Below are 72,089 nucleotides of genomic sequence, written 5' to 3'. Positions count from 1 at the left end.
TTACGTAAGTGATTCTCTTTGTGCTCCTTGAGATCTTCTCTGTATAATGTATCTAGGGTCTATATTACAACGTTGAAGTAAAACAAGTTAGAACATTGTAATATCGAACCTTAAAGTCTGAAAGTGGAAAACAGTGAAGCCACTGCGCATTGACTTTTTTCCCAGGGGAAAAAAAAATCGGTGGGCCGTTTTCAGGGATTTGCTATTTCCTCCACTGTGGTGCGATCTCAGAGTTGGTATATTTAAGTATGGGGGGTGGGGGGCACAACCCCCCCACTTAAGTTTAGGTTTAAGGTTAAGTTTTTTTTTTTTTTTTTGTCATGGCACAGTGATTTTTTTCCCTGGGAAAAAAATCACTGTTCTGTGCTTTCAGTTTTGTTGGGTTTCAAACATAACGGTTCGATATTACAATGATCGAACTTTTGTAAGTTTGACGTTGTGGTATAGACCCTGTATCTATAAAGTGCATTTCCTTGCCTGCTCTGCATACTACTTTTAAATGAAATCTTTGGATAACATCTTTATGGTATTAGTTGAGTTTTTCCTTTTGTAAGAGATTTAGCAATGCTCTTCTATAATGATTTTTTAAAGATAAAAATTAACAGTAACTGTTCCACCATAGATGCATTCATAGAACTTCTCCCAACTATACACAGTATCAGTAATAATTTTTTTTTATTTGAGTAAAATGTATCTCTGTATTTGCCATGACTCTGAATCCATATGCAACAGGAAATTTCTTGTATAACAACATTGCTCCAAGGTTGGATTGGTTTTCATTGACTTGTAACAATACTGGCCTGTCATGTCTTAGTAATGCAACATTGCAGCCTCCACCTGAAACTAATATAACCACAAAAGACCCTCACTTGTACAACTGATTCCAGTATAATGTAGTATCTTTTTTCAACATACTGCCTCAGTGGCACAGTTATTTCTAAATGACTTGATATCAATTTTGACAAATGCTATATCACGCCCATGGATGGTAAGATAAGTGGGTTGCTAATAGCACTTTTGCATTTGAGTCACTGCTTTAACTTTTTATGAACTAGTTGCATTCCAAAATTGGTTAAACCATGTTGCATATATCTAGTGTTTTCAACCCAATTTTGACATTTGTAAGTGCCAAATGTGTTAAACCATAAGTTAGCTAGTAATAGTTTCCTTCTTTTTGTCCTATTTTAACCATTGTTTCATCAGGGACCAAAATGTTTTCATTAAGGTTACCATCACTGCCTAAACATTTAACTGTTGGGATGTTGACTACAAAAAGTCCACTATAGGAGATGAAATGCTAAAAGGCATTCTTACAAACATTTATCTGTCAAGTAGAGTTCTAAAAGTGTAATCTATAGAACTCTCACTGTCTACTATGATATGACAAAATCGTTGGTTGGTGTTGGTCTCTGAAACAAATATTGCCCTTGACATAAGTGTACTACTTCTGGAATGTTTGATAGCTAGTACCGCCTCAGTATGGCTTTATTATAATATGCATGTCACAAACACATTTCTCGCTCCATCAGTGACAAACTAGAGGAGTCTACAACGGTGAACATGTGAATGTCCCTTCTTAAAAACAAAACTACTTTCACTAAAATACTTTGTGCAAAACAGAGATCTCTATGCCCTCATTCAAGTAGGTTGCAGCCAGTACCATGAACTTAATATCACTCTGAGGTCAAGCACCTCAGGTTAATGACATTTTCACCTCCTCACAAACATCCACAGTGAGTGCACAGGTTTACTAGATGCACAGGTTTATCAGCTAATTTCATTTTGGAAAACAGTTTGTGCTTGGCTATCAGTTTTTCCTACTGATTTTGTATTGAAAACAATATCAGCAGCCTGCACTTTGAAAACAATATCAGCAGCCTGCACTATATAACAACAGCATGTCCCATTATTATCACATGGCCACAATGAAAAGCAGAAAGAATATGCAGCACATTTAAATATGCATATTTAGAAATTCTAACACACATGTTTTGCTCTAATCGTGAATTTCTATGCATCCATGTCTCGGACACATAATAAGTGGGTTATGATCAGAGAGCCAATGATAATTCTCTGTATTATGCATCAGAGCGCCGATGTTAATTCTCTGTATTATGCATTACCTTTGACATGTTTTACAACACAGTACCCTCATCATTTAAGCTCCATTCTGGCATCATTACATCACAGCTTAGGTGTTAGGACAAAGTATGCACATTGTACAAACTAAGGAAAAAAGACTTGAAGAAAGAAAACACTGGAGATTATAAACTTTTTTACACCAAGGAAAAAATTGGACATTCTGTCCAGTAACCAGGTCTGCAAGCTTTAAGTCCATTTAAAAAATACACTTTATGCTAACATGAGAAATGAGGCAATACAAAACTGGTTAGGAATCTAGAACTTCTGGAACAAGCACATGTCAGCAGTTCCCTGTAGAGAATCAGAGCCATAGACAGGTCTTCTGGCACCTTGGGCAGTTATCCCAGACTGGTACCCCTCTCATCAACAAAAAGTTTCATTTGAGGACCAAAAAATGTCTTTTTGAACTGTAACTTCCCCATTATAAACCAGTTTACCAGTTACCAACTACTAACATGCTTAACTTTAATTACAAGAGTGAATGGAGCATTGCTACCTAACAGCTTGTGCCATGGTTGCATCAGCACCCTTTTTATACCCTAGTTACATCTCTGGGAAAGACAAACAACAAATTCCCAAGGTTTTCACCAACAAACAGCTTTCATAAACAAAGACAGTACAGAACAAACTTCAGATTAATTATATTGGCAAAGTCCTTGCTTAATGGGACCCTTAATGATGACGAGAGAGAGAGAAAGACTTCATATTGAGGATATTCTTTCAGTTGACCTTAGAGGGAAAAGCTGCATACATCTTTCACATGCAGTTAGCATTCAGCTCTTATGATGGAAAAAAATTAGAAGACTAACTTCTCCATAGAAATCAAATTCGGCATCGCTCAGTCTTAGGAAGTTGCGGTGACCCCTTTGTATTGCATTGGTATCTGCATTGCCTCTAATAAATCAACATTCCCCAGCCCTCCATGCTTTCTTCAACAGAAACTTATGGACATTTAAGGTGGAATGAGATGAAGGATTCTTTTTCCAGTCTTTGCATGTAACCCCCATAATATTTCAGGGGTACATAATACGTGATTACACAGGATTTCTCTTCCTTTATAAATTAAGATGTAACATAGCATGATGGATCGTCTTGTAGTGCCTTCCGACGGACAAAAGGAATGGTAGAACGATTGCTATGCACATTAAGAACACAAGACATGTGGAATATCTGAGTGCCTGTAGCCACTGATTCGACAGAAGCAGGATATGAGTGTCATTCCCAGCTAATTTCAGAGCAGAGTATTAAATAGCCAGTGTTTGATGTACTCCACAACAGTGATCTCCCATTCAGCCTTCCCCCACCTTAGGTAGCCTTGAAACACCTGGAATAGCAAGGGAAAAGAAAATAGTTTGTCAAGGTAACAATTTTAAATTGTGTGGCTCATAAGTGAGAGTTCCTGAACTGGGGAGCTTAATGTGCAAAAATGGACTTTCATATGCTATGTCCTAGATTCCTTTGTCTCAGAATATTTTCTTTTTTCTTTGTTCTGAGGTATGGTGATCTCAGAGTTATTATATATAGGTAACAGCAATATCTGTGTTTGTGTATGTGTGGAGTTGAGGTCCTGATATTGTGTGACATGGTGGTGGGGGGGGGGGTGGCTAACCCCTGGCAACGATCATCACAAAGGAAAATAGCAACTGTTGACTTTCATTTTTCCCTTGAAGTTTCCTGTGTTATTTTGTAATTCCAGGCTCAAAATAATTGATCTCATAATTGCAGTAGGGAGTTGTCTGTCAAGCAGCCATTTCATGCCCCAGATCCCAAACATACCAAGGATTATCCAAAGAAATCACTGTCCTTTTTTTTTTTTTTAGAAAAGAAACAGGAACTAACCAGTATTAATGGCAAAGGAACTCAGAAAAATTCAAACTCAGGAAGGTGACATGGGGAGAAGGAATCTACAAAGTAATGGAAGGAGAGAGATACCTTCTCTTTTTCTGAATCTTTCCTGTTCTCTTCTTGTCTGATAGCTGGTAGACTGTGCTTTTATAAGGATACCTGGTTCTAGTTGACGACTGTGCTTTTATAAGGATACCTGGTTCTAGTTGACACTGGATAGATTGGTAAGGATGTTGAAAAGAGAGCATATCCACCTCATATGCTTACACTAAGACTATCTGTTGTAGTAACAGATTCTTATATCATACTGCAATAAAAACATTGCATTATCTTGATCTCTGATGCTGTTTTTGAGAGACTAGATACTGTCTTCCAAACCATGTGAGTTCATATATTGATAATCTTTTTGTCTTCTAGCATGCTTAATGTGCTGCATATCCATGTATTTCTCTGTGATAACATATCTGATTAAAGGAGCCAGATGTTTGTTTCCATTCTAAGGAAGTTGCTATTTTTCTGCTCTATGTGTTATTTGTGTCCAAGTTAATTGTGGGCAAGGTCCATGTTTGCATGATCTAACTCTAGGGTGGCCAATATTTATAAACCTTTTTACTGTTATTACAATATACAAGGCACATTACACACTGTCATTTTATGGCATTGCACAATGTTTCAGAATCTGTCTTACTTTTTGAAAGAATATGGTTTACATAAGTATATCTTTTCCAGAATAAATCCTACATAAGCACAGCATTGTCTTTACATAGGCCAAGAAATGCAGCCATATTAAAGCAGGCCCATATCTTCAGTAAAATAATCTTCAGGGCAAAACACTGATAATGGTGAAATGTGTTAGCAGACTGTGCGGAAGAAAACAGATCTTGTTTAGTGGTACAAGACTTCGGGACCGAGGTTAATGATATGCAAAACTTTCACAAATTATCAGATTTTAGTATTATGAGGGTTACTTTCTATTCAGAAGTCAGTTCAGTTTGTAAAAAAAAAAAGCCAGTTCAGTCTGAATACTCATCAGACTGAGTACAGAAGTCATTTTAAAGATCCAGCAGTTCAAATATACAGAAGTTCAGTTTGGATACACAAGAAATTGAGTACAGAAGCCAGTTCAAATGTCCAACAGCTTAATTATTCAGAAGTCAGTTTAGAAACTCAGAAGATTGAGCAGAGTTCTTCTGAAGTTAGTAAAAGTCCAGAAACTACTGGAAATAGTGCAATTTGTCTTAATTCTATCATTACTGGGAAAAGGAAATAACCTGCATAAAACTTTTTCGGATCTGATTAAATTACTACAGCTAGCTCCACTTTATGCTGCTACTATATAATAAACCACCTTTATCAGATCCATACAGTACTTTTATTCTGAAAGGTAAATACAGATTTGGCACATAAAGGAGAAATTAAGGTAACTGGCACTTGTTCAGTACACCTCTGGGTAATTAAAAAGTAAGAAATATTTATCCTACGTATTATACCATTGAATTTTCTGATTTCTGCACAGCTTTCTGCTTTTAAGACTTCCTGAGACTGAAAGAAGACTAAAGGTCAAGGGCAAATACAGTATTCTCTATTTTTTCAGGTAAATGAGCACCAAGCCAACCTTTGTGCTTACAGCCATATTGTCTCTGTCACATTGTTCATTATTCATGTAGTTATTGGCTCATTGCTGACCATGGTCCTGATCAATGACTGATTGATGCTTGTCAATGCTCCAAGAGAAATCTATTATTGGTTGCATGCTTATTAGTAAGTGAATGTATTGATACTCTTGTCACTCATAGAGTGGGCTTGGTCTTAAGTAAGAGGGACAGACTCACTTAGATACTGCTGAATCAGGTTTGCCCTGGAGATCTCATTAGAAATGGAGCATTTTACATATTCCCTCAATCTAACTCTGTAGGGAGTTTTCTCATCACCCAGTCCAATAAATATAAACTTCTTTTGGGTCCTACCATTTCTGTGGAAGAACGTAAGCTCTGTGAACTTAACTTTGACAAGTTTGCTCTTGATAATGAGGACCATACTTCATGGTACTATGCACCAAACTGCTAATGCTCAGTCTTGGTTTCCACCATTTCTTACTGTTCCATATTATAATGAGATAAACACAGGTGTCAACAATTGAGGAGCTTTCTGAATTAATTTTTCCCCTTCTGTGTGCTGTATGGGACACTCATTTTTTTTTTCATTTATAATAAAACCCAGGGCAGTGAATCACAAGAATGTCTCAGCCAAGTACTACCACAGAAATAAAGCCATCCTGGGCATGTTGCTGGTGACACAAAACTGTAACAAAATCCAGCGTTAACAGAAATATCCAAATGATGGAAATGGGTAGTCCAATTTAATGAAAAAACACAATTTAATATTGTAAAAACACACAAGGATTTTGTTACAGTTTTGTGTCACCAGCAACTTGCCCTTGATGGCTTTATGTCTTTATTTAAAAGTAAGCATCTATTGTAATGGAGTTATACAATCAAAGTTTGGGAACTGTGGGCTCAGCAGCTGGTGAACGTATCTGCTATTAGAATGAAAGCTCAGTAAGTTCTTTCACTGGTAGTAGCAGGGCATATTAGGCCCCAGGGCGAACAAACTGGTGAACGTGGAAAAGGCAAACCTTTATAAATCTAGTCTCATGGCAATGTAGTCTGCATCTGTTTTTTTGAGGGGACCCACTATATTTGATGAAAATCTTATTGACCCCCATGACTCTGCCCATTCATTCTCTGCATATGAATTGGGTAGATTGGTAATAAAATTAAGTAATATTGCTTTTAAGGGGTGTCACCTCTCAATGCCCATAACTGTATACTGCCTGCCAGTTGGACTTGTGTTGCTGTGATTGATTATCTATGTTAATTGCCCTCTACTTAATGCCACTATGCTATACAACACGGCCACAGAGGTAATCCCTCTATGTTTGCATGAGCTACAAAGTAGCCATCATTGTAACTACAAATAATAGGACTATAGCTGCTATATAAATCTGTCTGAGAGTGCATGCACAGTGTATATGATAAGAGTCTTCTCCTATGCCTTCTGCTGAGAGGCAGAGAGGCAGTTATATATGCTAATTTTGAGGATCAGCTCTCTTTTCTCAGTAAATGCCATGTCCTTTAATTCCAGTGAGTGCAGACAATCCAGTAATCTCCAAAATATTATTACAGTTCTTTTCCCACTATGCTCTAATCAGACCTATTTTGCTTAATAAGAAACATATAAATGTGCTATTAATATGTGATAATGTCCACCCAAACCTGACAGCATCGATTACCAATATCTTTCTTACTGATACTACTACTACAATATATAAGAGTAATCAATTTATTCCTTTTATGCACATCGACATTTGTGGCATTTTCAATAAACTCTATTTGCCAAACCTGCTTAAGCTTTTGCACCCTTCTATCTTAGGGTACTAGAAGAAGATCGAAGACAGTAATTTTGATGTTTGGAATACTGAAACTACAAGTACAGATGTGCAGGGGGGATATATATTGGTTCTGAAGCTGTAGTACTTGTGTTTATTTCTACAGCTATCTTTGACTTGGTGCATAGAAGTAGTACCTGTGAAAACTCTTAAGCACTTTAGGGGCATAAAAATGAGTTTAAAAATTCAGATTGTGTCTTTTATTGAACTGAACTAAAGTGTATGATCGTGCAACTAATAAAAACACTAATAAACAAAAAGAGCTCACATAGTGTCAGACAACCATCCAGGAATACGGTTATAAATAAACTTCAATATTTATTACATCATAATCTATGTATTTTTATAATTTATAATATGCATGCAAGGTTGCTTGGATTTTCACAAATGTTCAACACGTTATTGACAGATTTGTATTATTAATAACAAGTTTTATTAATAATAACAATTTTGAGTAATTTTTTATTTAAAAGATAATTGATTTAACGTAGTCACATGATCTTGCTAAAGTCTGTTTGAGAGTCCATTGGTTCTTTGTTCAGTGGTTCTGAAGTAGTCCAGAGATTCTAGGGATGGAAGCACTTAACCATTTGTCTTGTGTAATAAATGTCGAAGTTTATATATGACCATATTCCTGGATGGTTCCCTACACAACATGAGCTCTTTTTAGTTATTTTTATTGAACTGAAGTTAATTCTTCTGATGTTTGGAATTAGCACACTGGGTCTTACATTCATGATATTAAATGTGTATCATATTGGTGGAGAAACCTAACTTAAGGGTAATGTCCATGGTACTAAAATGTTGATCTCGGGTTACAGTATACTGTTCTCCAATTATGCATATAAAGGCTGTGTAGGTGCCTCTGTTTTCTGTAATTTCATCATTCTCACTCATTCTCCAAGTAATAACTCCAGCTGATACCCTCTTATGAATACCTGTTAATGAATATCAGTTTATATATGAAAATATGTAATCCTAGTTGCATGGTATACTTTTCCAAATGCACCTAGGGAATACCATAAGAAATTAAATGTAACATTCATGATATGATGATAAAAGTAGAAGTTGATGTCAAAATGGATATAAAAAATATTAAATGATCACTTCTCATTCAATATCCAGTTATTTAGTCATTTTAAATACATATCTCAGACAATTTCTTTCGGCTTTTCCTGGTTAGGGGTTGCCACAGCAGATCACCTGTCTGCTCATGATTGGCAGTGGAGTTTTACAGTATGGAGTTGCCAGCCTGGCGCCCAACCATCCACAGAAGGCACACACATGCATGTACTCACACCTAGGGCCAATTTAGAGTGCCCAATCCACCTACAGCATGTCTTTGGGATGTGGGAGGAAACCAAAGCACCTGGAGGAAACCCACATGACTACAGGGAGGACATGAAGACTCCACACAGAAGGCACCCCAGCTGAGGATTGAACCAGAGAACCTCTTGCTGTGAGGCAGTAATGCTATCCGCTGCACCACTGTGGCCACCCTTTGGATGATTTGTTTCTATAATCATAAAATATGTGACAAAATCTTTGAATGGATTCTTTCTTCCACCCCATACAGTATCACAGAGTTTGGATTAATATCAGACTTGTAACTACTCGAGTTGCTGAATATGACACAAAGCCATATCCACCATTCAATTCTGTTTCCATGTGCGCACTTATTTATTTATTTTTTTATATTTTTTTATTTTACATTTGTTGACCGGTGTAGTTTGATTGAGCACAACAGCCCTTTTCAGCTGAGGCCCAGGGATAAAACTTCCATATAACAATATAAATAAGTAAACACAGTTACAAGATTATATACGTTACAATTATAAAGTGTACAGGTTATGTAATAGTCACAGAAAAGAAAGAGAAAAAAGAAAGCCAGATATATTATATAGGCTGCTTACAAGTACATTATACATATTAGGAATGTATACAGAATGTGTAACGTTGCTGCAGAAGGGAGTGGATACACAAATTCCTTACATAGAAGGAAGAAGCTGTTACTGCACATGCCAGACAATAAACAGGTAATATAGTTGCATTAAACAGAATTTATTTTACAAAACAATATTTTATGAGTTTCTTTCCAAGTAAAATTTCCACACAGTATTTCACAAGTTTCTTTCAAAGCAGATTGAGTTTTGTGAGTCTCAATACATGAGCATGTATGTGCATGTACAATTAGCCAGGGGAAAGATGTTGACAGATCTAGGATTGTCTTAGGTGTTTGAGCTCTGGCTTAAAAGATTGGGGATCTTCCGTTTGCTTGAGTAGAGGAGGTATTTGGTTCCAGATCTTGGAGACACAGCATGAGTGGAATGCATTCCCAGCAGTATCTGTATGTATTCATCTCATATGCATTTTCATTTATTGACATCTGTATGTATTGACCATATATGCATACATACTTGTGCAAACACATGCATGCACATAGGTACATGTGTGTGTTTTACAGTGATGCAGGTTCACAATGCCATATATTTCTGGAGCATATATAACAACAGCAGTGATACTCTGACACATGTACAGTACGCCAATTTGTACACTTCTACTGCAGCGCATATGTTACTGACTGCATTTAAAGTGGCCATAAAAGTATTATGAGCACATCATGGCAGCTTTGCTCTCTGATTGTAAGTATCCATGATACTGACAGTGACTTGTTACAATACTGTCTTCTCCATTCATGATAAAGTGGTCTGCACACTACAGAGACCACACATCTTAGGTTGATAAATTATTATGCATGTAACTGCTGTATCCTCAGCACTGCTCTGTTGTGGAATCTCCATGCTGCCATACTATGTTCACTTCCTTGCATAACATTGCAGCTGCACATGATGACGCTGCAGTGTCCTGCTTTGCATGAGCTGAGTTGCCTGCTCAGAGTGTAATGCGATTCTTACTGTGAACAACACGCCTGACATTCTGACTGGAAGGTGCCTATGCAGCACCTGGAATGCAGCATTGAGGGTATCTCCGAATTCTGCTCATACTCAGTAATATGCTGTGCAAGAAATGACTTTTTATTGCCAAAAGTAATGCTTATAACCATGAGAGAATAGAGGCATTCATAGTTACAAACTAATTTTATATCATAGTGAATAACAATATATATGCTCCAAAGCTGACTGTAGCTCTGACCTTCAGGCATTCGACTATACTATGCTTTCCCTCTGCACTGGTATGTATTTCCTGTGATGTTCAAGGTATACCCCACCCCCATCTCAGAGATTCCTGCACATACTAAAAACTAAAAGTATTTCTCTGTTCTCCAGGTTATCATAGGACTGATTCAAAACAATCCTTTCACTCACAAAGTAAAATTTAGAAAATAGTTTCCCTATTATGTATATGCTTTCCCAGTATTGGACCTGGATCCTTTCTCATAGTCTCCAGTACCCAAACATGAACATTCCTAGATGCCCAGAAATTAAGGCGATATAAATGTCAAATACAGTTGCATATCACTGGTGCCAACAGAAATCTCACAGCTCTGAATGAGAGTTAAAACTAAAGTAAATACATTATTCTGTGAGAATAATATGAGTTTGGAACTGTCCTTTCTTCATTTGCCAGAATTTCTTCAGCTGAATAACTCACGGACAGAAGTCCATAGACAAAAAGGTCTTTTTAAGTAATGCATTCAGGAAGTTCTATCAACAAAGTACCATCTGTTTATTAAAATTACTCATTATTTAGTATATTATTTGTCAATTAAAAAAGAACAGTTATGCAAATGTAGAACCAACTGTTTTAAAGGATCTGACAACAATTCTGGTATTTTCTAATTTATGGATTGATTTACTCCACAGTTGTTCATTTACAGATTAATCAAGGAAATTGTTAAAAAAGACACATTAGTTTTCTGTCTGCAGTCTCCTAACTTGTTCAGTGAAGGCACTGAATATTCTGGTATTTATTGACATCACTAAGATGCATGTGCTATAACAGGTGCGTTGTTTATGCTTTGGGATGAAAAATGCACTTCTTTCTTACTCATGCCTCTATAACATTTACTACATCCTGATTCAGAAAACCATCTGTCAAATAACAGCTTGCTTGTTGAGCAGTGGGATTGTTTTATTTATACTCCTGCTTTTGGCCTTTTGGTTTAATTTCTGCATTCTCTCAAGGTGAAGGTGGAATGTGATACATCTCTTTATCTATAACCACCTACCTGGTTTATGTAATGCCCCTTTAGTAATATAAACCCACAGACTACATTTTATGTGTTATGAAACTTCGGATTAAACATATAGTAAAACATAGTTTGAACAGGTTGTAACAAGCACACAGACTGCAGCAATACAAGACCCTTCCCCTGCTGGAGACGGTTACCTTCTCTGACTCGCCTGGAGAATGGTTATAGACTTTTTTACCCCAACTACTGAACTGTCAAAAGTTTAACACCAAAATGTTATTGGTATTATTTTAGAAAGACCAAAGCTCTGCATTTTTTAATCATAAGATTTTATGAGAAATGATTCCAAGATTAAAAAAGGTCTGCTGAGACCTGCAAAGGATATTACTTTCTTTCATTATTTCTTTCAATACAGTTTGCTAACTGGATTGGTTAGTTTGGTACAAGACTCTTTTCGACTACTACCACTGCCATAAGACATACTGAACAGCAAGTATCTACATGTATGTAAAGAACTGAAACGTTCAGTGAGTTTAAATGAAATAAGCCATTGTTACAGAACACAGCAGAGTACCAAAAAAAGGAAGTACTCTGCTACAGATTTTATCCAGCATCTTAAAAGCATGTGCATTCATTACCATTCATCAAGTATGCCCTTTACTCTTGTTTTCAAATACCGTAAAATCTTGTGGTTATGGGCAGATGCAGTGTTTAGGCAAAAAAAAAAAAAAACAATGTTAAAAATAAACCAATATCTAACTTTTAAAACCACCAGCAGATTCTCAGATGTACAACCCTCTACAGTTTTTTCATAGGTAAGTACTAGGCTAGATGCCCTTACGGGCCATTTTAAGCCTAGCCAATTTTCTTTCATATGCCTGGTGTGAGGCAGTTTCACGAATATCTTGAGGGACAGAGGGGAGATGAGTAAACTTAGAGCTAAATTTATCAGCCAGTAGGTTCATTATATCTTCAGCCTCAGTGTAGGTAACATCATTCACAATCAGCTCAGTGCATTGCTGTGTTGTACTTTTCAGATCACGAATATAACTAAAATTCTCTATAATGTCAGAGATGCTAAAAGATAGCTTTGGCTGTGTATGTTGGTACTGCTGTTATTTCTCTGGCCTGTATAAAGACTGCTTTAATTGAGCACTCTTTGAAGAAATTGTGTAGACAGCATCCTTTTGGTTTGTCTATACTGAACAGTTGATGTTGGGGACAAGAGGTCATCTTCAGGATTTGCCATATTGATTTATCAGAAATGCTATCTATATTAATGAAAGGAATACTGAACTTAAGGTGTTAGCAGAAGCATATCACTGAAGTAGATTTAAAAGTTTACCTATGAACATAGACACTGATACATACTTTTAATAAATTAAATTGTAGTTTTATAAACTGAAATTCTGGGAATTATTCACATAATTCTGGTATGGGAGGGACTGGCATAATGGTTAAGGCGTTTACCTTGCAGACATAAGGTACAGAGTTTGATTCTCACCTTTGTCAGCCATTTTAACCCTAGAAAATTTTCCTCAAAGACAGTTAGCCTAGTACTTATCTATGAACTTATGATTTCCACTGTGTTGCATACTTGGTATGTGAGCTCTGTCTTATTAGGATCATAGTAAGTCCTGTAGGTGTAGATTACATGTCCAGGGGCTAGGTCTTCAGCTTAGAATAAACACTTGATAGAAGGACCTGTTTATGTCTCTAGTGTTCTGTATTACTTTTTTGCATTACTTATTGCTTCCACACCTAATGCCCAAAGTTTGATGCAAAATAATAAATCTGGCAAATAAAACTGAACAGAGCCATTTCCAAACTGAGCAAGTTCAATATGCCTTAATGTAGATACAGAGCTTTAAGGCTACCTTTTGGCATCATGTCATTACCAAAATGTACCCACAGAACTAGTTAGTAAGAGGTTAGACCATGCTGCAAGCATGATTGATGACATTCTAGTCTTTGATGCTACAAAGCAGAACAATGACTGATCGATCTGTGAGATGAACTGAATCTTAAATTCTGAAGCTCAAGAAAGACAAGTATGAGAAAGGGGAACTTGTCACTTACTGGCTAAAAATGGTGTTTAGCCAAATGCTGACAAAGCTCATGCAGTTGTAAACATGCACAAACCTAGTGAAAAGTGTTTCCTTATGTGATTTTTTTGGAGCTGCATTGTATAGAGCAGGTTAGGGTACAGTCTTGATCAACTAATCAAGGAGAGATGTTTGAGGGACTGTAACTACTTCACAACCTCTATGTCCTGTGATACAACACCACCTACAACCCTTACATATGAATCCAGCCAATAAAGGAAAGGATCGTGAGGAACAGCTATGGGTAGACCAGCTGCATATGCATCAAGAGAGTTGACAGATGCACGTAGTTACACTCAGGCAGGAAAGAAAATGTCTGCAATAGTCATAGGTTGTCAAAGGTTCCAAGATTACATGCTTGTGAAACACATTGCTACAGATACTAATTAGAAGACAGTTTAAAGCATATTAATGAAATTCTTACAGAAGGCACCACCACAGCTAGATCGAATGTTACTGGAATTACAGAAGTATGGCCTTTGAGTGCACTACAGACCAAGGAAGGATATTCTTGATACACTTAATTGGCCATACCTTACGGGATATATGGATCATCTGCTGGAGAAAGCCTCAGAGTGTTATGGTGGTTATCAAACTACCAATGACTGCTGAAAAGTTTCAAAAATCCAAAGTTGATATAACAATTGACTTTGAAATTTAGTATATGCAGATGTCGTCAACATGGAAGCAGTGTATGAAGTATAGAAAATATGTTCATTTCTCAGTCCATACTTTTCATTCGTGGATGTACTCTCATGCATACAATGAGTTATGTTTAAATCTGATAAGGTGCACAGACAACTGAACAATTAAACATTAATGAAACTAAATGCATTTCATATACATATGTCATAATACAAGGAAACATTTGTAGCTTAATGTATTGCCTGATATGTCTATGTAAACTGAGAATATGATTTGATTTGAGACTCTGGACTGTGTGGCACATTCTGGAATCAGAAGCAAAAAGAAGACTTAATTCCAGCTAAGATTTCTTCCCTGCATTAGTTGACATTAGGCATTTCTTCTAGTTTTACAATTGCAAATTGTTTGCATTAAACTTTATTCAAATTATCTATCTAACAGTCAGTAATTATGACCTCTGTCCTGCTAGATAATCCACTTAACAGTCACATGGGCAAACAAACAAACAAATAAGACATAACAAAATAGTATATTAAAATTGATATCTATTAGCTATTGTATACCTGAAGAAGTAATGATATCAGTCCACAATTTGCTTACCAGGAGTTTCAATCTTTCATCAAGGAATGGATATTTCAACATGTAACTTTTAGCCCCAAATACCCATAATTGGAATTATGAAGTCCAAAGGATGACTGAACCATGAAAAACAATCTGAAAAAATGTAACTATTATGAGCAGTCTTATTATTATTTAAGAAATGGAATGACTCTAAACAGAATGCCAATTATTTATCTCAACTGATGTTTAAAAATATACCTTTATAGCCTGTGTAACTTAAAGACTGTTGTTTGATGTGATGAAGGCTGAAGTCCAAACTTCCTCTATATTTCCTGCTTACAAGGTAAATTTCCTATTCTGCTATAATTCTTTGCCACGACCATTTTGGCTGTTGCACGGTCAATCAGAGACTCCCTCTGTCCTTTCAGTATGTCAGTGTTTAATGCAGAACTTGACACTTAGACACAAGATAGGTTATATTGGCATTGACATTTGGACACCACAAAGTAGATTTTGCTCTCTCTCTCTCTCTCTCTATCTCTCTGCATTTAATCAAAAGGCTTTCTGGATTTATTTGAGGTCAACTGATCTTTTGTGAATATGATAACATAATCCATTCCTGCTAGAACAAGAGTCCCTCATGCATATTTCTCAAACTCCTAATGCAAGAACTCTAGACAAAGCCTAAAATTATGGGGGAAGGCCCACAAATAGGGACAGATTTTAAATATTGCTCTTACAAACTTAGAAAGTTGCTAGAATAACAGGATTTGTATCAACAGGCATTGTCTTAAACTCAAATAAATGTCATTATTTAGGGACTTCAGTGATTTGATATTAAACCACATATTCTATGACACACAAACCAAAAACAGGAGGCAAAAATCTGGACAGTTGAGAGATATGCCCTCTTGTTCTGAAAAATGAGCTCAGGGAATAACAAGTGAACTATTTCTGTCCATATATTTTACCACCCATCACAAAAGTAGCATATTTTAGTCTGAAGGTCATTATCTTGCTTAATTGCTTCTCTAATGATGTGCATCCTCTGTGTATTCACAGCACTGCTAGACGTTACAGTTTGAATATATGCACTTACATCATCTTCACCATCTGACAAGGCTACCTCAGTCAAAGGATTTCTGAAAAGGCTGCACACTTGTGCTACTATAAATTGTTTCCCTGGACTATGAAATACTTTTACAGTGAATTGCCTGTACCTCATCAACACCTCTGAATTTCATGGAGGAATTTTACTCAAGTCATATGAGTTTATCAATTTTACTAAAGGTTTGTAATCTATTTGTAGCTTGAAACAATCTAGGCCCAATATGTAAGCTGAAGAAAATTTGCATACCAATACTCCTGCCAGGTATTTCATTTTAGTTTGTGAATATCTTCTTTCAATATTAATACAAAAATTTGCATGTCTAATAGCATAACCCCTTCTACTACCAGAAGAACTGTGGGAATCCCCCACTCAAAAACACAAGTTTTAGTGAATGGAGAGTCAAAATTACATAGAATATAAAGTTTATGTAGCAGTTGTCTTATATGTGTTACCAAGCTGCCATATATACAACCACATATGTTTTCCACAGATGCATCTGGTTTACAGGCACATAGGAAAGGCAGCAGAGATCAGTGTCTATATTACAACTGGACAGCCTTTTATTAATGTTTTAATGCCTTCATCTACCACAACTGTCTCCAAATAGTAGGTTACTCTAGCCCTTAATCAGCAGATGTGCAGCACTGTCATCTCAGCACATTGTGTCGCAACCCATGCTAAGCAGGATTTGATTGGTGATATTACCCATCACCACCAGAGCATTACAGGTACCATGCAGTCCAGGGAAAAAGCCATGCTAGATGTCACAGGGACTATAGTGGGACACATGGTTCCATATCCACCTCTGTGCTGAGAATAACAAATGCCAGCATCACTACCCCATCCAACAATGATGTATGTACTCGGGGTCAGGTATGTAACCAGAGTAGTCCCATTAGAAGACTACCAAAGAGTACATGATGCACTCCTGTGTCTCTAGAGAAATTTCAATCCACCACTTATTGTCATGGAAAGTGATGACTTTCAGCCACTGGGGCAGGATACTTACAAAGTGGACTCAATAGAGGTCTTGTTCCTTTGGTAACATGACATCTCCCTCTTAAAGGATTAGTAGTCCAGCCATGAAAGGCCAACACAGTGTCCAGAGATCACAGTCATGTAGTGTCATTACAAGCATGTCATGGTTCCATAAAGCCACCCACCCCTCCCTGTCATTAGAGGACACTATGTATGACAAAGAGTACCACTTATGATGACATCCTTTTCACATCTGGTGGAATGCCCTTCCATTCTGATAGTGAAATCAACCATATGTTAATGTGATTTTTGTCATCTGTGCAAATGATTATTGCAAACATCTGCACCACCTCTCCTGTGTGGTGCATCTCAGGATGCTTATATTCACTGTGAGTGAACCACATACTACTCAGAATAGCCTATCACAAATAAAGCATACATTATGATCTGCATGACATCACACTGTCACTATGTGCTTGTCATGGATGTGGACTAGATACTTCATCATAGCATTTGTTGCCGCATACTGTGCCCATCATTGTTTGGGTGTTGCAACAGAGCCACTGCTCATAGTCTGTTGGCCTCACTGTCATTGCTAGAAGATGGTTGTGTGCTGTTTGTAGCTGGGGTGACTGTATCAGGTCTAGACAGTCCCTGTGCAGATGTCTGGTCTCCACACTTCCTGCAGGTTATGTTTTGCAACAGGAAGCAAGCTGCTAATATCCTGCAAACCCATGGTAGTGGTGTTGTGGTAGAGTTGTCGCCTCACAGCAAGACGTTGTCCCATTCGATTCTCAGCTAGAGCGTCTTCTGTGTGGAGGCATACATGAATGGGCATGCCTTTGTTGAAGGTTGTGCATCAGGGATGGTAACTCGGCACGTAGAAATCCACTACCAAACATTAGCGGACCGGAGTTCCGCTGTGGCGACCCCTAATCGGGATAAGCCGAAAGACACAACAACAACAAGTGGCAGGGTTGTACTGCAAAGCTCGCTTCAGCCATATCCAGGCAGGGGAACTGTGCCTTCAGCAGACTGCACACATGTTTATTGATGTTTCTGATCATCTCATTGTCCTGCTGTTTAGTAATAACATGTGGGTTCCCCATAGTTGTCATGGACAACATCTACAGTGAGTATCCTGTGTGACCTGAACAGCAGTTTATTTATTTACTATTTGTTCACATGATAAGTTTACTCATCTGTTTTCAGTCATAACCCAAGCTCAATAAGCAGAAAATACATCATGGTCTTTCTCATGAAAATATTATATACAGAATAAGTACATGGCAAAATTCAGATCATACTGATAATATTCAGTGCAGATAGGGTAAGATTAAATGACTGAGTCAGAGTGTATTGAAAGAAACAGAAAAATATACAACATAGAGTGCAATCATACATAAACTCCTACATATATATGAAATAATTGTATATAAGATGCCTCATTAAGAGGCTGAGAAAAGTTTCTTAAATGTATTCTATTATTCAGGATATGGGATGGTAACCATTTGCAGGTAGATTTAGTAAACAAATACTCTTTAAGTGCACTTATGAAGCTTTTAATGATATCTAGATTTATGATGTCAATAGGCAGGTGGATCCACATAGGAGATAAGAGAAGGATTTCTCACTTACAGCAGTTTTACATGGAGAGCATACTAGAGAGAAATTGCTTCCTGTGTACTTCTGAGTTAAAAGATATGGGTGGGGTAAGAATTGTATATACAGACTATCTTTGGATATTATGTATACATGACCTTTCCCACACTACTTGCATTTACCAATTGGGTAGCTGTGAAATTTCCCTGTGCTCAGTACAGAAATAATTATGGGCACTGTCAGTGTGCTGTCCATCATATTGTTTATACACTGTTGTGTGTTGCACATCTCCCCCCACCACATCACCTGGTGCCCCTATCCTGGTCAACCTACACCAAATAAATACTGGAAAAGTGCCCCTGCTAGAATGGCACCCTAGGCAGTCACCTAGTTGTCCTATGCCTAAGGCCAGCTATGAACACATCTCATTGACATACTGTTGTACACAGACAACAGGTGGGGACTTCATTGCCACATGTGTCTAATCCATAATATCCAGTACTTTGTGGAGGTGGGCCATAGTTGCCGTTCATTGTGCTGACACTCTGTCTTGGTATGCTGGTCAGAAGGATATGCTCTTCTACATCTAAAAGCAGAATATTGAGTTACACATTGAATATTTTACAGGTCTGCGATGTATCCAGTTTGCCCCATACATCTTTGAAAGCTCACCGTGGCTTGTATGGTAAGCTACGCATACAGTGGTGTCCATTAGTACAGGAAATTCACACATTCCTCCTGATCCTTTTTATCACTGATTCAAGTCAAGCAACGTTTACTGGTATCACATCTATTGGTGATTGAAGTCAAGGAATGTTTACTAGTACCATGTCTTCTATTTTAAGGTAATCATTCACAAAGACCATGGGCCACACCTGGGAAAAATACCCCTGGATGTACTTTCTCCTGCAGATAATCTAATCTTCTGGTTCACTTAAGTCTGCAAAGACTTCTTTTCCACTCCTTTCCCCCATATTTATAAGCTATGCCTAAATTAAAAAAAACAATGCCATTCATACAGAAACCTGCTGTTGTCAAACCTCTTTCCAAAGAGCTTCAGCCAGAGATGATCTCCCATTTGACTTATCTCCAGCCTTTCCACACATGGGTAAATACTTGAAAAATAATCTACAAACAACTGTCTATTTATATCCAAAAGTACCATCTCCCCTCTGTTAAGCAGCATGGATTCTCTATTGACCAGAGCACAATGACAGCATCATGAACACTTTACAGAATGCAATCCTTCTCAACATGGATATAGGGAACGTTTCTGAGCATCCTTGTCCACCTTCACTCTCACCAAGAAACACAGAGCCAGAGGTGAAAGGCGCAGCTTAAATTTTAGGTAAAGCCAAAGAGGTTCAAGTGACTTATTTATAGCATAGCATCATAAGAGCTAGAAGGTAATAGCTAAGGACTAAGAATACTCATTATGGATGAAGGGCAGAAATTCCTATGTATAAGCTGCTTTTCATAACAATTGACAGCAACAGCTGAGGACTAGCTAAACTAGAATCCATTCAAGTTCACTATAAATACTTTTCACTGTGGACTGAGTTGATACTAATAACTTTGCTAAGGCACTGAGAGACACACATCCATGAAAGTCCAACCATAGTGATTTTTCTGTGTGTGTGTGTGTGTGTGTGTGTGTGTGTGTGTGTGTGTGTGTGTGTGTGTGGCATTCCATCTAACCTGGACTGAAACACAAAAGGCAGATGTGTGTCCATATTCATTAAGGATATCCACACCTCCAGGCTAGTTGCGCAGCATAATGCACCCGAGTTTATCCAAGTGCAACTAACTCTGAGCAAAACTGCAATCCAAATTGTAGCTTGCTACAGATCCCCCCACCATGCCCCAGGATTCCAACTCTTCTTTTCTTGATATACTGGAAAATATTAGGGTTCAACCAAACACTCTAATAATGGGCGATTTCAACTACCCCACCATTAACTGGGAAAACTACTCATGTACAAACTCCTTCGCTCAAAGCTTTCTGGAATTCAAAAATTTCAATGCCCTGGATAAAATTGTCCACAACCCCACCAGGGACAACAATATCCTAGACCTAGTGATTACCAACATGAGTGACCGGTGTTCTACACCTGAAGACAACTCCTCGTTTATCAGATTCAACCATAAGCTAATCACACTTGATATCCACATCCCACCCCACCCACCATTAAGGAAACCACAATAAAAAATTTCTCTAAAGCCAACTTCATGCTTCTTAACACAGAAGTGGTGAACTTCATGAGACCCATGCAGATGGACAATACAGTTCCGACTGCTGAATTCTACACAAATGCACTCTATAACTACTTACACGAGTGCATGGATCATGCTATCCCAACAGAATAATATTCTCAAAAAAAAAAGGAAGCCAAATCTGGTGGTCATTTGCCATAAACAAACTCTACAACAGAAGGAAGAAACTGTTGCAAAAGAGAGTAAAATCCCATGAGTGGAGGAGCTCCCTCATCAGCCTCAGTAAGAAGCTGAGCTCCCTTATAAGATCTGCCAAAGTTAGCTAAGAAAACAAAATTGCTACTGATTCTAAGGTCAACCACAACACATTCTATAGCTATGTCAGGAATCTCAATGGCAACACCCAGATCTGCTCTGAGTTACAGCACAACAGCACAAAAATAACAGAACCAACTGATATTGCCAGCATCCTGGCAGATATGTTTAGTGCTATCTTTACCCCCCTCTCACCCCCTAAAGGGCCCATATCTATAGAGGAAGAATGCAGAGTCCCTGTAATCACATCTATGCAGGTAAAAGCTGCACTCTAAAACCAAAAACACAGCATCCATGGGACCAGACAACATCCCAGGCCGCGCTTTACATGAACTTCAGAATGAACTGGCTCCCCACCTAAGCACCATGTTCAGTCATAATCTCATGTCAGGCTTTGTGCCCACGGAATGGCGCACAGCAACAGTTATCCCACTCCACAAAGGGGGAGCCACCACTGACCCTGGGAGCTATCACCCTATTAGCCTGACGAGCCTGGTCTGCAAGACCATGGAATGTATCATCATGGAACTCATAAACAAATACATTGGTAACCTCCAAACTCTGGACCCCATCCAGTTCAGGTTTGTGAAAAGCAGAGCATGCCTTCTGAACCTGATCGACTTTATTGAGGCAGACACCAAAGCCGTAGATGAGGGTAAGGTGGTCCACACAGCCTATCTTGACCTCGCCAGGGCTTTCGACACCATCCCCAATTCTGGAATTATAGCTAAACTCACTAAACTAGATATAAATCCCTATGACACAAGATGGGTTGCCAACTGGCTTACTGACAGAACCCACACTGTAAAAGTTGCAGACTCCGAATCTGACTTCAAACCAGTGACAAGTGGAGTACCACAGGGTTCAATACTGGGACCTCTCCTGTTTGGTATCTACTTCTCTGAAGTACAGGCTAACACAGAGGGCCTCTGGCTAATGAAGTTTGCAGATGACTGCAAACTAGGAGCCATAGTCGAGTCCCCAAATGATGTGGACATCCTACAGAAGGGCCTCACTGAGACAGATGCCTGGTGTCAGAAGCATGGCCTCAAGCTCAATGCCAAAAAGTGCATTGTCATCCCCTTTGGTAAAAACTCTGTACCAATGAACTACCACATAAACGGCAGTCTACTTAATGCTGAATGTTTGATAAGAGACCTTGGGACCCAGGTTGACAGTAGTCTCTCCTTTGATAAGCACATCACCACAGTAGTCAGGAAATCCGTCTATGTGGCACACCTCATCACAAAAGGGTTCTCATCCAGGAAAAAAGAGGTCATTGTTCCCCTCTACTTGGCACTCATTAGACCCATTATAGAGTACAATGCCCCTTTTGGAATGTACCTCACAAGACATCTGCAGAAGCTGGAAAAGCCACAGAAGTACCTCACAAAGAGGATTACTGGCCTCAAACAGATGCCCTACACTGACCATCTCAAAAAACTCCAGCTTTACTCTGTAGCATATCACCTACTCTGAGGAGATCTCTGCCTAACATATAAAGCTATGTTAAACCCAGAGCTGTTGGACATGCTACACCTAAAGAAATCCCAATCCCTCCAAGCTACACACTCTAGGGACATAAACCTTATCACCACAATAAACAGGTCATGCTGGAGGGATAGATTCCTGTCCCAAAGACTTCCTATACTTTGGAACAAGCTACCCATCTATGTCAAGCAAAGTTCCTCATTAGCACTCTTCAAGAAAAATCTTGATGAGTGGAAGGGAAATAGAAAATACACCCTGGGGATCACTTCTGTGGCTCTGCTCGACAGGGGCACAGGAAGTTATCTTTCTTGGGTGGTGTAAGGCAGGGAACCTTGTCGGCTAGGCTTACTTAGGTCCTTGGATCGATAGACTAGTACCTACCTATGAACCTATGAAAAGAGTGCAAGACATGCACTGACAGCTGTAAATCATCTTAGAAGGCTTCCATAGTCTGTTTATAGAAATCCCTCATATATTTTATGAAGTGGACATTAAAATATGTAGTACACCTTTTGACAAGTACATAACCAAATATGTCACTCAGCTAGAAAGTTTGCAGAGGTTCCTGATGACAATGTTTATTGACATAAAACACTTAGCTATGAAAACAGAACAGAATCACAATCCCTATACTCTGTCTCTTATTGATTCTGTTATGGAAATCTGTGTCTGGCATTCCATGTCATCAAAGTTTACACCTTAATGGAACTCTTATACCCATTAACAGACAAACAGTCATATAAACACCATAATCAATTATATGAACCCCCAGCAACATATAAATTAAACATATCCGAGGAGAACTTCATTAATGATTGGTTGCCACATAACTGGAACAAAATGGCTCTGTATGTTATGCAGAGTGATACCTTTGCCTATCCTTGTCTGGCATGTATCTGCAAGTTCATTCCTGGCCTAACATGTTTCCTCCTCCTAGAGGCAGGAGTATACCTCGAGGTTGGTAAATGACAAGACCGACACAATCTTCAGACTTCCTGCCTTTTAAGTGCTTTTTATCCTGTGATGTTATGATGTAGTACTTAAGGAAGTGGTACAAGGATATAAAATAAATTGTCAACCATGGAAAGTTTAATCAGCTGAAAAATAATCCTTGTGGAAAATGAAATCAAGAGACATTGGTTGTTCTGTCAGATGACTAGCATTGTGAGAAAGTAGCACTGAAGGATGCTGGGATGCTAGATTAGTAGAAAGCAAGATGTTTTCATCTGGTTGTGTAAGTACTCAGCAAGGGTTCATATGAAATTTTGAAGATATCAGATTTGCAAGCTTTTGGGCTGGATAGGTGTGGCAATGGAGCAGATATGAGAGTAGATGACAAAGGGTAAAGATATGTTAAGGGAAATGTCAGAAAATATTTTTTTCAGGAAAGGGTAAATACATATCAAATATCTTTCTTGTGGAGGAAGTGACACATTCCAAGAATGAAAAAAGAAAGACCTAAGCTAATTTTATGAAGTTTGCAAAAAACACAAGCTATGTGTTGAGTGACATGTTCTTCTTTTGTAGTATGTGTGATATGCACAGATTAAATAGATATCTAATTCTTGTCTTCCATCAACACCTAGATTGTTATGAATTCTTATTAATGGAATTGGTGCTAGAAATACTGTTGCTGAATTTAGAGTTCAGATAATGAACAAATGTTTACCACAGGTGAGCAAAACTCTTTTCACATACCCAAGTAGCAGAATGTGATGTAAGACAGCCCATGACCTGCACAGTGCCTGCCATTATAGACAACAGGAGAAATAAGTCTTTGCCTCACGTAAGTCTGCATGCATGACTCACTTTGTAGTGAAGGATAAGGGGACAGTGTTACATACATTCATATTACAACAAACAGAAATGTAAAATTGGCAGACTCGCCTGCTTTTGATCTGAAGACGGTGCACAGCAGCTGTCATGCCTATACTTTTTCTCATGTGTCTCTATCACTCAGAGCCAAATTAACAAGGATACTGTTGGAACTGCCACTGCAGGTCCACATGTCTGAAATACTCCGTGCTCAGTCTGTCTATAATCCTTTCAGATCATCATACTAAACAAACATGCTGCTTATAATTTTCAGATCCAGGCCCACAAGCCCCCTAATTGAAATCTGCTATCACTGTCAGTTAAGGCATACCCCACCATGCACTGCAGCAACTGATTCAGTCATTGTCCTAGTCTCCGACTTGTATATTTCAGGAATACACAGTCAGTGACATTTTGCTCGTGTCAGTAGCACAGTAAAGAATGAGAATATAATAGAATTAAGCCAGTAGTTAAATATAGTAGTGCAAAAATAGTATTTTGTGGAAAAGAATACTGTTGCTACATTTTCAGTTGCAAAAACACTGTAGGCACAGAAAGGGTTATTTCTGAAAGGGGTGAATGCGTGTTGTGCAACAAATGAAGCAATGAGAGAAGTACATTTGACAGGTGTGCTTATATTTGTATTAATCATAGCTGAAACTAGATTATTCTGGAAAACCAGCTTTTATTGCACAGTTTCTCTAATGTGTTCTGTAGACAGGAGGAACACGACCTTATCTATGAGTAGGTAGCACATGGGAGTACATTTATCTGTATACAGCTGACATACTCTACAGAACTAAAATAGACTCCAGTTCCTAGAGTCAGAGTATGACACTTTTAATTTAAATAAAATTTTCAACAGCAAGCAACTACAATTTACTTGTATACAAAAAAAGCAGGATCTGGCATTTTAAGGAAGTAAAACTGCAAGTGAAACGTCGGATTCATTAGCAAACATTCTGAATAACAGGGTAATTGACCTGGAAATTTAACGAAAATAGCTAAACTATAAACATGGAACTTAGCATGCTAGTTATGGGGAACTGTCACTGCAGTATTGAAATGTTCTGCAGGGATAAGGAAATAAAGAACGGAAGATGATCTATACATAAAGTGGTGCATAAGAGCTAAAGACGTCCCAAGGGAATTGAATGAGACTTTTGATCTTTGACTGCAATGCAGACTAAAGAAAGTGTGTAAAATAAGGGAGTTGGGACTGTCACTACCTTTTCATGTACGTGAATATATGGGAATCTCAAAAGATATAATCAAAGTTATAATATAAAGGGAAAAGTGGTAAAGCTGTGACATTTTATATTTCCTTTGTAATGGTCTGAAGCTTCCTGGTAGAAAACCATTTTTAGAATACTGAGTAGTGGGTTATATTAAACTGTAAGTACTTTAAAGCTGTTACAGCATATGGGGCAATCAATTTATTTGATGGAAAGTCACATGGATTGGCCACTTCTGGACCTTTTTCAGCCATTACACTGAAGAAAAGGTAAAGGACATATTATATGCAGGGCATGTCAGAGTCTAGTGTGTGATACCTGAAATATCCTGTTGCATACATTTATAGAATTCATTTCATGATTACTGTACAATCAGCAAGTCACATAACTGATTCTGTAATCTTACAGTATTGTACACTTATACACAGTGTAGGCCACAGTATATGCCGTCTGATTTTTTTTACATTTTTTTTATTGTGGATTATTGTTTCCAATTCATTTCAAAGGGATGTGGAAGTTTTCTCGTTTCAGTTGAAAAAGTATTTATATAGGTTTTTATAAATGACCTCCTTTAGTTCTCAGGTAAATGTTAAACTTTTTTAGTAGTACTGGGCATGCTTTCAGGGATTAGTAATGGTATGGGATAGGCTGTGATATCTGTGGCAGATTTTAAGTATTCAGCAGGAAGCTGGTCAGCTACTGACATTATTTATTTCACTTATGATAGCAGTTTTTGTCTTGTTTTATATAGGACTGGTTGAATTGAAAATGTTTAGGTACTATTCTGAATGAACTAAAGGGTATATCATTATAATTGGTCATCTGAAAGACTTTTTAGTGTAGCAAATGTTTCTTGGATAAAGTGGGAGTTAAAACGATGAGTGGTGATTTTGTTTGTTTCAGGTGGCAGGGTTTGGCTATCTAGTTTTTCCCAGGTTTCTGAAGTCAGTTTATGGTTGTAAATAACTTTTTGGGGGTTAGAAAGGTTATTATATTGGATGTGGGTGAAGAAGGGTTTTTTTGTCAATTTCAAGTGAGTTTCTTGGAATGACTGGCTAGTTATATGTCTACTAGGAGGCCAAGAGGTTTCAGTTTTGACTTTATACCATTGTTCCCATGCTTTATCTCTTTCCTGAATTACCTGTTTGGTATGTCTAGTAAGATAAGTGGATTTTTTTCTTAATGAAGCCAGACGATTGAGAACTGATGTCAAGTAAAAATTAAATATTTCAAATGTTTAATCTAGAGGTAAGGTTTTTAAAGAAAACAAGTTGATTTGCCTAAATATAAAGGTAAAGGAGGTTAAATTGAAATGTGAGATGTGTTGAACTTGGTTGCATGAAATGTTTTTATAGCTTATGGTGCATTGCCAGATGGCATATGTGGGGTTATGATCATCTAGGGCATTTGGACGTTAACCTATAATTGAGATTTTGTTAGAAGCATAGCTTAATGTTCAAACAAGGATTTCATTCTTAATAGTCTTTATATTGAACCTGGGTGCGGAATTAATTGACTGATTAAAGTTTTGTAGATTGATGATGTTAGAGCCTTTATTTTGACTAATCCAGTTATGGTTAAAATCACTGAGTATGATAGTTTCTTGGGCTATATTATTTGTGTTCCATGACAGTATATCTTCATTTATGGAGAAATTTGTATTTTGTGCAATGCAGATTACAGTTACACACAAGGATTTTTCTGCATTAATCTTTAGGAAGGTAAACAACATTTCAGTATTTATTTTCAGATTCGGGCACAGTAAGGGGGTAGATATAGAACTCTATGGTGTTAGCATAAATATTAACCACTCCACCTCATCTTTTATTTAATATATTAGAACTGATAATATTGTAGCCTGTTGGAAATATTATTTTTCTTTAATGGAGGATTTTAACCAGGTTTCTTTAATGGATAAAATATCTTGTTAATGTGAGGAGACCTATGCTTGCAGTTTTAGTACTTTATTAGAAGCACTAAACTATTTAGATTAAAGAGCTTGAGACTTGAGAAAATAATGGTTGAGCTGACTTTTTTAATTAATTGGTGATGCAGGAATGTGAAGATTGATTGGCTAAGGGTTTGTATATATATATATATCTTCTCATACATATGGGACTGAAGTAATGATAAGGGTTTGAACATATCATGTGTGTTTGATTTTGTGTGAAAGTAAATATTCTTTTATGATGCAAGTACTGAGAAGGGGAAGACAAATAATAAGTTTGTTGCCCATGTATTAATTGTTTTGAAATTTTTAAAGCATTTTTTTGGAAGTCAGTCATTTCCAGATATATAGTCATTGGAATATATAACAATAAAGACTGTGTTTCAGGATTGAAGGCATGACTATGTTTATAATGATGTCATGTGGTAGAAACTATTTATCTGTCACAGCACAGGATTAGTAGTAAAATAAGGAGGAGGAGCATGCTGTTGGAGTGGGGGATACAGCTGAGTGGTAGAAGATATTGGTAGCTATATTTTAGTGAGAAGTTAAGTATGATAAATTTTAGTGGCTGTTTACATTTTCTGACTTTATTGCCAATAGGCTGATGGATGGTGAGGGTTGTTAGCAGGAGTGGTCATGTGTGCATTAATGTAGTGATATGCAGGTGGGTGGGCATGGGGGTAGGGTGGGGAGCAAAGAAAAGCCATGCATAACACTGCTGAGATGAGGTTGGCTAGCAGAAAAACAAAGGACCTACAGACTGATTGTTTTTTCTCTTTTGGTGGCTATCCCAGCTCAAGATAGTGCTCCAACTGGAATCAGAGATATTTGAAAACAGTAAGTAGTTAATTTGCAACAGGGCCTATGCCCGCATTGTACAATAACTTTTGTTGGTCAGCAACTCAGGTTGCCTGTATGGGTCATTTTTTTCTTGAAAGGAACAAAAGCAGTAAGCTTTAAATACTTATATTTTCAAAGGAAGGTATACTGCTCATAGGTAAGAAAGCCACAGCTATGAAGTTTTAATGGTTTTAACAAGCCTGAACTGCTTTAACACATGAAGTATCACTTTCCTTTAGTAATAGCACTTGGCTACAAGCTCAGGGCTATAGATGGTTGTAGCAGTTTATTTAGTGGTACCCACATGTGTCTATTTATTATCTGCATGGAACATCAGCCTACAGGCTGCAAAGCCTCCTACTAGAAAAAAAAAATATTTGTTTTATTTGACATTTGATTACCAGGAAGGTCCATCTTGGCCAAGGACCCATTTTCAGTGGAGGTCTGGGGAGAAAAGCTCCAAAAAATGTACAAATAACCATATATAACAGTAGCATAACCATATTTAATACAGTAACATTGCAAGTAATTATAGTATTTTAACACAGGCAGAGAAAAAGTTAAACCATGTAGGTTTCTAGCCTATATAAGACAATGGCATTACTTAGACCACAGAGCAGTAGTAACTAATATAATATAATATAATACACACTGTGATTTCACATAGGGAGTAAACATATTCCTTGTAGAGCATTACCAAATGTAAGGATTAAAAACATCAGTGCTTAGAATGATAATTTTATGCAGACTAAGAGGCAAACTGATGACTTTTGACACTGTAAGATTGCCCTTTCTACAAAATGTGTGCAGATTTTGAGTAAATACACTTTAGGTTGATTGTAGAATCTTTTAGTTAAGACTCATTAAAACAGACTTATTAGTAGTTAATAATGGTATGTATAGTTTATAGTATAATCTAAATTAATAATACAATTGCCCAACTCTAACTGCCTCATAGGGATTAACTGTAAACCAGATTGTTAAAATCAGTCAAACTAATTACAGAAAAAAAACTAATTCAGACAAGATTTGGTAAAGCAACAGCATAATGAAAAGCTACAACACAGAAGCCCACAAAACAGTGGTATAGAAATACACACTGTAGTTTGCTTAAGGAAAGTTCCTAAACAGAAGTTTTTAATTTTGAATACAGATGGCAGTTTTCACTTACAAGGATTACTTTTAAACTAATATCAAGAGTGGCAACCTTTCCTAATTGCACAAAGGCAAATTTCATATCAGTGGCAAATGTATTCAAAATACAGTTATTGTTTCACCACAGATAAAAATAATTCAAAATATGGTTATTGTTTGAACATAAATAGACAGATGTGATTAATCCCTGCTGGAGGTCAGGATACACAGATAGTGGTGACTACAATGGGAAGGTGTGGCTTTAACAAAGAGAAGCAAGCAAGAGAAGGCTTTGCCCTCAAAGAAGGTACACAGAGTCATATCTCTAAATTGTACAGATTTTCACAGAATGGCCAGATTTTTACCTAATGTTTTTTAGTCTGTTCTTCAAACTGTCTGATTTTCTGGCAAATCACTGAAGATTTAAATCACTAAATAATGACCTGCATTTGGGTTTCAGACTCATTTCCTTTGGGAAATACATGCTAACACAAATCCTGTTATTTTAGCATCGTTTTTTAGTTTGTAAAAGCAATATTTAAAATCAGTCCCAATTTTTAGACCTTTATCCCCCTATTATTTTAGGCTTTGCCAATATTTTTTTGCATTAAGATGTTGACAGGTATGCACAGAGTATTCAGATGGTAATGATCAACCCCCTATTATTCTGTATCCATATTTTTTGTTTTCCATGGCATCTTATATCAGTCAGAAAGGGGGCAACATGCACTTGTTACTATAAACACTTAAGCAGCTAGTATGAAAGCTAGATCATATTTACATAATGCATGGGTATATGGGTGCAGAAAAATAATAAAGAGAATATTATCCAGATTTTTTGGCCAGGTGCTTTCTTAACATTTGAAAAATATTGTTCGCCTTGCCAAGGCTGTCAGAGAATAACCTCAAAACTTAACTTTAGGAGCCCCGTAACCCAGTCTTTCTGTCCATTATTGAAGTATCTGTTGAGTGGAGAGTCGTGGCTGTAGTTGGATCTCTATTTAAAACACAAAGGACAACAATATAAGCATATATCGCCAATTGTAGATTATACCACATATTTTCAAAAGGCTATTCCTATATGGATATTAACTGATAACACTATTGCTAGTGTTTAGTTCAGATATTCTGGAGAGTAGGCAAACCAAAAAAGATTGTATTTACCAAAGGAAGACATTTTTTATTTGTAAAAATTCATGCAGGAACTAGAACAATTGTTTAAGTCCTTCAGCTCCATTTTTCTATGTGCCATCCCCAAATTGATATCCATTTTCCTTACCTTGTATTTGTTATCAGAGAGATCTTCCATTCTTCTATGGGTATTATATGGAAGGCAGCCCAGAGGAATTATGGACATAGTCGAAGAGACCTGGGGAGAAAAAAACACCCCATTTAACAGTGCTGTTTCACAGTAATAAGAAAGACTGGCTGCTGCCTTACTTATTGTTAAAACATGCTTAGAAGAAGCTCAGCTGACCCAGCAGTACACTTATCATAGAAATGTTAGACTAAAAATTTTCAGTCCATGGCAAATGGTATTAGGCTTAGTTCCTATGTCTGAGAAATTCTTGGTTATGTGGGTAAGGAGCATTTACAGTGCTTGAGAAAGTGATTGATGCAAATTATTGGATGATTTAATTGAGGAGGTGAGAACCCAAGCAAACATAACCCATTAATGGTTTAAAGTCCTGGAGAGAAGTTTGTTTCACCAGTGGGGCTAAGAATACAGTGAGGATAAGAATTCAAAATTTGAAATATCATTTGGAGGTTTCAAATTTTGAACTTAAAGTACACAATGAAGAAACTTTGTCAGTCCATCAGAGGAAGAAGTTGCAGAAATTCTATAAACAAAATAAATGTGTGGTTTTTGTTTTACCAGATATGACTGCCCTCATGCGACATGATATTGTTATGTCCACCATGGAAAAGGATATACATAAGCACAGAGAGACTACAGAAGTCTGGAAATAAAGAAATGCTATGACTCGCCATGATTTATGAATCACACAGTGGCTGGAGATTCCCAATCATGCTGGTACACAAAAGTAATGAGTTTGACCCATTAAGTCCGTTCGCAAGTTCTCTTCTAAGAACTTTTATTCAATCCATAGTTGTGGTACTATTTTAGCAGAGGAATACGTTTGGTATCTGGGTTTGTTACAGTCATAGTTTAGTTCATTTTCTGTTGTTATTTACTATACTTTTTATTTTATTTTTGGGCATATTTTGGCTATAGCTTGTGTTTTATTGTACTACATTTTAAATTTGTATTTTCATATGTAGAGTCATATCTATATAACTACATACATGTGTATATGTGTGTGTCTATATGGATTCACTTTATAACCTCGAAATGCTGAAATATCGAATTTCAGTATCTCGAGACTATAAAACCGAATCCACAAAACACCGACAAACAAAAACCGCGAAACCACATAACTGAAAACACCGCACACACTACACTAAACATACAACACAACACAACACCCACATCACAACATAAAGAAAAAACAACACACGTACACAACTTACACACACATAAGCAGGGGGGCAAGCCCCCCTGCACACCCCATGTGGAAGGCTGTGCCCCCCACACCCTCCTACTTATATATACTAACTCCGAGATTGCACAAACACAACACAAAAGCTCACTCACACATGCACATTCTCCAATCCCTCACACACACTCTAACTCCCACTCAAAACCCTTGCAAAACACTCACTTACCTGACATAACACTACATCCAAACCACCAACAAAACACAAACCCGGACATTACGTGGCGCCAACTTCATAAGCAGCGAATCATATTTTCGAGATATGTCAAATTTGCGATTATGAACGTTTGCTATTTGTAACATTTGACTTTATAGCTTCGAGATACTGAAATTCGACATTTCAGTATTTCAATGTTATAAAGTGAACCCGTATATGGATATATATGTATATGTATATATATATATATATATATATATATATATATATATATATATATACATATATTTCTGTGTGTGTGTGTCTTTACATATATGTATATATACGGCAGTTCATTGAACATTAATTTCATTGAACATTGTCAATAGAGACATAAGTGATTAAAATCACTCTTGATTGCAAAATGCCAGCATTAATTTGTGGAAGAGCACTGCACAGCACAAAGTAGGCATTTCCCTTTTTCCATTGTTCTGTGATCTTTGAATTGGTATATATTAATTAGCAGGGGCTGTGAGAGGTCCGGGGGGTTTAAGGACTTTTCAGGACTTTAATTGACCATGCTAATATGCCTGGACTTGGCTAGTGACTCCTATCTAAGAAAATCAGAGAGATGATGTTCCTATTTGCTTCAATAGCAATAAACCATTAACCAAAAATGCTAGCTCTGCTACAAATAAAAATAGGTTCTTAGCAATAAGTGGGCAAATACCTCTCTCAGGTAATATTTTTTAAGATCCTGCTTTACATTAATGAATGCTCAATCAACCCTCCATTGGTTATAACAAAATGCAAAGCTGAACCACTAGGCATTGTTCTTCCAAACATTAAAATCCACCTTCTTACATTTTATATTTTTCCCAAAGAGACTTATTCATTTTATAGTCTAAAACAATGTTTTACAGTTTTTACTACCTTGTAATCATGAAATATACAGCAATAGAAGAAAGAATGTGCTGTATTTCCCTTGACATGTAAATTGTTTAACTAAATTCTCCACAAAAAGCTACCAGCTTAATAGACATTTTCAACATTTTCTCTTTGTTGTTTTTTTTTGTTTGTTTTTTTTTTGCATTTCTAACATCGTCTGATAAATACATCCATAGATATGCAGGAAAATATGGCATGCTAGGTTTTACATACTCTCTTTTTTTTTACCACATTCATCAGTTTTTAATTTCTGTAACTTTACTTCATTTACCTATTCCTTTCTTTCCATAATCTCTTTTTCATCTGTTATAGAGTTATAGCTTCATAGTCAAGTACTAGGCTAGCTGGAATACCTTAACTGTTATCCCAATCCCCGACCCAAAGTCACCCACCAATGGAGAGTCCCAATCCCCGACCCAAAGTCACCCACCAATGGAGAGTCCCAATCCCCGACCCAAAGTCACCCACCAATGGAGAGTCCCAATCCCCAACCCAAAGTCACCCACCAGTGGAGAGTCCCAATCCTCTACCCAAAGTCACCCAGCCAATGGAGAGTCCCAATCCCCAACCCAAAGTCACCCAGCCAATGGAGAGTCCCAATCCCCGACCCAAAGTCACCCACCAATGGAGAGTGAGGGAATCAAGCATTGCACCACTGGATCACAGAAAACAGCCTATTAACAGCTCCTTAATCCTTTAAGCCAACTGCCAGACAAACTCATTTGTCAGAAGTGGGATTTGAACCCAAGCCTCCAAGGCAGATTGTAAGCTTAATGCAGTGCCTTAGACTGCTCAGCCATCCCTCTTTTTTCCATGTTGCTTGTTTCTATGTTTCTTCATTCCTTTCATGTAAAAATTTGCCACCATTTTATTCTCCCTGTTTTTGACACTATTAACCCAAACAGGTGCATTGATGTTTAAAAAAAGAATGAAAGAAAAAGAAATAGTCTTGAAATGTATAAACTCCTCAAATATAAGCACATTTCACCAGTGAATATGCCCTTAACATATATTCCTTTGTATTTTATGATAAACTAAAACTTTCCACTATGCAAGTATTTTTTTTACTTCTTCCAGATACCCTTTTATTTGATTAGATGTGTTTTCATATTCCCCAAACGTAATCTCTAGTATAGTAATTTCCATCCTATTTTAATAAATTCCATTCATCTTCTTTGTTTTACCAAACAACTTAATTTTTCTATATTCAGCCTTATACCCACCTTTTTAAATAACATTTCATTTATTTTAACACTTTCATTGAACAATCCTCTCTTTTTTTCTAAATTAACCAAATCTTTGCATTGAGACATACATACTGGTGTCTTCATTTCCTTTCCCTTCTTCCTACACACTTCAATCATTTCTGACATAAAAGTTTGAATAATTGCATTCTTTGCTAGAATAAAAATATGTATACTTAAGAGAAAGGGACACCCCTGCTTAACCACCATTTTTAGTCTAATTTCTTTTCTCATAAATCCATTTACCATTACTTTCACCCATAACTTTTCATTAAAAAAAGATAGCAAAACCGCAGCACAAACACAGCAAGTAGATAAAAACAAAACCATAAACGTTCAAGTTGTAAACTTTAATAAAAAATGGTGAGAGTTTTTTGCAAAACCACATTTACTTCCTCAGATCACACTAAATAACTAAAACACCATAAACATAATACTCCACTTATAAAGCCCAACCATTAAACACACAGGCAATTAGAGTTGCTAAGTAACTAATTACCTAGTACTGGTGTGATGCAATAGCTAAGTATATCAGCACTATCTGCAATTTATCTGTACTCTACAACTAAGTATATACAGACATACACCATTAACTCAAGAACAAACACAAAATTAATAAGAGATCTTTAACATTTAAAACTTATTTAAAACTTGTTTAAAAAAATGATAATTTCTTCAGCCTTCTGGATTTTAAAACTGGGTGTATAGAGGCACAGTCATTCAAACCATAATCATGGTGTGTGTGCAGTCTCGGTATCCACCCAACTCTGTCTGTTCTGTGGCATTAATCAAGTCCCCCTTTCTAACATTTGGGGAGACAACTTCTAACACCAAGAACATAAAAACATGTTCCCCTTCTCTCTCAATCGTGTTTAGCAATTGCACCGCAAGTCAAACCCCTGCGCCCACAATACAAATGACCTCTCATTCTCTCCCTTAAACACCCGTTCATTTTTCCTACATAAAAACAGTTACAACTTGCACATAGAGCAACATATACTAAATTCTTAGTATTACAATCAGCTTGTACCCTAACTGTATATGTTCTCCCAATATGCAGATGTATCAATATTTTTAAGTTATTAATCAAATGACAAAAGGAACAAGCTCCACATTTCCTCATCCCAAACTCCCCCTTATTGTTCAATACCTCTCTTTTGTTCTTAGGGTTACAGAGTTTATATTTCAATGACTGTTTATTTTTAAAACCAAAGTGTGGACTGGGCCCTACTGGCAGGGCTATAGCTGGATCTACTTGTAGTCTGTACCTATGCTTCCATATTATATTCCTAATGCCCCGATCATCAGTAGAATAGGTAAGTGAAAACTGTAACCCTTTATACTGTCGGTCCTTCTTTCAATTACATGTATGGGGTAATGAAAAATAAGGTTTCCTATGCTGTTCCTAATCCCTTTAAACATCAACATGGACTGATGTTATATCCACTTCCTTATAACCTCTTGCTAAGAACTCCTTCTTAACTAAATCTAGCCTTTCTTCCAATTCATTGTCCTGAGTAGCAAGCCTACTATTCCTTAATGTCTGACCCTTCAAAATATTTCTAAAGATACCAGCAAGAATAAAAATAGCAGTGGCGAAGCACAGCTCCAAACCACATAAATTGTAATAAAAACTTGTAATATCAAGTTAGCGCTTTCACCACGTAATTTGGCTTCTTCAGACCATAAACACAAATAAATGCACAACAAGCGAGCTCTATATACTTCCATATAATGTCTTATACATTCAAATAATTAATTATATTCCCCACCTGACCTTGTGTACCACACGCAAGGTAAGTGATGTCAGCAAACCTATCCACTCATAATTTACAGAAATAGTTAATAAAATTACAACTTAATCTCATATAATATAGTAAGACACATTTCTATCAGTATCTAATATATGCAGGAACGTTTCTACAAGTTTGCATATCGGACTTGCTAAAATAATTAGCGACAAATTCATTAAAAAGCAGTAAACACATCATAAACATATTTTAAAGTTTACATCGCAGTCTAGCTATCAGGCTAGTAAGTTAAATCAATGGATGAATGTCTAAAATCAGAACATCGTCCAAACAATAGATTGTGTGCCTTTATATAACTATTTATTTTATACTTTACAGAAAACTGCATTTTCTTCCATCTCCATTTCTTTAGAAAACTGTCTGTCTAATTTTGCTGCTGTTCTCTTTCCCCTATTTATTACTTTCTGCATTTTTCCATCATAATCACTTTTCCAGCTCTGTCTTAGTACCTTCAGATATATTTTAGCATACCATTCCCATTTTTTAACTTACTCCTTTTCATATATGTTTAACTATAAATCTTTTCACTACTTCTATTATTTATTTTTGCTTAAATCCCACACCACCCTCTCCATCAAATAGTACATCCATTCTTCCTTCTTTTATTCTCACTCTTGTTTTTCTAAATAAAGTATTACCTCCTCATTCTTACTTTTAAGTAAAACCTTTGCTTAAATAATGTATTTTTAACTTTCTTTATGTTGGTAACATGCAGCTTTCTATTTATCTCTCTGTTTTGTTTTCCTTTTTTCTCAGTTTCTACTAGGAGCTCTTCCATTATTTAATTTTATTCCTTTTTATTTTATTTTTACTTCTGTTTTCTATCATTAAAAGAAACTTTCTTGTACTTTTCTTTCAACACTACCCACCATATAAACCAATTTTAGTAAAATTCCCTCATTGTATTTTTTCCAATAATTTATTACTTTCCAGATTATTTTTTGTTTTACTCAGTAGTTAACATTTTATTCCATTTATTTCTTTTATCTCTTTATTTTCACTTATTCTTGCCCACACACCTCTGTGGCCAGAAAACTCAGCAATTTTCACAGTTCATTCAATTTCTTCCATTTCATTAAAACACATTGCATACTATATCTCTGGTTTAAATATCCCTCTTTGATAAATCCACTCTCTTTTTCCTACCTGTAGTCCTCCACATTTTATAACATCCTTCAATGCTTTCACATCTTATAACCAAAGAACATTGCAATAGTACCATTGCAATCATGATTGAAAAGTCGGCAATTAAAAACTCAGAAACTTTATTGTTAAACCCCAATGTGCCTGGTTGAGCATTTTCATCTAATGGCACAAATACTTCTTCAGAACATCTTATGTTACTTTCCGATTATCCATCCTTAAATTACAATTAATGCCTCCTATCATAATAAACATATTAAACAAAACATAGTTTTTAAGACCACAGGCATATTTTCCTGTCTGCTATATTTGTATAAGGATAAATTGCAAATGATCCAACACAGCATTCTCCTTTGCTTATATCACACATCACCATCCTATGTATCATCTAATATTTTATTTTCTCCCTTTCTTTTTTTTAAAACAAAAAACATCTTTATTAAATTATCACATATGACATAGAAAATCTTTCATTTCTATAAAAGAAAAAACAAACCACATTAATACAATTATAGTTGCAAACATTATGTATCACAGATCCCGTTGAGACAACTGCAGTTGCAAACATTATACATCAGTTATAATATATCCAGTCATTGTCAATTAAGTATTATGTAGTTTATTCAAATCCTGGCTTCTTTTAAACTTTGTTTCTCCTTTGCATATAATGTTCCCACAATTCCCATTTTTTCCTATGTAGTTCGCCCCTTCCCTTTTTTAAAGATCCCAATTCCAATTGCTTTATCTCTGTTACTATATCCACTACTTCTAGTAAAGTTGATTTAGACTTTGAGTTCCATTTTCAAGTAATTTCTTTTTGGTAATCATCATAATTAGACTCAGCAAGGCCTTACTATGTGTAGGAAATTCAGATTCAGTATCATAGCTCAAAAAGTTTATCTCCTTAGTTACACCAGTTTACTCACTCAGTATCTCTGACACAGCAGTCTGCAGGGAATCTTTAAGGTCTGCCAACTCATTATGCTCCCAGAAAATATGTTGCCAGTTACATCTTTCTTCCACATCACACCTCCAACATTTGTGTATACCTTAAAAAAATTATTTGGTGTCTACTTGTAGTATAAAAATACTTAAGTAAACACTTGCAAACAAATATCCTTAATCTTCTAGACTTTGTTGCATATTTGGAAGATATACACAAATCCTCCATTGTCTATTTGTTAATTGCTTATCCAGTGTCTCTTCCCAATTTTTTCTAAGCTTCTCTGATTGATTCTTAAAGTTGTCATGCAAAGTTTTATGTGCTCTACTAATTACTCCTTTTTAACTGCAGCTTCTGTTCTAGATTCTATTAAAAATTCAACCAGTTCTGGTCCTTCATTTAGGACCCCCCATTTCTTTCTCCTTGCCTATACTCTGATATCAATCACAGATAGAGAGGGCAGTCTCTAACTTGCAGTCCAAATAAATGCTTGTTGTCTTCCCATTCTATTACCTTGCCCTTTCTAATTACCTGCTCCCAGTACCTTGGATCCTTTTCCAATTTTCTCCAATAAATTCCAGCCCCCTCTTGCTTACTGTCTGTATCCTTAATTGCAGCCATCCTTATCGGCAGAATTTTTTTCTCCATTATCAAAATCCCAGCACCTGAACATTCTTCATTTCCTACAGACTACATCATCTTATTTCCCCACAAGGCCTCAATTATATTCATTTTCTCCTTAACACATCTTGTGTCTAATAAACAAACGATATCTGTGTTCACATTCTTACATGATAAAATTACCATTAGCCCCCAGTATAATTTCTAATACAGTTCACATTAACACTTAGCATTCCTCTTTTTGCTTCTGTTTTCCAAGCTGTATTTTCTTATCTTTTCTGTCTTTGTACCCTTCCACATATTGACTTTTTATTATTTTGTTCTTGCTCCTCCTGTGTCAGAATCCCCTTCATCTCCTTAATCACTTTCCAATAGTTCAGACCTATTCTCTTCCTGAATAACCGCATATTTTTTTCACAGTATTTAACTCCATTTCCTTTGAACTTAATATATGTTGTTGTTTTATATTTTCTTCCACAAAATTATCTAGCTAATTTTCTTTGCTACTATTTACAGTATTAAATTCAGGTATGGATTATTTTTGTAACACAGGACCATCAAACTAAAAATGCCTTTGGCCATTTAATATACTTTGATTCACAATTTTTCGCAATATGTTTGCTTTCTCTGCATTGCCTGCATTTTTCTTTGTCATAGTCTTGTACTAAATGCCTTTCAGTTGGCCCCAATATCTCACAGTCCCTCTCTTTCAATTAATATTTATTATACTTTGAATATGCTGCAGACTTACTTTGATCATGTTTAATGCTGCTAACACACTCCACCCACAGTCCACACATTTCTTTCTTGAAATTTTTTTTATATCATGTACTTCATTACAAATGGATAAGAAAAAATGTGTGTGTTTATATATATATATATATATATATATATATATATATATATACATATATATATATATATATATATATATATATATATATATATATATATATATATATTCCTTTCATGATGCAGTTTCTTGCTTGTTTTCTTCCAACTTCAGACGATTTTTCTAATAAGCAAAATATTCACAGAAGTCATCTGTGCCCAAATGTATTAATGCTCGTATGTATTTTATTCTAAAGTCTAAAGGCAGCAAATATATATTGTCCTGAGCATCATATTTATTTAAACAAAAGACATTTTTTGTTTTAATTCTTACCACAGGTTTCCTAGTTCTGAGCTACCCGCTTACAGTTTTTTACTGTCTGCCTCTTTCTGTTGCCACAGCTGCTTGTCTTCACATTCTTAGAGTGACAATGTAGCATTGTTTTTCATAACCTTTTGCTGATGTATACCTTTAAAACTAGATATTCCATAAAATACAAAACACTGCCTTTGGAACACCAGTTAGCAGAAATAAGTAGTCCGTAGATGTAATCCCAAATTCTTTAATAAATCATAGCAAGTATAACAACAGTTTAGAGCTTTCGTTCAAACACCTTGAACTTCATCAGAACTAAAGACGTAAAACTTCTAGTGCAATATATATACTCAAGTTAAATGCTCATTTAAAATCCACCATTACAAAAGCTTTTTCAATAAAACAATCAAGGCTCATTTAAAGATACAGTACTATTAAAACTAACATGTTAAATATAAACATGAAATATGAAAATGTAAGTACATAACTTGAAAAATAAACATTTTTCTGAAACCAATGTCCTAAAAACACATATAATATGATTAGATAATGCATAAAAATGTCCATACTATTTTTTGCTGCTGTCTGTCTTAAAACTGGAATAATAGAAATGATTTCATTTAAGCCTGGATATCTGTTGGCTTGTAAATTCAATTGCCAAAACAGTGCTCTGTACTCCAAGATGCTCTCCCGGTTTCCTCCCCTTGGATTTCTTTCCACTTGTTCAGAAACAAAAAACTTTAAAGGAACATTATCACAACTTCTGGCATGCTTAGCCAAAGCTATGACCGTTTTTTTTTAAATGTCTCATGAAGGCTTGATTTACCGGACAAAAGCGCTTACTATTGTACTAAGTAGTAAAGTAATTTATGTATGTAGCAGCCTGCCATTAGTTCTTTATGATGTTGACTAAAGAGACAGGGCTTTGAGGTAACCAGCGGAGGACATTTTGATTATCTCCTTTATTCTTTTAGTAAGGAATCTTTGTGAACATTCCAGTTGCTGCGTGTGATTGGTCAGGCACATACCAAAGGGGTCCTTATTGATAAATTCATTGATAATCCTTTCCATGGCTTTGCAAATAAGACTAGTCAGAGTAATGGGTCTGTAGTTTTCAAGATCTGTTATGAAGAGAGATGAACATTAATGTCTGCCATTCTTGTGGCATAAAGCCTGTTTTAATACTATATTTAAATAATGACTCCAGGGGTACTGATAAGTGATATTTTAGACTATTCTGGAGGTATACTGGGATGTTACAGAGAGTACATGCTTGTTGCTTATAGTTGTAGGGGGTTATGTCTGATGGTATTTCTTGGGGATGGTTCTGGGTGGCAGGTGGTAAAGTTGGAACCAAATTTGTCATCTAAGAGAGTTGCTGTATCTCCAGGCTTGGCAAAAGTGGTGCCATTAATCACCTGTTTGGTACATTGCTGTATGCTGCCTTTGAAGTTTCTGCCATACTTGAAGAAAGCCTTGTGGTTATCCTTTACCTGGGACTCTATCTTAACCTCAAAGTTGGCTTTGCTTTACATAATTAACCCTCTTAGTTGCCTATTTAGTTTGATGAAAGAGCTTTCATCTCTATGGGAATTATTCTTTCTGATTTTAGCCATATTTTTTTTTATTCCTTTTGATGTATATCCTGTTTAATTTGGGAAACCACCAGGGTGGTTTGTTTCTGGAGCTAGTCTTCAGCTTACCTCTAGTAGGTAAAGCAGCCTCTCTGCAGTCACTGACATAGTTGTACAGAGTTTCTGAGAACAATTCAACATAGGCTGCTGTGTTCTCTGGGTTTGGAGGGGCATTGAATTTTGACAAACCATCACCTAATAAAAGGTAATTTGGCTTGGAATAGTCCATGTTATTGGTTTTAATGGAATTATTGCCTTCATTTTGATTTCAAAGGAGACAGATTTATGGTTAGACCTTACCAGGGAGGACAACACATTGGGGGGTGCAGTGTTCAAAGGTTCATGGGTTGGTACTAGGCTATCGACCTTAGGGCCTGTACAAGCCTGCCCATAACAATTCCCTGGCTATTTCTTCCTACACTATTTACTTCCCTGGACCCTTGTCTAGCAGGGTGACTGATCTGATCCCCGGGGTGAATTTCCTTTCTCCCAGCCACTCATCAAGGTTCATTTTGAAGAGGGCCAAGGAGGCCAATAAGGTCCAATGTCTTGGACCCTTTAGTGAGAGTATTCACTATCTGGTAAAGGGTGTTTATATAGGTTTACTTCTAAATTTTGAACATTCAAAATGTCAACTTTCTTATGGTTGAGACCATAAGATTGAAGTTTTGAAACTTTGAAATTTAAATTAAAAAAAACAAAAGCAAAAAAAAAAAACAAAACAAAACTTTTTTATACATTTTTGCATGGGGCAAGCCCCCTATACCACCCACATGTGGGGCTGTGCTCCACACAACCCTGCTAACTAAATATACCAACTCTGAGATCGCACTACAGAGAGAAAAACAGTAAATATACCATTCCGTGCTGTACGGCAATCTCTATTTAAATGGTTTGAAGTTTCAAAACTTTGATCTTATGGTCTTGACCATAAGAAAGTCGATGTTTTGAAATTTTGAAATTTAGAAGTAGACCTGTTTATATTTATGAAGTTCAGGAATCACTGTGCTTATAGATTTGAAGCTGTGTAGGATTTCAGATCTATAGAAGGGTGATTAAACCTTCCATGAGTAGGGTATTAGGTTGGATGAGATGTACCCCTTTAGCAACATGTCCTGTCAAAAGTAATCAAGTTTAACACACAATATTTTAATCTAATTTTTTGAGACCCTCTTGTCGCTATTTGCGTCCCCAAGAATATCAAACATCTTTGCTGGGTAAGCAACACTATCCATAATTGCAACCCTTTCTCCTTTGTCAAGTTTCCTAACTCTACTATTTATATTCCTTCTCAGTTCCTTCAGTATATCAACATCCTGGGCTCTCAAATTGCTCAGTATATCAACATCCTGGGCTATCAAATTGTTCTGTGCATTCTTGTTTTTGTAACAAAATGACCTGAATCAGTCTTCAGAGTACCTCAAAGGCTAGAGGGTGAGTAGAGGTTAAAAATACTATTGCATTTAATGGATCTATCTCTTTACCACACAGACAGTTAATGAAAAAAGTTTTAAGTTAATTTTTGTGAAGAACAACTTCATTCTATCAGTACTTCAGTCACCTCAGTCTTAAATGAGGGAACAAATGTGAATCCTTTTTTTTTAAATAAGCCAGCGTGTCCCTCTGCAAGTCTATTGTGACTTAAGATTGAAAATGTTAAAATCTTTAACTGTGTTGCACTTCATGAGATGTTATCTTTTACTGCCCTTATGAGAAGTTATCACCTACTGCCCTTGCCAAGACCCTCCCTCAAGACCAGGCTTTTAGTGATAGTGGATAGTAATCCCCACCGGGGATCACTGATGATCTTCTGGTTCCTCTTGCTTCTAAAAAAGTATCTCCTTGACTCGTTACAACTTCCACTCCTTCCTCCTGCAGAACTGAATCTGGAGACCTAGAGTGATGAACTGTGAAAGCAGGTGGCTTAGGATATGCTCATTTTTCTTGATAATCCAACTTGTCCCAAAACAGCTTTTTCTGTTTGTGTTCTTTGTTTTCTAAAACTGGTCTGATGAAGGGTATATCCTGAAAGCGCTAACCTTTGTACTTTTATACAATAATTATTAAACTTGTGTCGGCCTGTTTGGACTCTGCTCTTCATTTTTAGTTCTCTAAAACTAGTTTATCTATCCTTTTAAAAATGCTGTTATAATCAGAGTTGTGATGAGGAAACATTAAGACACTAGTAACACTGCCATTCAATGACTTGATACCATGAGATCCAATTATAGTAATGTGTTTCAAGGCATTGAGTTTTAAGCCATGGCTTTGGCACCAAGCGTTTGTGTGTATTAGACCTACTTGTAGGATGTTCTCATCTTGGGGGAATTAATGATCCCCTCTATGATGTCTGTGTGATACTGAGTAAAGAGACAGGGCTTTCAGGTGATCAGCATAGGACATTTTGTTTAGCCCCTGTATTCCTTTTGTAAGGAGTCTTTGTAGACATTCCATTTGCTGCATGTGTCTGGTTAGGCACATAAATTTTGGTTTATTTAAAAAAGATTCATATTTGTTCCCTAGTTTACGACTGACATGACTGAAGTACTCACAATTAGTTTTGTGAGGTTTACATCCTGTAAAACCACGGAAGCTACTTCTATGTCCATTAGATATTTCTAAGACCCAAGTCCTTTGGGAACGAGCTTTACATGAATACCTTTCTATTAAATACAAGTTACCCAGCTATATATTCCAGCATTTGGTTAATCTGGTTTACCGCTGTGTCATCATGAAATCTGCAGACTGTGGAGCTTAACCAAGTGTAGAAATCAATGGCTAAGGCTTCTCCTATATCACTGCAGTTGCTCATCCTTGAAATTCTAACTGCAGGTTTCTGCCCATAGCTACTCGAGAGGAAATCTTGCTGTACATGTTGTGATTTGTCTGGCCTGCTTCTGTTTTCTTGCATGGGAATGAACTTAGGCAGCTGGTAAATTAAAATAATAAGATCTCCTGGAAGTATCCCCACTGAAGCACTAGTGGGTATGGAGCATTGGGACATCATCACAGTGTCACATTACACAACATTGAACAGAAATAAACAAACAAAAAAAAAAACACATCACTAACCACAAACAAAAAACAAACACCAGAAATTTCATCTGAAATCTTTATTTAGCACTTTTGTCTCCTAACTCATAGAGACTTCATTAGCATAAACTACATCTGTTGTATACTGTTTACCATCCTATCACTGTAGAAAACTGAAAATCAAAATTAAATTAACAGAAAGTCATGATGCAATCCACAAAAAGAAAACAAAACAAAACTTCCAGACTATGTAAAGTGCTTGATATTCTTGAGGACCCAGATAATTACGAGAGGGTCTAAATAAACAAGATTAACATAGAGAATGCTAAGAATGACTACTCCTTACAGGACATGCTGCTACGAGGGTACAGATCACATGACCTGATTGATTTTTTTATGATGAGACACCCCACTAGTCTCTTCATTTTTAGAATTCTTAAAATCCACAAAGACGTTCTCAATCCACCAATGAGACAACCTGTGGCTGTCAATGGTTGAAAGACTGAACTCCTGGCAAAATGTATGGACAAACAATGCAAGCATATGCTTGACAAGTGTGATTACCTTTTACATTTATATGTTTTTTTTTATTCTGATGAAGTTTGGATGACATTCCCTGTGTTTATTTTTTATTTGCATTTATAAGTTCCAGAAACCTCTCAGTCTGCTTCTTCCAAAACACACACTGCTCTAGCTTTAATTTCTCACAACCAAGCAGCAGCCCCCTGGTTCTCCCTACTGGTTGCAATGCAATACAACAATTTTCTCCAAGTCAGTATGAATATCACTTTGGGTCTTCCCTGAAAAGCAGCCATAGGCCTAGTGGGAATAATGTTGCCAACAATGTGCAAATAAACAAATAAATAAATAATGTATTAATCTGAATGTGCACAAAAATTCCTACTGCATCTGGCTGCATATTTAGGGTCAACTGCAGAAATGTTGTGGATACATTTAGAAATTTTCTTGTATAACTGCTGGCCTTTTTGAAGACTGCAAAGAGAGGGGTATAGGCTATAAGGGGAAATAGAGGTTTTGAGAGTAAACATCACAAGCTGGTGATCTGACTTTACCAGTGGGGGACAGACCATGAGAATGGAATATGCATGAGTGAGACTGTGAGAAAAAGGCTGATAATATTTCTGCCAATAGGGGCTTGAAGGCAATTTGATATATAGAGGTTCTGGTTTACCTAATGCAAAACCTCTTGTGTATACCTTATGCTGTAAGTGTAAGCATTCCAGTCTATGACGGGATACCTGGAGTTACCAAGGATTAGTGAGCTGTTGCTTATAAGAATATCTTCTAGGAAAGCCTGGAATTTTGCACAGTCATCTGAGGGCACAGACCGGAGATTAATTACAAGTTAGAAGTTGAAAGTTTGACTTACCTAAGGTAAGATGGAGTTTGAAAAGCCACTGTAGGAGTTTCTGGATATCAGACTAGAAGGCATATAATCACTGAAAAACACAGTGATTTTGCTGCAGTTCCCAGTGGATCTAAAGGTATGATAGGCACAAACCCAGGAACTAATGGAGAGTTTTCCCTATATAGGCACAAACCCAGGAACTAATGGAGAGTTTTCCCTACATAGGCACAAACCCAGGTACTAATGGAGAGTTTTCCCTACATTTTAACCATGTCTTGCTATCTGCACATACACAGACACTTTCCATATCTAGAATTACCTCAAGATTAGACAGTTTGTTGTTAAGACTCCTACCATTAAAAAGAATCATCTTGATGTTGTCCAGTTTGGAAATGAATGTGTTATTTTGGAATGTTCATCAGATGGACTCAGACTAAAAATGGCACAATAGGGACAGCAGACTTCCAGTATGCAGAAACCCTTGAATGAGATATGCAAGCCATTGTTTGCAAAGCAAGTCTGACTATCAGTTATCTTGACCCAGGCTGATAAATAGTGGTCACCCTGGAATGACTCCAACTACTTACCAGTTTTTGAAACCAATTGTGCTTTTCTTATATTTAGGCATTATTCTCAGTGAAGGGTGGATTCCACTCAAAACCTTACCTTTGTCTGATACCTGCATAGGAAATTCCAGCATGCCCCTCAGGATTTTGTGAGCTGAGTCTTTATGCTGTCATGGACTACAGTCATCATAGTTATACAGTACTTACTGGTAGAAAGAGTCTTGTTTATCACTGTTACATCAGCATCTTGGCTCCCAAGAGGCAGCAGACTGAAACCCTGTCCTTGTCCAGTCTGGTGAGTCTGGAATCTATATGTTCAACACTGGAGTCACCAGTAGGTTCATAGGTAAGTTCTAAGCAAGATGCCCTTGTGGAGCACATTAAGCCTATCCAGTTTTCACTTTTTGCATTTGAAATAGCCTAGCTCATTCGGTTATAGACTGGCCTTACCCATCCCATGGTCAATAATTATATATCATCCCTAATGAGAGTAACCGGGATCATACCATTGATAATTTCATGAGGCCCATACATAGGATAAAGCATTTAAGAGCTGCTTATGTCCATTAATAGTACAGGGGACAGTTCTTGGGTAAATTTTCTGTTTCTAATCAATAGATCTAAATTGCAACACAATCACTAAAATACTCCCCAAATTTGGTTTATGAACTCTAGTCATCGGAACGGTTTGTTGTTAGTGACTTATTGATGTAGGAGTGCATGGAGTTGATATATTTGTGGGTTTACACCAATACTTGAACTTGAGTTCTAGGAGACATTTGTCAGGATGCTTTAACGGCATCAGTGTAAGTAATTGTTGTGTTGTTTTGTATGAGAATGCTACATTTGTGTGGGTGGGAGAGTGATGACTTGATGTTCACAGCTTGCTGTAAGCAATAAGAGGAAAGCCTTCAGATTCACTAGGTATCTGAGCAGCTTAACAGGAGTTAATTTTTATTTCCTACAGTGTCCTAGGATACCAAGAGCTTGAGGGCTGGCAATGGAAGGGGCCTTGGTTGGCTGCCTATTCATGATGTTCAGCACTATAGAGTAATAAAAGTGAGTAAAACAAGACTGGAGGAGCATTATTGTAAATGAGAAGGCAGAGGAGGGAGTAATAACATCAAAATGGTAGAGACCTTGATACAAGTGTGGAAGAACAGAGTCTCTTGAATCTCTCTAGAGCAGCATTGCACAATGCAGCAAAATAAATTGTGCTTAACGTAGATCAGCTCAAGCAGAATCAGCCCTGTGAATAATCATGAATGTAGCCTACAATATGAAGGAAAGGAGTTTGGTGGTGTTGACTAGAGGAGAAATTTAAGTTGCAAACAATACACAGTGATCAGTACACTACAGGGGTGTTTCACTCAGGTTTGTTCTGTGCGGTAAATAGCAGACAAACAAAGGGAATCGAAAGCAGCTGTAAATTCAACCCAATAATTTTCTGCTACCTAGATATAGCAGCAATTAGTCTACTCTTCTTAGAATAATCACATCTCTCTTCAAGATGACCCCACAGCAGGCAAGAACAAACTGTTTCCAGGTTAAATATAAATGCAGTATCTGCAATTTCACCTTAATTTGACATTAAGATTCACCTATATAAAGCTTCTTACATAGACACAAAGTATAAATTTGACCTACCAAATATGCACAAATAAAATCCTCTGGTATAGTTTTTTTTTTGTCATTAATTATTTCAAAAAATGAAATACATGTAAAATGACAAAGCATTGTGCCCAGGGGGGAAGTTCCCCCTCCCTTTAATATATTTTGTGAAGTTATTCAGAGACTTAAGAAAATGATTACAGACGGCTATATCACATACCCTATATCCTCTATTACATAAAATGTGGTTCTTTGTCTTAATTTTATCATGTAAGAAAGCATCGTCAAACAGAAAAGCGCTTCCCCTTCACTGTTTTCACTATTTTATCACATAACACATTATACTGAGTAACAAAATATATGCACCTGGGGATTTCAATAGAATAGCTTTGATTCCTATTAGACACAAATCATTCTTCACAAAAATATAAAATATGTGTCCTTTTGTTATTTAAATCCTCCTCCTCTCCGGGCATAGCTGTAACCTTCCGGTATGGATTGCCAATTTTCACATGTATATCTATTGTATGTTTATCATACTGGGAACTGCATGATTCTTGAATAATAAATTCCCCATGTACATACTGTATATATATATATATATATATATATATATATATATATATTCACAAAAGTACATGCATACATACATACTGAAATATGTTTTGATTTATGTGTGTACATTAAATCAAAACATATTTCACTATGTATTTATGTGTGTGTATATATATATATATATATATATATATATATATATATATCAAACCATGATATTTGTTTGAAGAAGAGGGTTTTCTTATACAAAATGTAAAACAGGAAGAATGAAAAAAAAAAGAAAGTATTAATGAATAACTCATCAGTATCTGTGGATAAGGTGGTACAGGATGCCTTTCAGATTACACATTTTTATCCACAACATGTTATTGTTACTCAATCAAGTCACAACACCATGAGATTTTGACTCATTTTGTTAAGTTGAATGACCTGGACAAATCATCAGCATTCTAATTGGTTAAGCCAGATCTATGGGTCACTGTAAACACAAAAGGTTGAAAAGTGACAGTGGCCATTTGCAATACTTGGCATTGTCACCTCTCTGCTTACTCACCCTCTGCAGAAGGCCATGATCAGTCAATAAACTGAATTATTGACCAATAAAATTTACTTCTTGGAGTAGGAGTACTTTATTTCTAGATACCAGCGTATTTCAATAGTAAATTGTCTGCTTTCCATATTAATCGATTTCTTGATGTTGCAACACACAGTACACTCCTCACCTTGAAGATAAGATATTAGGTAACACTGCACCTAAAACTACCTCTGATACATAGCTTTCAACCTCCCATCTCCAAAATGAGGAAGACTAGCCCTCAAAACGTGGAACAAATGGTCAAAATGAGGAACACATAGTAACTGCTTACTAATGACTTCAACTAGGAAGGTCTTATGATAGTTAAAATGTGCTGGTTTTCACTTCATTTCTATTTACCATGGATATTGGTTAAAAAAATTCCTAACAGTGGATGTGTGACAGACCCTTTTCAGTGTGACACTTTGAGGAGCATGAGATTTTTAAGACCCCAAATGAGGTATGTTTCTTATGATGAGGTACACTTGAGAGGTATGCTCTGATGCATTGTTATATAGGGTGAGTTCTTTAGTGAAATCAGGAGTCTATAACACAAGTTCAAAATGTATGATCCATTTTAGTTCATTCAGTGGTCTATCTGCCTCAGAAGAGCACTGCACCTCGATGGGAACTCCCGCATTTTTGGGATCTATGCAAGGATGGGCAATAGTCTCAAAATTAGTCACAAACTTTCTGTAAATAGCTGGCTAGTAAAAGAAAAGCCTTAATCTTTCTTTTAGTGGAGGGTATAGATGAGTCTGTTATGATCTTCCTATAAGGTATCCTAAGTATGTGACGTTCATTATACACAATGTACTTTTTGTAGGATTTTTAGAGAATTCTGTGTGCCTGTGTGAACTTTGGATTCTAACACTGTCCAGTGATTGGTATAGACTACTCCCATTCCACTGAATGATTAACCATATAATTCAGCTATGTGGTAGTGTATCAAAAGTAAGGTTACAGTACCTTATCCATTAGATTATGCAATGTACCTGGTGCTCCACGTACGCCAGTTGGTAACACTGTGTACTGAAAAAGCCTAACATTGTGGTAAAGCATTAAATGGTATTTGTCTTTCCCTATTCATTAAGTCCATTATTGTCAAATGTCTAGGTTGTGTATCAATACATCAGTTCTGTACATGAAGTACTGTCAAACTTTGAAATGCAGCTCAGTTTCCTAAAGTTATTATATAATCGTATATTTCCACGAGATTTAGTCACCAACACAATTGAACTGCTCTGTTCACATCATGATGTTTCTGTCACTGCTAGCTTTAGCACATTTTGAACTTCAGTTTCTATATTTAGTACTCTAGTAGGGCACAGTCTAATTAGCCTTCTAGAGGTTGTCTCCATGCAAAGACATAGTTTAATTCTCTGAATCATTTCTGACAACACTCCTTTATTTCTTAAAAGCTGAAGCTCAGTGCAGAGGACTTTACTTCCTTCCAGGGCTTCAGAACATTTCTCTGATAGTTTTGATCTAGCTCTCTCTCTTTTCTCTATCCCAGCTATCTAACTTTACAATTCAGTGCATTTCTTCTTTCACTCACATCAAACGCTCCTTTTGACTCAGACAGAAATTATTTTTCTGTCGAGGGCATTGCCACTAATATCCTAATATGCTGGGTTTAAATCTCCAAGTCAGACATTGTTGTTATAAACTTGTTATTGCAGCTCCTTGGCTTTCTGCAAACGCTCTTTTACTATTGTCCTAACCAGCTTTAGGCTATTCTGCAAATTAATGTTTTATTCTATCACACGTTTGAATCGCGAGTTATCTTCTATCCAAATTTTTTTTTTGGAATGTCAAGCAGCCCACTGGGATGCTTGTGGTACAACAGTTCAGGGTAAACCCAGCTGAAACTTATACTATGCAGGGTAACAAAAGGTGCCTGTTTTCACCATCACTGTCAGTGTCTTTCCTTATCATGGATTTCAGTGTTTTATTTCACCTCTCCACCACTTGATTAGTCTCTGGATGGTAGGATGACCTTTTCGACCATCTTACTTTAAAGGGCTAACTAATGCAACACAATAATGGAAACTCAGTATCCCTTTAGGTACACACACTGGGGAGCAATAGTGCCACTTCTTTGGGAATAATCTTAGCATTAGCTCTGCATAATGGCACAGATTCTGTAACTTTTGTACTCAAGTCCATTATTAGTATTCTATACAGATATCTATTCCTAGATTTTACTTAAGGCTTCACAGTGGATATAGCAATGCATTTAAGTGTCCCCTGTATGGTAGCCACCAGGCTAAATGGACTCTTTAATCGAAGAGGAGATGAAGGATTCTGGCATACTGGACAGACCAGTAAAATCTGGCCAGTACTATTGCCTTAGTTTTGTCCATCTGCAGGTGACCTAGTAGCATGTGACTATAATTTGGCTTCAGTACTATTTTGCTATAAGGTCCAGACACTTGCACCCATCTTATGTTTTGCATAGCATTTACACTGTAAAGCCATGATTCTGAATATGGATGACATTTTATTTGGACTAAATCTTCTTTAATCATTTTGCAAACTTTATAATATAGAGACCCAGCACACATAAGAACAGCATGTTATATGCATGTGCATCTACTTAACACTGACTTCTCTGCTTGGATCAGTACATTCTGTGAACATTTATTTAGATCAGAAACACATCTAATGACATTATAAATTCATCTTTGGAATGAAATGCTTAATTTCAAAATTCAGTGGGGTCTGTAATTCATAGCAACTGATCACTATGTTTAAAAATACTTAACCACATTGTGTTCTGCTACTCCAAAATATTGAATAAATATGTTGTTACTTTTGAGGCATTTTGCCAGTTATAAATATACCCATTTAAAGTATATTTTATCTAAGTGTGGAGCTATAATTTATGCCATATCATACTTTTTGTGTAGAAGAGTTTTATGATTCAGTTTACCTCTCACAAGAAGAAAACTCTTTTATTTACTGAATTATTCAGTTAAGCTATCTGGGGACTTTTAAGACAATCGGTATTCTTAGTGGTTTACAAATATTTCCAAATAACTTATTGATAAAAAGAAAGATTATTAAGAGCCTTTTGCAGAAATAATTCTGTCTACATTTTTCAAAAGTAAAGAGTTTAAAATGGAAGGATGTTATGATAGACAACACAATAAGCACCGAGATGTCAAACTATAGATATGTTCATGAATAAATGCAAAATACAATACAGTATTGCAGTTAAAAACTTTTGAGTATCTATGTCAAATTATTTTATTTAAAAGAAAGTGCAAACTTTTAGGAATTAATGAAACAGGCTTATTAAAGCAAAATGTAATCAAGTACTGCAATGTTCACAATGCTAATTAAATGTATGACTGCATTAAAAACAATGTTGTCAAAATTTTTATAACTAAAATGGTACATTAAACACAGTGTTGAGAACTGTTTTTCAGTGAAGATACATCTGCATCGCACTTTAACACCTTCAGACAGTTTCTATGAGGAGTTGTTCATTTTTTCTTCAACTCTGTCTAAGTTTCTCCATGGGCTTCAGTTTCTTCTCACATTCCCAAAGTTTTCTGGTTGATTGACTGCACTAAATACATACATATATAAATATATTAATTTGTATTTACCCCTGACCTTGAGGACCCACAGATAGAAAGAATCAGGGAAGAATATTGCCTTTAATGGATAAGACGTAATTACATTGAGAAAACCTATTTTAGCCTAAAATCAAAATCATGATCTTGTTTGCTGAATTTAACTATGTTTAATAACTTTGCACTAAAATTACAATAACATCTCAATGACTGTATGGAGCATAACCACATCAATAACACACAGTCACTCATCAAACTAAATGCTGAAGGAAATACACTTAATAAACCTTAATGAATACACATTATATACTATAGTTGTCTTTTTCAAGCTGCCTAAATGTTTAGAAAGCATGAAACAGCAAAACAGGGATAATAATAGATTTAAAATATTTAGGGAGACGAAACAAGAGATGTGATATGGATGTCCTAGCATCAACGCTATACAGACTACAAAAAAATGGAGAAGCATCCATAGATTCTCAAAGCTGGAAACCAGTATGAAGGAAATGCACTACATGATTAATAAAGACCTAATTTCAAGTACTGCAACAGAGAATAGAATGCAAGAGCCTCTTCCCCAAAGTCAAGAGAACAGGACTGTTGTGTCCAGGTACATTGTCAGCATTAGACATGGACAATAATAACTTGCAGTGAGATTGTCTATTGGGTTCGCCTGTGATTCTGCTAAATATATTGAATATTTTTCTACCAAAGAAGCATTGATCCTATGATCAGAAAACACTCAGATGCAAAGAAAAAACAAGCAAACAAAAACATTTTCATTAATTGTTTGTATGCATATGTTTTGTAAAACATGCTGCATTTTTCTCACTTTTCTTTTTGGCCTTTAATCACACTGAACAACTAAACATCCGCTGACCATCCTATGATTTTTTTACCCTACATTCTTCCTTCTGGAATTAAAATGCACATCACCATATTGCACTGGGCATCCCTTTTATAAACAGACCACTTTCCATGACATTATGTCCATGGATGGGTAAATGCTGATTGGTCATTAAATCTAACTGTATCATAATGTTTTTTTTTTTTCAATATGTTTTACATGCAAATGTAATTGTACAGTATAGGTGCACCTGCAAGAATGCCAGATAAACACATACATGCAGACACCCAGAACTAGTCTACTGGTTCCCCCAGAGGACACTTTGGTGGTCAGCAAATGCTTCTCTGCCATCAGGAAAGAGAAACAGAGATGACTAAAGTTCTGACTTGTTAATAAGCTACTTCTTGTTCTAAGGGTACATGGTTTGAATCTTTCTACCTTCATTTGCCTGCTGTGTGACCTCTGGCAAGTCTCTTAACCAGACAGTGCTTTGAGGCAGTTGAGAATTTGGGCTAGGCTCCTTAATGGCCTCCTGGACTGCTTGTCTAGTAATATGGACATACTTTGCAGGAAAAATGAATTTTCCTTTCAGAAACCTCCACTTAGAGTGCATTTTCATAGTAAAAGATAGATAAAATGGTGTCCGTCAAAAGTAACTTATGCTAACTGATAAAGGAACTGCACAAAAAGTATTGCTTATACAAATGTTGCATTTCCTGCTATAAATCATTGTGTTTCAGTTTACATATTTATATTATTCAGATTATATGAATATTTATAAGCAGCTCTGAGTTATCATTAAAGAACTTAACTTGTATTTTTTGTAGGGAAAATAAAAACATGATATTACACTTCTATGATTTTATAAGAGGGGAACAAAAGCAAAGAGGTTTCAATCTTGATTTTGTCATAGCTGCTCATAAACAACATGAAATTATATCAGCTGTGGGTAGCTAGATTTCCAAAGTTATTTAAAGCTTGACAGCAGATGTTTTCAGCTTGATGGAACACAACTATAGTAAAAAAGAATGCAATTTTTATTAGAAGTGAAGTGTTTCGGGACTCTATCACAGTAAAATGTATTACTCGATGTGATTAATAATGTTTCAGTGCAGCATAATGCAATAAGGAAATACTTCATATTTAGTGTTATAGCCCTTCTGTTTTTCATTTTTGTAAAGTATCTCCCAGCCAGCGGTGTTGAAGGTGGCAATATTGAAAATCCTGTTCATATCAATACACTGTGCTTCTTTGAAGGATATTAAAACAGTGCAGTTACACTCTACTTTTAATGGAATGCTGTGCAGATCTGAACAATGTTGTCTGGATACCTTAAAATAAGTATGTATTCTTCCTAGGGAAGCACTGTCATCTACAATCCATTACTGTTATCAATCAAGTCGCTGTCTTCAGGTATTGGAATAGAATCACTGCTCACATTTAAATACCTTGGCATGATGATTGATAATAATCTGCACATTGAAAAAACTGCAATGTCTATTCCTTTGGTGCATCCAATAAATTACATGCATATGAAAACCAAATGAATTAAAAAAAAGTAGACCTATTAGAACCATTTATTTCTACATCCTTGTCTTTTGTTGTTTTCTGCAGCAGTTTGTTGGATAAGATTAACAACACATTGTGTATTTTGTTCATTCAGAGCTATAAGGCTTTAATAAATGCTCAAGTTAAATGTTGTGGGTTAAGATATCAATGAACTGAGAGAACAGAAACAAAAACAATGATGACCTAGAGAGTCAGTTTCCAGGATGATATAGTCAAACAGTTATTGTTTTGCAGATGTGAAGAACACAATACAAGCAGTAAAGAATTTGGTGATGTTATATTGTCTGAAAAAAGACGAAATGGACACACAGAAATTTTAAGGGGATCTGGAATGCTGTTATAAGATATATGCTACTGTAATCAACATATGAAAAAAAGTCATACACAAAACTGAACAGAGGGAATCAGTGATAGTTTGTGTGAAATGTTATTTGATTTTATTAAGGAATTAATTTTGGTGTTCCTTCAGTGGCATGTTATATAGATGGACTAGTGAGGTACATCTGTCTGTAGAGACAAATATAGCAATGCCTTTCACTTCTTGATTGTAGAACCTCATTAGCCAAAATTTTCTATTACCTTTCTGTTTTAGACTCTGTCAAGGGAAGTGATTCATTATAGAGAGAAATGTAATAGAACTAATTATGAGCATGAGGTTCACCTGCCCCAGCTGTAAAATCTTGTGTTCCTGTGAATGCCTCGGCTTTGTTTTTTTTTTTTGTTTGTTTGTTTTTTTTGTAATATGTACATGCAGCTGGCTTGTCACAATGTGAAATGTGATTCTTGTTTATTTATTTATTTATGTATTCATTCATTTATTTATTTATTTATTTATTTGTTTGTTTGTTTGTTTGTTTGTTTATTTGTTCATCTTTGTTGACCAGTAAAGTTCGACTGGGCAGAGCCATTTTCAGTGGAAGCCCGGGAAGAAAATCTCCACCACAGTACATTTATATTAACAAATGAATTTCAGACAGCTGTTAGGAAGACAACAGTTGCATTTCTCAGAAAAAAAACAAACATAATTACAAGACAGGGATATACAGTAAAGTATTTACATTTCCATTAAAAGGTATAAGTCTATACAGTTCTTGTAGCTCTAAAATCTTGCAGGAAGTAAATGGACTGATACCATAGAAGGGAAAATGTAAAGAAGTTTTGTGTTCTTATATTTCAGTAAAGAAAGGTTTGTAAGGAGTTCAATGATGTAATCACGTAAATTATAAAATTATGTAGGAAGGTTTATTTTAATATTGTAAAGGTTTGTAAAGAGTACCAGAGATATAATGAAGTAAGTTATAAAATTATGTAGGAGGGGAGGAGACATATTAGTATTATATAGGAGGATAGTTGTAATAGTATATGACTTCCTAGCCTCTAGCTAGATATTGGTATATCTGTTCATTACTATGTTTCATATTGTATGTATAGCTAATGTTTGCTGCAGTATGTATTATTTGCTATTGTATGTATATTCAATTTTTCTTCATGTACTCTGCTGCTCATTTATTGTTCTGTGGAGCTTTTCTTCTCAAGCCTCCACTGAAAAAAGGACCTGTGTCCATGTGGAATTTCCCAGTAAACAAATGTAAATAAATAAATGAATAAAATATTTATAACTTAGATATATAGGAGGTGCATGAGAGAGGTAAAGTTGTAGATGGGGGCAGTTAGAAAAAGAGAAAGACGAGAAGCATTGTGTAACAGGGGGGTATAGAGGGGTGTATTATTTCAGGTGTAGAAGAGAAAGTCATTAGGGGTGTAATGATTCAAGTAGAGGATGACAAAAAGTTAGTGATAAGCAATGAGAAGCTTGTCATTTCACTAGAGGTCGAAACCTGGTGATGAACAGGAACATGACAGGGACTGGGTAAAGTATTGACTGAAATGGATTTTAGTCATTTTTACTTTTGTAGGAATGGTGTTTCAGAGTTTGGAGATATTACAGAAGTATAGTGAATCCCCCCCAATGAATTATTTGCTTTGGTAGTGCTTAGTAAAAAACGATCACAGGAATGGAGGTCCCTTGTGGGGGTGTAGGGCAATGATATGTTTTTAATGCTGGGCATTTTTCAGCATGGTATATCAGTTTTTTATGCCATAATTAACTTGATAATATGTTATGTAGTTGTTAAGCTCTTGCTGGGCATTTTTCAGGATAATATATCAGTTTTTATGCCATAATTAACTTGATAATATGTTATGTAGTTGTTAAGCTCTAGCCAGTTTCACTGTTTTAAGGCTTGGCAGTGGTAAGTTTGGTGTTTAGTGCTGGTAGCAAATGTAGGTACTTTGTTCTAACAGGAGACTAGTTTGGATTCTAGTGTAGACCTTAGGTTTTGTAAAGATGGGTAAGGTTAGCTTTATATCTAGTTGTTGCGGATCACAATGGCTAAATAAAGACAGGCATGCACATTTCAGACTTTGCATCTTTTAGAAAATACTTCTTAATGTAAAGTTTGTTATTCTAAAAACTTTCTAAGCATATAAAAGACATATTTAAACTCTGTTCCTGATTTTAGATTTTTATCTTTGAGTCGTGAGCTAAAAAGTTGAGATGGCAGAAGAGAGTTGCAATTTGTTGCACTGTATGGTTCTGACAGCAGTAATCAGAGATTCATTTCTGGGCCATTATGTAAGAATTTATTAATTCACTTGATTTTAAGCAGATATCTCAGGTGTACAGTCACACAGATGGCTGTAACTGATTTTGTGTGTGTTTCTGTGCGCATGTGTGCATGTGTAGTGGCCACATTTGTTAACTGTTCCAGATTTTTTCCTCATATTTATGATCTGTTCCTTGTAAATTTTTAAACTTTCTCGTAAAGTGTTATAGACTAAACAATGTAAATAATGACAAACAATTGAATTTCATTTCACACCCCTCAGAAAATATGTACTAATGCAAAACTTGTTATAGCTATAGTATAAAAGAGCAATATTCAAAATTTGTTTATGATTTTTGGTCTTTGTCTGCTGATATTTTTTGGCATTGTTCTTGAATCTTGATTAAAGAGGTTGTGAGCCATAAGAAGCTTTCCAGTAGAAGCACCTTATGTCCAGGAGGAATGAATACAACTACATTGCTGTGATTATTTTTTACTTAATTTGGTCATAGGTTCATAGGTAGGTACTAGGCTATCAGCCAAAGAGCCTAAGTAAGCCTAGCCAGCAAGGTTCCATAGCTTATGCCACCCAAGAAAGTTATTTTCCTGTGTCACTGTCCAGCAGCGACACAGAAGTGATCCCCGGGGTGTATTTCCTATTTCCCATCCACTCATCAAGATTTTACTTGAAGAGTGCTAATGAAGAAATTTGCTTGACATGGATGGGTAGCTTGTTCCAGAGTATAGAAAGTCTCTGGGACAGGAATCTATCCTTCCAGCGTGTCCTGTTTATTGTGGTGACAAGGTTTAGGTCCCTAGAGTGTGTAGCTTGGAGGGATTGGGATTTCCTTAGGTGTAGCATGTCCAACAGCTCTGGGTTTGACATAGCTTTATATGCTAGGCAGATATCACCTTGGAGTAGGCGATATGCTACGGAGTAAAGCTGGAGTTTTTTGAGGCGGTCAGTGTAGGGCATTTGTTTACCATGATGGTCCAGCTGGGCCAGAAGTGCCCATTTTCAGTGAAGTACCAGGGAGAAAAGCTCAACATATAAGACATTTCACACACAATACAGAATTTACATTAATAAGGACATTTAGTGCATATTATTGGCTGCTTATACAATTGTTGAAAAAAACAGTACATACGTAATCATTCTCAAATCAAAGATATTATACAAGTAATACAAAGTATATACATGAGAACAAAAACCACAAAATGGATACCCGCAGGGTGCAGAACTGATAAAAAACAAAAAACAAAGAACCACGTCCAAAGCACAAGGCAGAAAGTTTAATCCAAGATACATACAAATTCACTTGCTAAGCGCTTTCACCATTATACATGGCATCATCAGAGTAAGTGAAAATCAACCATACCACACATTAAATACCCAAGCAATCACTTCAACATCCAATAGAAAAATACATGAGTAAATAATTGCTAAATTAGTTTGAAGACTAAATATATCCAAGCACAATGAAAAATACTGCCGAAACTTGTTGTAAAAATGTATGTTATAAATAACGTCTTGTCCACAGTATATACAGTTATATTTCACCATCCAGTAAGACAAAAGCTAGTAAAATAAAATAATAAAAATAATAATAATAATAATAATAATAATAATAATAATAATAATAATAATGTTGTTGATGGTAATGTTAATGATGTATATTAGGGTATAGAAATACTTTATAACCTCCTATTTAAACTATATCCTATTGGCCCTATCTTTTAAAACAGATTTTAGAGAAATATATTCGTTCAAACCTGGTGGGGTAGTTGCATCCAAGATTATTTGCCATTTATATTCCAATAATTCTACCTTCAACCTTTCATCCCCACCTCTCTCAAAGCATGTCACTCTATCAATAGCAAAGAATTACATTTCTTGAAATCAACACGGTGAATACTGTGCATGTATAATGCATTATGTATGTCCTTGTTTTTTATAGCCTTCTGGTGTTCTGCAATCCTGTCTTTTAACCTACGGACAGTTTTGCCCACATAGAATGCATTGTAACTAAAACAGGTGGCAATATATACCAACTTCTGTGTGTTGCAACTACACCTACCAGGGCACCCTATGGTCCAAATATAATTAGTCACCATTACATAAGGTCCTTCATTAATGAACCTAAAACTAAGGGTAATGCTGCTCAACGCCAGAAGTCTAAATCTCAAGATGCAGGCACTCAATGCACTCCTCAGTATGGAGAACATCAATGTCTGTGCAGTAACTGAAACCTGGTTCAAGGCTCCTGAGAGTACCCCAGCGCTACCAGGCTATACCTTGTATCATGCTTTTCGGCCCCAAAACCCGGGCTGAACCACAAAGGGAGGGGGCGTGTCCATATTCATCAAGGACACCCTCACCTCCAGGTTAGTAGCAACACACAAAGCATCGGAGACCATACAGGTGCAACTAAACATAGACAAAACTGCTATACAACTGGTAGCATGTTACAGACCACCCTCCCAATCTCAGGAAACCCACTCAGCCTTCCTGAAGACATTGGAGGATATGAATGTATCACAAAATACCATCATACTGGGAGACTTCAACTACCCTAACATAGATTGGGTACATTATTCTAGCCCTAACACCATAGCCCAAAGGTTCCTGGAATTCATAAATTCAAATGCACTGGAACAACTAGTCACCTCTCCCACTAAGGGAGATAATATAGTAGACCTGATCATCACAAACATGGGGACAAAATGCTCCACACCGGAAGTATACCCCTCACTAGTGAGATCTGGCCACAAACTAATCACCCTGGATATACATATCCCACCTCCACCCCCAGCACAAAAGACCACAGTGAAAAACTTCTCAAAAGCAGACTTCACTCTTCTTAAGACTGAGATGGTATCATTTAAGCCCACTGGGCCAGTGGATACCACATCCCACAATGCTGAATCCTTCACAAATGCTTTCTATGGACATCTTCAAGAATGCATGGATCATGCAATCCCAAATAAATCCAAGTCCCTCTCCACCAAAGGCAAGCATCCTGTCTGGTGGACCTCAGCCATTAACAAATTGTATAACAAAAGAAGGAAGCTACTGCACGACAGAGCAAAATCCCATAAAGGGAAGACATCTCTGATCAACACTAGCAGAAAACTACGTTCTCTCATAAAAACATCCAAGGCCAACTTTGAGAGAAAAATCGCTAAGGACACTAAAGATAACCACAAAGCCTTCTTCAGCTATATTAGAAACCTGGGCAGAAACCCTCAGATATGCTCAGAGTTAGTTCACAACAACAAAAAATACACTGAACCCACAGATATTGCCAACATTCTGGCTGACAGGTTCAGTGCAAATTTCTCCCCTCCCTCACCCCCAAAAGAAGAAATACTTATCCCAGCTGAATGTAATCTCCCTGTCATCTCAGATGTCCAGGTGAGAGCCGCCCTCAGCAAATCTAAAAACACAGCATCAATGGGACCTGACGGTATCCCGGGTTCCGTGCTACGTGAACTCCAAGAGGAGCTAAACCCGCACATAAAAATGCTATTTAACCTTAGCCTTACTACAGGATATGTACCTGAACACTGGTGTACAGCAACAGTGGTCCAACTCCACAAAGGGGGTACCTCTACAGACCCTGGGAACTACCGCCCCATAAGCTTAACCAACCTGGTCTGCAAAGCTATGGAAAGAATCATTATGGAACTCATAAACAGAGACATTGGGGACCTACAGACACTTGACCCTACCCAGTTCAGCTTTGTAAAGGGCAGATCCTGCCTTTTGAACCTGGTTGACTTTTTCAAAACAGTCACTAGAACCATTGATGATGGCAAAGCAGTCCATACAGCCTACCTGGACTTGGCTAAGGCTTCAACACAATACCCCACTCAGGCATCATAGATTAGTTCAACAGCTTAAATGTAAACCCTTATGTCACTAGATGGGTTGAAAACTGGCTAAAGGACAGAACCCATAAAGTTAAAATCGCTGGAGCAATGTCAGACTCAAAGCCAGTCACAAGTGGTGTCCCACAGGGATCTGTCCTGGGATCCCTCTTGTTCGGCATTTATTTCTCAGATGTTAAAGCAAACATGGGAGGGTTGTGGCTGACAAAGTTTGCAGGTGACTGCAAACTAGGTGCCATAGTCGATACACCAGCGGACACATACATCCTACAAAAAGGCATCACAGAAATGGACAACTGGTGCTGGAGTCATGGCCTTAAACTAAATGCCAAAAAATGTATAGTCATCCCTTTTGGGAAAAACAAAGTACCCACAAATTATCACATAGACAGCAACCCACTGAGTACGGAAAAAGTAATCAGAGACCTAGGGACCCAAGTCGACAGCGACCTCTCATTTGACACCCACGTTGCCAAAATGGTTAGAAAAACATTCTACCTTGCACACCTTATCATGAAGGGATTCACATCCAGATCCAAGGATGTCATTGTACCCCTATACTCCTCCCTCATCAGACCCATGATTGAGTACAATGCCTCATTTGGTATGTACCTCACCCGGCATTTGCAACAGCTGGAGAGACCACAAAAGTACCTCACCAAGAGGATCAAGGGTCTCCAACATATGTCTTATTCTGCCAGACTAAAGAAACTCCAGCTCTATTCAGTAGCATACCGCCTGCTCAGAGGTGATCTCTGCCTGACGTACAAGGCCATGTCCAATCAGGAACTGATGGACATGCTCCACCTCAAAAATCCAAATCCATCAGAACCAGGAGAGCTAAAGACTTAAACCTTGGCACAAGTATGAATAGGACATGCTGGAGGGATAGATTCATAACCCAGAGGTTTCCCATGCTCTGGAACAGGATCCCAGTTCATGTTAGGCAGAGCCCCTCACTGACTCTCTTCAAGTAAAATCTTGATGAGTGGATGGGAGATCGTAGGTTTACCCCAGGGGTCACATCTGTGTCACTACTAGTCAGGGGCACAGCAAACTAATTCTATTATATAAGGGGACCTTCACTGTGTCACTACTAGACAGAGGCATGGTATTCTAAATCTATTCTGTGCATTTTGTACCATTATATGGGGTGGCAAAAGCCACATCACTATGGCTAGGCTTACAAATGCCCCAGGGCAGATAGCCTAGTACTAAACTATAAAACTATAAACTATGAAACCTGCAAAATGTACAGGTTCCAAACTTGTACATCCTGGAACACTTATAAATGGTTCTATTTCCCTCCAAAATTTCTTTGATATTTTTTCCCCTAGAATATATTATTTTGGGCAAATTTCCTAGATCTTTCCTCATAGTTTCATTAAATACTATGTCCCATGTATTTTTCACTACTTCAACAACACCACTAGTTTGACTATTATATTTCAAAGTTAGTGTCTCGTCTTCAAAGGTATTGTTCTTTTGGACTATATAAATGTTATTACCCCTTAAAATGTGTTTATATATACTCCGTCTTTTCTCCAAGACCTCATTTCTAAGTTTTAACAACATCTTTAGGGGATATCCCCTATCTAGAAAGAAACCAATAAGGGTATACACTTCTTTAATACAAGTGTCATCATCACTCACAAGTCCAGAAAGTCTTACCATCTGGCCCTTCGCTATTCCTCTTTTTTGATGTGGAGGATGACAGCTATTGTAACGTAACAAGGAGTTGCTGTGGGACTTCTTCCTGAATGTCATCATATTGACTTTAGCAGCATTTAATTTACCACTTTTAACCAAACTTTGGGTAAAGTATTCGACCCCTACATCTTGTGAGATTACAGTGAATAGCTTGATGACATCATGTATGGAAATGGTGTTAAAGAACAACTTTGTGACATTTGAAGGTGAACTATTTCAGCAAATTTCAGGTGTGGCAATGGGGACAAAATGTGCCCCTGGATTTGCTAACCTGGTTCTTCTATACTAGGAGGAAAAGTATGTATTTGGTTCACCATATAATGACAAGATTGCTCTTTATAACTGATTTCTAGACGATATATTAACACTTTGGAAGGGCAGTGAGGATGAAGCCATGTCCTTTGTTGAATATCTAAACAGCACTACAACTTTTTTTAGATTTACCAGTAAGTGAGTTGAAAATGAAATGGAGTTTTTGGACATCAAATTGACCAAATCTGCTAATATTTTACATAGCAACATTTTCAGGAAGAAGTCCCACAGCAGTTCCTTGTTACGTTACAATACCTGTTATCCTCCACATCAAAAAAGAGGAATAGTGAAGGGCCAGATGGTAAGACTTTCAAGAATTGTGAGTGATGATGACACTTGTATTAAAGAAGTGTATACCCTTATTGGTTTCTTTCTAGATAGGGGATATCTCCTAAAGATGTTGTTAAAACTTAGAAATGAGGTCTTGGAGAAAAGACGGAGTATATATAAACCCATTTAAGGGGTAATACCATTGATATATTCCAAAAGAACAATACCTTTGAAGGCAAGGCACTAATTTTGAAATATAATAGTCAAACTAGTGGTGTTGAAGTTGTGAAAAAAACATGGGACATAGTATTTAATGAAACTATGAGGAAAGATCTAGGAAATTTCCCCAAAATAATATATTCTAGGGGAAAAAATATCAAAGAAATTTTGGAGGGAAATAGAACCATTTATAAGTGTTCCAGGATGTACAAGTGTGGAACCTGTAAATTTTGCAGGTTCATTAATGAAGGACCTTATGTAATGGTGACTAATTATATTAGGACCATAGGGTTGCCTGGTAGGTGTAGTTGCAACACACAGAAGTTGGTATATATTGCCACCTGTGTTAGTTGCAATGCATTCTACGTGGGCAAAACTGTCCGTAGGTTAAAAGACAGGATTGCAGAACACCAGAGGGCTATAAAAAACAAGGACATACATAATGCATTATACATGCACAGTATACACTGTGTTGATTTCAAGAAATGTATTTTCTTTGTTATTGATAGAGTGACATGCTTTGAGAGAGGTGGGGATGAAAGGTTGAAGGTAGAATTATTGGAATATAAATGGCAAATAATCTTGGATGCAACTACCCCACCAGGTTTTGAATGAATATATTTCTCTAAAATCTGTTTTAAAAGATAGGGCCAATAGGATATAGTTTAAATAGGAGGTTATAAAGTATTTCTATACCCTAATATACATCATTAACATTACCATCAATAACATTTTTATTTTCAATATTATTTTTATTTTATTTTATTTTACTAGGTTTTGTCTTAATGGATGGTGAAATATAACTGTATATACTGTGGACAAGATGTTATTTATAACATACGTTTTTACAACAAGTTTGAGCAGTATTTTTCATTGTGCGTGGATATATTTAGTGTTCAAACTAATTTAGTAATTATTTTTCATGTATTTTTCTATTGGACGTTGAAGTGATTGCTTGGGTATTTAATGTGTGGTATGGTTGATTTTCACTTACTCTAATGATGCCACGTGCAGTGGTGAAAGCGCTTAGCAAGTGAATTTGTATGTATCTTGGATTAAACTTTCTGCCTTGTGCTTTGGACGTGGTTCTTCGTTTTTTGTTTTATATACATGAGAACATTCCATATGAGTAGTTTTCAGCTAGCGAAATGTATTTATTTATTATTATTATTTATTTATTTATTTCCAGTTTGATTACCAAGGAAGTCCACTAGGCCCAGAGATCCCATTTTGAGTAGAGGCCCGGGGAGAAAAGCTCCATGAAGCAGATTACAGTAAAGATAGCAGTCCAATGTAAATATGTATGGATACTTTATGTGGTGGGTGCAAAGCTGTTATAGGAATTAATTAGAGACTATGTACTTAAACTTTTCACACATTTAAGAGGTGTAATAGCTGAGTGATAGGTTATATGAGTCCTGTTTCAGGAATCATCAAAGTCCGTGGATATTACTGCAGAAATAAGTGGTGGTATGATATTAACGTAGGCTGCGAGAGTACCTGAATGTCTTGCGTGGTTCAATGGAAGGTCTATAAGGGTTAGGAAGAGAAGGAAATAGACAGGAGGGATCAATGGTAGGACAATGAGGGTTATTAGAAGATGGAAGTAGACAGGATGGAGAGGCGGAGTAAATAAAAAGACAGGTGGACGTAAAAGGAGGATGCCAGAGTAGTAGAGTGGTGGTGAGTATAGTTGCGATGATTGAAGTTAGGTTATATGAGATGTGGTGTTAGCACATGTGCACAGCCAAGATGAGGAGGGGTGTTGTTTGAGAGATGTCCTGAAGAGGGTTACTGAGCGGGTGGATCTAAGTGTTGGTGGAGGGAGTTCCCTGAATGGGTGGATCTAAGTGTTGGGGGGTGGGAGTTCCAAAGTTTTGCAATAGTAAAGGAGTAAAGCATCTGGCCAGCTGAAAGTTTGGGTTTTTCTACATTTACGAGCAGTTGGTTGTTGGATCGGAGTGGTCTGTTAGGATGGTATAAAGTAAGTATAGAAGGTAGAGCAGGGCACATGGATGGATTATGAATGAGTTTTTGAGCTGTAGTTAGTTGGATAAAGGTGAGATAGTCAAGGAGTTCAAGTCGTTTTAGTTTGCGTAATGATAAGCAGTGGTGGGATGAGTAGGACGCATTAGTTACAAACTTAGCAATTTTGTTGTAGCATAAGTCTAGTTTAGACTTTAGAGAGGACTGAATGTTGGTGAGGAGGGGGGCACCGTATAAAAGAGAGGGTAATACAAAAGAAGAGGCAAGGGAAAGTTGGGCTGATACACTGAGTAGATGTTTGTGTCGGTTGAGAGTACCAAGCTTGTGATGTGTCTTTTTATCATTGGACTGGATGTGCAGGTCAAATATGAGGTTTTCATCTATGACAACACCTAGGAGTTTTGTGATAGGTACAAGGTCGTTGTTAGTACCATTTAGGGATTGAATGGTGAGGTTCTCTTTTTGTAGGAGTGTGGACTTTTTGGGGGCAAATATTATTAGTTTGGTTTTGTTTGGGTTCAGGCAAGAAGATTATTATACATCCAAATTTCGGTGGAGGTGAGGGTGTTTTGGTGTAGTTCTGAGGAGTTGTTTGCAGTGCAGATGATAGCAGAGTCATCTGCTTACTGGATAACTCAGCCTTGAGAAAGTGTGGTGTGGAAGTTATTGATAAATATGCTAAACAGAAGTGGGCCTAAAATGGAGCCTTGAGGAACACCAGTGGTGGTGTTTAGGAAAGGGGAGTAAGAGTTCTTCCATTTAGTTGATTGTTGCCTGTTAGTGGGGTAATTAGTGAACCAGTTTAGAGTTTCAAGTGAGGTACCTATGTTAGAGAGTTTTGTTCGAAGGAGAGTGTGGGATGTTATATCGAAAGCTTTAGAAAGATCAAGAAATACTGAAGATACAATTTTTACCAGTGTCATGGGCTCAGTTGACAGTGTCCATCAAGGATATGAGGGCAGTGGTGGTACTATATCCTGGCCTAAATTTGTGTTGGCTGGGGGAGAGAATGTGGTTGTGAGTCAGATGGTGAAGAAGTTAAGAATGAATACATTGTTCCAGAATCTTGGAGATAGGTGATAGTATAGCAATGAGGTGGAAGGTGGTGGTGTCTATGTTGGGGCCCCCCTTGTGTAGAGGGAGGGTATAAGCTTTTTTTCAGATGATGGGCATATAGAATTCTTGGATAGATCTATTGAGAAGTATGCTGACAGGGTAAACAATTGAGTTGACTGAGATTTGCAGGTATTTGACGGGTATATTGTCAGGGGCATTTATGCATGGTTTGAGTTTTAGAAACAATATTTTTAATAGTCAAGGTGGGTATAGGTGACAGTAAAGTTGGGAATGGGGGTGTACTGGTGTTAGCTGTGGAGAGGTCTCTGGTAGACAAGCTGGTCTTGGGAAAGATAGTGGTTAGATTGGCTATATAATCTATGAAATAGGAGTTGAAGGTTGCAGCAATTTCAACGGGTGTTTTATAAAGTGTTTGGGCGAGGATTATTACTAGAACATGGGTTTAATAAAGAGTTGAGAGAACTCGAGAATTTCTTTGGGTTTGGTTGTGCTGATTTTGTAATGTAAGACAGTGTTCTTTTTTGTTTTGTAGTACTAGGCACTTAACCTGTTTTTGGAGCTGTTTGTATTGTGTGAGGTCAGATAGGTTTTTGTGTTTTTGCCAGATTTTCCATGATTTGTCCCTGCGTTTCATGATATCCTTAGTGGGTCTTGTTAGCCAGCTGGCATGGTTGGTCTTTGCTCTCTTTTGTGTAAGAGGAGTGAGATTGTTTAGTATGCTGAGGAAGGTTGAGTTAAAGAACTCAACTGCCTCATCAACGGAAAGTAATTTTAGTGCGTCCCAGCTGATGCTATGCATCCTTTGGTTAAAGCTAGATGGACAGAACTGGGATTCATCTCTTGTAACCCTGTTATGATGTTTTTAATTGTTGTGGTACATTCACATTGTATAAAGTCTGGTAAGCGGGCACTTATACTATTGGAGAGTGTACCAGTGGACGTGATCTTATTTGAGTCGGACACCAAAATCTAGTCTAGGAATGAGCCATCACATCTGGTAGCCTTAAGTGTCTATATGTTTAGGGGAGGCTACATAGCTCTCAACTGTATGCCAGTTTGTGAGTCTGAGTGATAAATTGTCTATGTTCCATGATGTTTCACATTGAAAGAGTCTGTGTCACAGTTACTGTTATTTTTAAAACAAATAGCCATGATAATACGGAATCACATTATTTCATCAAAATAACTTTTTGTAAATATACAGAAACAGTTATTTTCTTACCATGTTGTGAGATTCCTAATTGAAGTTATTCATGCGTGTTCCATATTTGCCTCTTGTTCCTTATGATTACAGGTAGTAGTGTGTTCAATATTCAGGTAGTGGAAAATTGAAAACCATGTGATACAGTCAGTGGAAAAAAGCAAGCCTCGGGGTAAGGCCGAGTTGATTAAAATGACCCTTGAGATGACTTTGGGGAAGGTATGGACTCAGATTAGTGTATGAAAGTTCGGAGTTGAATTTCATTGCTATAATCAGTTCTTTTTCACCTTTTCCTGGCAGAAAACCAGATAGATGTATGTGCAGTAGTAATAGTACACAGTGCCCATAGAAGAGATACACCTTTTTATTAATGCATTACTTTTTATGTTAGTCAATATTGAGGCAGGATGCTATTTTTAATTTTCTTCTCACAGAGACATCATAACTATGGAGAATGTAGGTATCATTTTTGGTGACTAGTGATGTAGGAAAGCAAATGTCAGTTAGCAGTATTAGTTCTGAATAATTACTAATACGGTTTGTTGGCCAGCCACAATAGTTGTCAAACTATAACACGGCTATTATATTTGTATGACTCCTTCACAGTAAGGAGTCGTATATTATCTCAAAAGGGACACATTCCACTATGCTGCAATGTACATGGTTTGTACCCAAAAGGGAAATAGGAAATGCACCCTGGGGATCACTTCTGTGTCTCTGCTCGACAGTGGCACAGGAAAATAACTTTCTTGGGTGGTGTAAGCCAGGGAACCTTGTTGGCTAAGCTTGCGTAGGCCCTTGGGCCGATAGCCTAGTACCTACCTATGTATATTATTATAAGCCCCTAATCAGTAATGTTAAGCTGCCTTCAGGGAACTATCATCTGGTCTCTTAAAAAAAGCCAATAAATCAAGCATTACAAAGAATTTTTGTTGTTGCAGTCTGGCACTATGTGGCCGTTCAGCTTCTGATGTCCAGAATATGTGTGTAACAAGTTCTCATTATGACAGAATTAGTTAAAGGATTTACAATGAAATCTCAAAAAAGGACAGAACCATAGCTTTTCAGTGAAGGGCCACGGTGGCCTTAGTTCATATGCCTTTGCTGCCATAATCTAACATTTTGTATTACACTTTGTTTTCTTCTTTAGTGCAATGGCGAAGCTGTACACAGTACTGTTGAGTCTGATAATGACTTAAATATTACTTCCCTGAGGTGTCATTACATCACAAGTAAAAATCCAATTTATTTTTCCTGAAAAGTGTTTTTTGTCACTCAACATATGACCCCCCCCCCCTCCCATCACAGTTTAGACTTATGGGCAGTAAACTACATTACATGATAAAGCTGTCTAGTTGTATGCATTTGTGTATCTCACAACATCTGAAGCAACCAGCTAAATGCATTTTATATTGGAACATCATAATATATTATTTTAAGAAATTTGTTATAATAATTTGTACTGTTACACAGAAATTAGAAATGGCTTTTAACTGCTAGGCACTGCAAGAAGACCTAGGCAGCCATTTGGATGCTCTGGTTTTGCCATTCATTTCACAGAAAGAAAAAAAATATTTAAATGTATGTGTGTGTGTATGTATGTATGTATGTATATATATATATATATATATATATATATATATACACACATGTGTGTGTGTGTATATATATATATATATATATATATATATATATATATATATATATGTGTGTGTGTGTGTGTGTATATATATATATATATATATATATATATATATATATATATATATATATATATATGTGTGTGTGTGTATATATATATATATATATATATATATATATATATATATATATATGCATACATATACATATAAGTATACACACACACACACAAAACAGTTATATGGATGCAGTGTGTTTGTGTGTTTGGTTGACATCTGTTAAGTTGCCTTCTTTTAGTGTGTGCAATTGCACATTTCTCAGGACTTCATAATATTCCCTTTCCTCAGAAATGTCCGCTCTTGGAGTTGTATATAATTAGTAGTGGTGTGGGAGGTGCATAGGGGCTTGACCTCTTGCAAAAAGTAAAGTATTTTATGTTTTCAGTTTATTATGTTTTCTATTTTGGATGTCAACAAAAGTGAATGTTAATATAAACTTAGATAATCATAAATATATATATATTTACCTAACAGGTATTAACTTGTATAACTTGTATAAAACAATATAAAAGTTAGGTTATCAGAGTGATTTTATTCTGAAATTTCATATGAATATCTTGAAACAGTTAAGAATTATCACAGGGTAGAATTCAAATCAGATTAGCATTTGTAAAGTGACTGAGTGTTGTCAACTTTTATAGTGTTGCAATGTAACAAAGTGATGTTACTGACAGTGGTATTTCATCACATTTTACATACTGACATATTCAATGCATTATATTTCAGACAAATACCACTAGGTTTTCAACATTTGGCCCTTTGGTTATGGTATTTTCTGTAAATGTTCTTTTTACGTTTCTCTTTAGTAATATGCATTGAATAAAATGCCATTAGGTAATCTCTTTCTCTTCTGTTATGTTCATTTTGCAATTTGAGCAGAGACAGATCTAGTAGCAGGCAACTAAGGCAGACGCCTTGGGCTCACTGGTTGGGAGAAGTAGTTTCTGCTGTCCGGGAATGTCACATTATTTTTTTTTTTATTAAAAAAAAAAAAAAACATTACACGTGTTGTTTAAGGGTGTTCTTCTTTAAAAATGCCCTCTGCCCATGGTCGCAACAACTGTTGCATCCATGTAAGCATCATTGCGCAAACCTGTTTGTTTACTTCTTCTGTTTCACTTGCAGAATTGGAATAGAAGATATTCCTGTTTCAACAGACAAGTATGAGGTAGTAGTTTACTGCTTCAATAGTGTGTGTGTGTGTGTGTGTGTGTGTGTGTGTGTGTGTGTGTGTGTGTGTGTGTGTGTGTGTGTGTGTGTGTTGCATATGTGAAATGCCCTTGCTAGGGGTAGCAGGTGGTTAATAATTTGCTTAAGATCAAAACAGGAAACAAGAGACTGAATCATCTACCCCAACTACCAAACTGCTAAAGAAATCATATTTTCAGAAGCATTTTGAAGAAAATGTTTCATGTGCAGTTTTCAAGGAATTGTGAGCTTCAAGAGAAGAGAAGTTTACTGCTTCTCACACTAAATCTATTTACAATGTGCAACTAACTGTTTTATTTAGCTACTAACAAAACTATTCAATTCTATAGCATAACAGGTAGGTTATTTTTTTTTTGATATAGAAGGTTGTAGGTACTACTCCCACAGCATGCAGATGGATTGCTGATGCTGTGTTATACTTTAAGGAAGT

The sequence above is a fragment of the Protopterus annectens genome, chromosome 15.part0, assembly GCF_019279795.1.
Source record: "Protopterus annectens isolate FY-2018-M chromosome 15.part0, PAN1.0, whole genome shotgun sequence".
NCBI classification, from domain to species: domain Eukaryota; kingdom Metazoa; phylum Chordata; order Ceratodontiformes; family Protopteridae; genus Protopterus; species Protopterus annectens.
Note: the sequence above shows the minus strand (reverse complement) of the source record.